This window comes from Eulemur rufifrons, chromosome 14 (genome assembly GCF_041146395.1).
Source record: "Eulemur rufifrons isolate Redbay chromosome 14, OSU_ERuf_1, whole genome shotgun sequence".
Lineage (NCBI taxonomy): Eukaryota > Metazoa > Chordata > Mammalia > Primates > Lemuridae > Eulemur > Eulemur rufifrons.
The window spans coordinates 21,160,594-21,212,743 of record NC_090996.1 but is presented as its reverse complement, the minus strand read 5'-3'; the positions used below and the strand labels follow the sequence as shown (position 1 = coordinate 21,212,743).

General features: G+C 45.1%; 1 protein-coding gene across 2 annotated transcripts; it reads right to left on the bottom strand.

Annotated features, from left to right (window-relative positions):
• Nucleotides 1–4,373: 4,373 nt before the first annotated feature.
• Nucleotides 4,374–51,406, bottom strand: COG7 (component of oligomeric golgi complex 7). Of its 2 annotated transcripts, XM_069485957.1 has the most exons (17): nt 51,095–51,406; nt 49,428–49,576; nt 48,993–49,109; nt 47,924–48,092; nt 45,423–45,505; nt 44,352–44,474; nt 37,750–37,948; nt 33,951–34,078; nt 32,537–32,691; nt 29,908–30,024; nt 27,844–27,909; nt 22,959–23,145; nt 20,850–20,990; nt 15,672–15,755; nt 11,625–11,739; nt 6,450–6,593; nt 4,374–4,757 (listed from the first exon to the last, which is right to left on the bottom strand). In XM_069485957.1, exons 1-17 carry the CDS (start codon nt 51,261–51,263, stop codon nt 4,591–4,593), a joined length of 2,313 nt encoding a protein of 770 aa, XP_069342058.1. In that variant the 5' UTR covers nt 51,264–51,406; the 3' UTR covers nt 4,374–4,590. The 2 variants fall into 2 exon arrangements, with proteins under 2 accessions (XP_069342058.1, XP_069342059.1); XM_069485958.1 differs by lacking the exons at nt 48,993–49,109; nt 49,428–49,576; nt 51,095–51,406 and adding an exon at nt 48,219–48,239.
• Nucleotides 51,407–52,150: the final 744 nt, after the last annotated feature.

Below are 52,150 nucleotides of genomic sequence, written 5' to 3'. Positions count from 1 at the left end.
ACTATATCCATGCAATTTTGGGACATATTGTACTAACACATCATCTGTTGTTTTTCTGCGAGCATCCTGTATTTTTAATTGCTGAATATGACACCCTTAAGTTCCCCAGAGAGAGAGCAGGAAGTTGTTACCAAAGAAGAGCAGGGTCTCCCTAGAGCTGGGTCTCCAGGGGCACCGCCCTGCTGGCCTAGACCGCCGGGTCTCTTGGCCTAGAAGGGAAATAAGCTGGCCTCCCACCAAGTGCCCACGGTGGCACCCGGGGAGGAAGGAGGTGCCACAGAGTCGGTGCCACTCTGGTCAAAGGCAGATTGCCAGGGGCCGAGTAGGGACGACCGGGAGGAAGCCGGGTTTCCCAGCTCGGGGCTCATCGCATCTGCAGGCTGGAGTCCCAGTTCTTGGTGGTGACCACCCTTACTACTATGACTGTGGCTTTTATCATTAGCAGTGGTGGTGGCTGTCCCACATCCACTGTTACCATCTGCTGTTGTTACTAAACAATGGCTACACTGTATCAAGCACTTACCATGTGCCAGGCACCAGGCCAAGTCCTTTATAAGTCATATTTCATTTCATTCTCATAACCACCGAGAAACAGCATCATCCCATTGTACAGGTAAGTAAACTGAGGCTTAGGAAGGTGACGTAGGGTGCCCAAGGTCACTATTCTAGTAAGTAACAAAGCTGAGACCTCAGCCTCACCCTCTTGGTACCAATGGTCATAACCATACCAGTCGCTTCCAGCAGCAGTCCCCAACCTTTTTGGCACCAGGGACCGGTTTCATGGAAGACAGTATTTCCACAGATGATGGGGGGGGGGGTGGTGAGGCGGAGCTAAGGCGGTGGTGCCAGTGATGGGGAGCGGCTGTAAATACAGATGAGGTTTCACTCGCTCCCCCGCCTCTCACCTCCTGCTGTGCAACCCCCTGGTTCCTAAGCTTCATGGAAGACCATTTTTCCATGGACAGGTTCCAGTCCACAGCCCAGGGCTTGGGGACCACAGCCTCACAGGAGCTGGGAGCGATTGTATCTATTGTCTCATCTGAAGCCGTGGGGCACTATTGTCTAGCTAGCTCCTTTGCGAGCTCTTCAGTCACATGTCGATTTGTACAGGCTTCAGCCACAAAGGGAATTTTTTTTTTTTTTTTTTTTTTTTGAGACAGAGTCTCACTCTGTTGCCCAGGCTAGAGTGAGTGCCGTGGCGTCAGCCTAGCTCACAGCAACCTCAAACTCCTGAACTCAAGCGATCCTCCTGTCTCAGCCTCCCGAGTAGCTGGGACTACAGGCATGCACCACCATGCCCGGCTAATTTTTTCTATATATATTTTTAGCTGTCCATATAATTTCTTTCTATTTTTAGTAGAGATGGGGTCTCGCTCTTGCTCAGGCTGGTCTTGAACTCCTGAGCTCAAACGATCCGCCCACCTCGGCCTCCCAGAGTGCTAGGATTACAGGCGTGAGCCACCGCGCCCGGCCACAAAGGGAATTTATTAGCTTTTGCAGCACACGTGCCGGGATCTCCGACGTGGCTGCACACGGGGCTCCCCTAGATCTGGTGTCCCCGAGTTGCCGTCCCTCTCCAGTAGCTTCTCTCCACGTGCTGTTCTTCCCCAACATCAATTTCCTCCCACAGGCCGGGCGCGGTGGCTCACGCCTGTAATCCTAGCACTCTGGGAGGCCGAGGTGGGCGGATCGTTTGAGCTCAGGAGTTCGAGACCAGCCTGAGCAAGAGCGAGACCCCATCTCTACTAAAAATAGAAAGAAATTATATGGACAGCTAAAAATATATATAGAAAAAATTAGCCGGGCATGGTGGCACATGCCTGTAGTCCCAGCTACTCGGGAGGCTGAGACAAGAGGATCGCTTGAGCTCAGGAGTTTGAGGTTGCTGTGAGCTAGGCTGACGCCACGGTACTCACTCTAGCCTAGGCAACAGAGTGAGACTCTGTCTCAAAAAAAAAAAAAAAAAAAAAAAAAAAAAAAAATTTCCTCCCACAATGCCAGCTCTGTCCCCTCCACGTGGCACCCCCGGGGGGAACAAAACTCTTCCTTCATGGCATCCCAGCAAAGGGCCCAGCAATGAGGCTTATTCGGATCGTGGTCACGGTGGCTGGGGATGGAGGGGGATGCTGCCCGGCTAGCCCTGGGGGGGACCTATAGAGGGCAGGTGACAGGTTCTGTTCATATGAGACCAGGAGCGGGCTGATGGCGGGCGTCAGCTTGGCATCCCTGCTCTTGTGGGGCGGTGACGGCCAGGCCCCTGCAGAGCCTTTTAGGGCTAAAAACTCAGGTGAGCAGGGCCCAAATTGCCCAGAAAATGTCATTCTGTAACTCCCACCCCCACCCCGAAAGGGAAGGTAGGTTGCTGATGCTGGAGGACTGTGCAATTCACACCGTGTACCCGCCGCAACCTCCTCTGTATCTCAATGGCTCCTCAAATGGCCTGAGGAGTTAGGTACCACTATGACCTCCGTTTTCAGATTAGGAACTGAGTCTCAGACAGGTGAAGTGACTTTCCCAAGGTCACACGCTGGGAGGTGGCAGAGCTGTGAATCAAGCCCAAGCCTGTCCCACTCCAAACCCTAGCGGCTCTCACGAACATGGGCACAGAGCTCACCACAAAGAGTTTCCACTTTAAAGCGGCGCGGTGTCACCTTCCAGGTTTCTGGCTCTCACTTCTGCAAGGCAAGAGCCAGGCTCAAACGCTGCCAGGAACAGTCTGTGATCCACCACATGAGAAACCAAAATATTTTTCTTGGTGCAGGTTTGAGGCTGATGCTCTGTCGGGGCCGGCTGAACTGACTCCAAGGTTGTGAGGACGGAACGTGTGGGAAGCCCTGTGGAGACAGACCCAGGGGGACAGTGGCCCTGGCGGCCCGGTGGGGCTGGTTCAAGAGAAGCCACGGGCATGGCAGGGCCACTCTAGGGGGCTGGCATGAGCAGGCTGAGCCCCCCACTGGGACTAGGTGTCCCCCACATGCCTCCCGAGCCCCACACGAGGAAAGCTGCCCAGCAGTGGGTCAGGAGTGCATACGCCACGGTCACCAGGCTCGCTCCGAACCCCAGCCCTGCCACATGGTAGCTGAGTGACCCCTAAACCTCTCTGCGCTGGCCAGGAGCCCAGAGACGGGCAGAGTTCAGCCCAGCCTGAGCCCCAGGAAGGGCTCATTTCCCGGGACGACCCAGGACAGACACTGTTGTCATTCCTCTCTTCCTCGCTGACAGAAACCCACTTTTGTTCAGGGCAGCAGTAAGCCCAGCCCAGACAATAAATCCTAATTGGTCTAAGCCAGTATTTCCCAACTGGAGGTGAATTTGCCCCTCAGGAAATTTCCAGAGACATCTGTGGTTGTCACAACGAGGAAAATACTCCTGGCACCTAGTGGGTGGAGGCCAGGGGTACTGCTCAACACCGCAGTGCACGACAAAGAGCTGATCCGCCCAAAATGCCACTGGCGCTGAGGCTGAGAAAGGTCGGCAGAAGCCAGTCCTGTGCCCAGCTTCGCCACCTCCCTTGCAGCTGGGGGACGCCTGGTGATCGGGAGGTGGCCAGTGAGGCCCAGGAGCAGGTTGGCCACTGCTCACCTGACAGGAGGGACAGGGTGGCTGCTCTGCCATCCCTCCCCTCTCCCCCTCTGCACACAGGTACGATACCCGCAGCTGCGGGGTCACCTGTGACGGCGAGGTGTCCACATGTGGGAAAAAGGCCAAGATCGCAGAGAGGCCGGTCCTGGTTCTGACTCCATCCAGCCACTAAATCGGTGCCTGCAGGCTCCACCCTTGTACATCTTGTTCTTGAGAGAAATTAATTCCTATTTGTTTAAGTCACTCACATCATGTTATTCCATTACTTACAGACAGATATAATCCTAACAGATACGGAAGCTGTTAACAACAACAACAAAAAAAAAAAAATGGAAGAAATTCACATCACCCCATAAATTTTAAAAAAGGAAAAAAGTGAAAGCCAAAATCCTTACCACAGCCTACAAGACCCCATATGATCTGGCCCCCCACATCCTCCCTGACCCAATTTCCTACTTCCCTCCGCATCACCTGCTCCTCTCCAGCCCCCTGCTGACCTTGGACACTCCTCAGGGCCTGGTCTACACTGCACCCTCGGCCTGGATATTCCTCCTCACCTCTCTGTAGGTCTCGGGGCTGCCCAGCCCTCAGCTAGTGCCGTCTCCCACCCTCGACACCCCCTTCCCCCCCAGCACTTACGTCGGAAATCGTCCGCTCTGCTCAGTTTGCCTTTCTCTCCCTCCCTCCTTTCCCACGGAGGGTCGCCGCCCAGGGGAAGCACTCGGACATTCACTGAAGGGGGGAGGAGGGAAAACAGCCTTCTCTCTTTTCACAGTATTTATTCATTCCATTTTCAAGATCACATCGTATTAAAAAATTACCTAAAAAGTCCCATCTGATAAATAATATACCTCTAATTTACAACCTTTTCTTGATTATACAAATGAACCAAGTCTTTTTAAAACAAATTCTGCCCAGTCCCTGGCAGTTTTAGCAGGAATCAGTGCCGGTGAGTCCCATGACTGCAGAACACCAGCCCTGACCTCGGCGGTCAGGTGCGTGGCGGCATCAGTAACTCACACCCCGCATGCTGGCCACCGTGGAGACCAGGCGATGCGGAAGGCCTTTGCTGGCCTGCCTATAATCCTCAGGCCTGGCCTTCAGGAGTGTCACGATGTTCTGGAGGGTGCGGGACGGCTGCAGGCCCAGGGCGTCCATCACATTGATCAGATAGTCTGTGCAGGGCGGAGACGGAACACAGACTCAGCACAAGAAAGACAGAGCCCCAGAAGCTCCCCTGCACCCCCGACTGAGAAACAGAGAAGCTGCCCCGCCAAGTCTCCAGATGCCGGGGGGGGGGGGGGGGGGGGGGGGGGGGGGTGGGGGGGGGGTGCTGCTCTGCCCTCAGGCCGCGGGCGAAGCTTTACTCAGAGGGTTCTTCTAACAGGGTCAAACCAGACTGTGAGTTTGACCTGAGTCTGGCAATTCTAATTTAATAGAAGACTAACCAACATCATCCCCACCAACACACACACACCTGCACACACACACACACACCCCCCTAAAGCACCAGTCAGAAGACAAGCTGACCTCACTCAAAGCTCTGTACTGGGGACTCCTGGGTTCCCACATGGCCCGCAGTGTCCCCGTGTATCCCACTGACCATGTGGAAAAGCCCAAGGGCCAGGACACACAGCTGTGCCTGTCTGAGCAGCTGCCAAGACTTCCCGTCAGAACCCCGTAACGAGGACAGGGCCAGTGTCTGAGGCAGCGGCTTGGGACAACGCAGGTTTCCACACTCCCCAGATAACTCCCCAAGGCGCTGGGAGTACAGTTAGATACACAGCTCTGAGCCCACCGCAGGCCAAGTCGACGAGGACCTCCAAGGGAGGATCCGAGGGCTCTGCCATCCTAGAAAGTGACCCCAGTGATTCTAACAGCAGGCGAGCTGGCGTGATGCATCGGGAGGGCCAGTTGTGTGCAGCCAGGTGTGGCCTTGGAGAAGTCCTTCCCCCTCCCCGATAACACTGCTGGGGCAGCGTGGTTAGGGGGTCAAATGGGACGGTGGACACGAAAGCACCCAGAGTGCCCTAAGTGATTGATCAATGGGTGCTGCCCTCCCTGCCTCCCTCCTGGGCAGGCAGAACCCCAACCTGAGGGGGCATCGGAGGCCTTCCCCCAGTCCTCCTCGTCACAGGGAGCTGATCCTTAAGGCTCCCCCCCCTTCTCCTGACCACCCCAGGGGCTGCCTGCACTGAAGAACAGGCAGGTCGACGGATGACTGCAGGACTCCGTGCCACCTGCAGCGCACAGCTGGGCGTGAGGCCTCCAGTGGCGAGGGCAGGCGGGAGCATGGGTACACACCCTCGCACTTGGGAGGCAGGATGCTCTTCTGATGGAGACCACTGAGCAAGCTTTGCTGTGTGGCCATGTTACACAACCGCCCCACGCCTGTTTCCTTATCGGTACGGTGGAGAGGAGACTGCCTACCTCACAGGGGAGCTGGGACTGCACTAGAGGACAGGTGGGAACGCTGGGTTGAGTGCCTGGCATGCCTGGAACACAGTGAGAGCTCATGAAACACTGGCTGACGGTTCTGATGTAAATGGAACCAGGCGGGGCCAGGCTGCGTCAATCACTTCACCTCCCCTCACTGAAGCGCCTCTCAGTGGTTCTCAACCTAGGCAGCCCATTGGAACCCCCGGGACTTTTCTCGAAGCACAGATGTCCAGGCTTCAACCCAGACTTGCTAAGTCAGGATCTCAGGGTGGGGCCTGGAGAACCTACAGTCTGAACCAGCTTCACAGCCAAACCCGGAACAGAAGTTCAGGGGAGGAGGGGGATGCGATTTCTGCAGGGCAAAGGGGGAGTGGCAGACGCAGCAGGTAAGAGCTGTCCCCCCCACTTCCTATCCTGTGGGGACCCACCGATGTCGGTGGCCAGCTGCTTGGTGGAGTGCGGGGTCAGCTCGGGGATCTGGAGGATCACTTCGCAGTAGGTCTGCATCGTGGCTCTGGCGATGGAGCCCAGCCAGTTGTCAGCCATGTTGTCCAGCTCAGGCAAGTCGTCCCCTGAAAAGGGAAAGAAGGTCACCAAGGAAATGCAGAATCTGCTCAGGACAAAGGCACCCCTCTGGGTGACCCGGCCCACAGCATGCGCTGTGTGCACAAACATGCCAGGGAGCTTAGGGTCCCCATGAGAAACCCAGGAAACAGATAATTAAATCTTAGGTCAACTGGTATTACCTAAGGAAAACGAGGATTCAGAAAAGGAAGCAATCAGGTTAGCAACTTAAGAGTCCCCAGGGGCCTGGGAACTGCGTGCAGCCAGACAGGCCGGGATTTCTGCAGACAGGAAGGACGGCCAGGGAGAAGGTGGGCGAGCAGGCGCACTGGGGCAGGAGGATGCCCGCCTGCAACCAGGAGGCTGAGCGGCAACAGTCAAGACACAGACGCCACATCAGAATGGAGACTTGGGTTCAAGGCCGGCTTCCCCACTAAGCAGCGGAGTGTCACCTAACATCCCTGTTTTCCACCTATAAAATGGAGAGGTAAGAGCAGCCCTGCCTTTACAGGGCCACTGTGGAAATTAAGCTAGAGAATGCACACGAGGCCCTGGGCATGGGGCCGACACACACTTAGTGCGTGACATGTGGCAGCTACCAGTGCTAGAATGACCATGCGGAGGGGTAAGTGTGTGCATAGGGAGTGGTGGGAAATAGAGAAATGGGAGCAACATTAAACCAAAGTATGAGGCCCGGCAGTGAAGAAGAATATGCTTAGAAGATGAGGGAAATCCTACTACTGCTGCCACCACTGCTGAAAATAATAATACGGAACGTACAGTTCCGTGCAAAATACCATCTGCACCGAGAGCAGAGCCAGAGGCCACATGGGAAAACGGAAGTATCAGTGTGTTATGTTTTTTTTTTTCAAGTTGTGACCTGCTCTCGATATAGCATCTGTACAACAAATGTAAATGAGAAGGTTAAAAAAAAACAAAACAGTGCTTGGTGATAAAGGAGCCCGAGGATAATAGTGTGTAATCTCGGTTTCCAGCCTGGAGACTGACAACGGGACTGGTTGTCATGTGGCCAGGAACACAGCTGGCTGGGGCGGGGGTGGGCAGCTGGGTTGGGAGGGAGCCCTCCTTCCTGCTGACTCTGACTGGTTGGTAGGAGGCTGAACGTAACAGGCACGCATCACTTTAGAAAAATTTCTGAAAGGCTCCAATGACAGAAAACAACTGATTTTCTTCAAGTACTTTGACCTACTAGGCAGAAAGCCACAGAGTTCTCCCACTTGATACAGTTTCACACATAGATTTTAATAATTTAGAGAAACTACAGGATTTGCATATCAGGAGGTACATTTTTCTAGGAGCCAACCAAAACTCTGGAGGAACCTAGGAGTACAGCTGTAATGCAAAGATACTAACCAGCATCAAAAATTCCCTCACTGATGAATATTTAATGCAAACGCAGGAGACACCAGAAATAGCTCATCACCTCCTATATTGGGCAGCTATCAGTAGGTGGTGATGCCAGGGACCACCACGGACCTGCTCCCAACACAAACGCCCACACATGCACTCACAGTCACACACACATATGATGTCACACTCACATATGAAGTCACACTCACATATGAAGTCACACTCGTGTGCTTACACACAGCTGCACATGTACACACACCTCCACAAGTGTGCCAGCAGCCACACATGCACACACATGCAGACGCACACATGCATGTGCAAAATCGCACACACAAAGGTGAGTGTACACACACGGAGCATCTCCACAAGGCTGTCTCAGGACACTCCACGAGTTTCTCAGGACACTTGTGCTGGACACCATGACTGCTTACTCCCTCCCAGCCAGCGGGGCTGGGGATCATTCCCACAGAAAGAGAAATCGGCCACCGTGCAGAGTCAAGAACTGGCCTTCTTAACACCATGACTTTATCTCTCTGCTATGGTCCTGCCTCCACTTACCAATAGACTATCCTAAATGTCAAGTTCACATTGTGCTGGTCTTTATCTGCTGACTCACCAGGGATAACCGTTAACAAGATTTGAAATAATCGTTTCCCCTGCAAGGGCTTCAGTGAGCCTTAGAGTCGAGTGTGGCCGGCAGGAGCTACTCGGCTCTGCTCATTATCATCTGGTGCAGGGAGGCTGGGTAGCTCACGCTCTCAGACTGTAATAGATGGAAAGCAAAGAGCAGCCTGGGGCAGGAGAGGAATAAGTGGGAGAGAATTAAGTTGGTGCTGAGTAGGAGGCCAGGGCAGATGGAAAGATGGCAGGTTAGGCTGGTGCTGGGAGTTCCCCTGCCTCGGGGATCAGCTCCCCACAGGACCCGCAAGGAAGGAGCAGCAGGGCACCCCCTTGAGCCAGGCGACACTATGAGAAAGGCATCCCCGGACTGTGCATCAGCTTCCCTATCCTTCCCTGGTCTGTGACCTCGAGATGCCTCCCAACACCTCTTGTCTCTGATTTCCCAACACCTCTTGTCTCTGATTTCTTGTTTCCCAACCTTGGCTTGATTTTTAACTCTTTTATAAACCTGTTTGTTATATGCAGGGTGCTGCATGCAAAGTACACGAAATTGGACTCAAACAGCTTCATTCTTTTTTCCTGGCATACATAGGTTCCAAAGATCCAACACAAGTAATCCTCAGGCTTAGGGAAGGACCATGAGCGTTACCCCGACATTCTGTCACGCTATAAGGACTCAGCAGCAACGTGCCCTGCTCCCTGCTCCAAGCTCAGTAAGCTACACGTACCAAGGAGTAGGGATTGAGAAAACAAATATAGAGCAAACTGCAGACACCTAATCCTGACACGTCTCCTGGCTGAACTTTGGCAGCAGAAGCCCAAGGAACACAGACTTATGGTTTTGTGGATACAGATATTGCCCTGTGGTCCAAAGGATGTGTCTCTGTGGCAGACGAGAACCTGTAACCGTGGGTATCGTCTTAATTCCATTGCTTGTTTCCAGGCTTCTGGAAGTTTTGGTATCACAGCTAAATGCTAGGGCCTACTTGTTGCTGGCAATGTGGGTAGATTTGACATTCCTTTGTCCACTGGGTAGGACCAGGGTATAAATGGAAAATTTGTATTTTAAATTTTCCTGGCTGATATTATTGAAATTGTATAGATGCTTCCACTAGGGGGTGGAGGTGGGGAATCACTGCAAATTGTTAAAGTAGGATTTCTAAGTACGACGTTTATTTCTTGTGGCAAACTATGTGGATGCTGATTGCTTGTATCAGTCTAACGGTTAAGCGCACACCCTGGGGGGACTTCTTAGTGACTCGTGGGAGGGCGGAGGCAGGTGGACAGATAGGCAGGAGAGAGAATCCGAAGGACGTGCACAACCCCCTCTCAGGTGGAGAGGGTCTGGGCACAGGGTCGCCCAAAGGGCAACTTGTTCTCTGAGGGCAACTCGTTCTGGGGCCCAGTCTGGTCATGGCCTTGCCTGGGGAAGACCTTTTAGCTCCTCCCCACACGGGAGATGCCCCCACTCTGCTCCTACGCTGGAACAAAGTGGCCTCTTCTCCAATCTGGGATCCTCTTCAGCCCTCCTCCCCCCTGCCTCCGGGGCCCCCCATCCATGCTCAGCCCCCAATCGACTCCTCCATCCTTGCTCTCACCTCGTATCCTCACCTCCTGTTCTCATCGTCTTGTACTCGGTGCCCCCATCTGCTGTTTCTCTAATCCCCCCTCCTGTCTCTCCTGCTCCCATTCAACCTTCCTCCCGCCCCCACTGTCCTCTCTCAGTCCCAAGCCGGTTCAGGGAGCCCTGACTACAGCTCAGGCCTCAGCAGTGCCCTGCTTGGGCCTGTTTACCGTCTTTGATTTAAATTAGACTTCATCTACTAGTAATGCAGTCATCTGGCTTTCTTTTTATTTGCATTTACGTGGGATGCTTTTTAGCATTCCTTGATTTTTAACCTTTTAATATGATTTTATCTTTAGTGTAGTTAACTCCCTTTTGAGGTGCTGAATCTTTTACAGAGCCATTGATTTTTTTTTTTTTTCCCCTTCGCTCAACCTTACAGAGAGGCAGGCTTATAATACACCTTAGGAATTAAGATGATTTTTGATCAGTGAGTGTGTGGTTCTTGTTCAAATCTGTCAGGCCCAGATAATGAGAAAAAGAAAAAATTTTAACTTATTGTATCTTTGCCTTGTCAGTTTGGCGATCCAGGAGTCTTGGGGGGTCCAGAGCAAGCTATAGCCAGAGACATCAGACAGGATATGTTACCTCTTTGCTTTAATTTTTTTTTTTTTTTTTTTTGAGACAGAGTCTCACTCTGTTGCCCGGGCTAGAGTGAGTGCCGTGGCGTCAGCCTAGCTCACAGCAACCTCAAACTCCTGGGCTTAAGCGATCCTACTGCCTCAGCCTCCCGAGTAGCTGGGACTACAGGCATGCACCACCATGCCCGGCTAATTTTTTGTATATATATATTTTAGTTGTCCATATAATTTCTTTCTATTTTTAGTAGAGACGGGGTCTCACTCTTGCTCAGGCTGGTCTTGAACTCCTGACCTCGAGCGATCCACCCACCTCGGCCTCCCAGAGTGCTAGGATTACAGGCGTGAGCCACCGCGCCCGGCCCTTTGCTTTAATTTTTAAGCTCACTGGCAAAACTGTTCTTGTAAGGTGTCACTCGTGGCATGTGACCTACACAGGGGGCAGCAGAGAGAAAGTGAAGCCAGCAGGACCCTTGCCCGGTGAGTTTGCTTCTGCTACCCAGCACCTACGACCCCAGGCCCTCTTGCCACTGCCTCCCCAGCTGAGGGGCGCGGGTGGAGCTCACTGCAGGAATCTCTGCCCTCCTCCCCGGGGCTACCCTGCATACCGTGAAACAAAGTTAGGACAGCTCTTTCCCTAAGTCAGGGACTCTGGCCAGGACTCTGTCCTGCAGAAGTTCCTCAGAGAGTACAAGAGGTAGGCCCTGATCTTTCTTAGTACCTATTTTATATTTTGACAACTATTTCAATGGGAGGTCGGAGAGAGGTGTGTGTTGAGAGGTGTGGGTGTTAAAAACAAACATGTAAATCACATTGAGTCCACTGACTCCCTGGTCCTTCCTCACCTTTCTCAGGAGGAAACGGTAGCTTTCCAGCGTGCAAGGCCAGCTCCAAGGCGGAGTCCTCCTGAGTCACAAATGGTTCAAGATTCAGGGGGAGGGACATGATATACTGTCCAATCTGAAACAAAAGAAAGCACTGTTAGCCTGATATTATGCATATAGGTAATTACTTCCTGTGGTACATTTGTGTGCAGGTAAATGGTGGAGACAAAATTGCTAGACCTGGGGCCACCCCAAGTCTGATCTTTCCAGCATGTAGCAATACTGATGATGGTAGTACCTTAAAAATATCATTGGCAGTTTGCATGTAGATTATAGATTCATCCTTCTCAGTAATGGTCCCAATATTTTTGGAATGCATTCAATACAATCTCTTCCTCAAATGAGGTAACAGATACCAAAGTGCTTTGTAAAATTTGAAGCACTGTGTAAATATGATTATTATCATTCATAGACAAAAAAAAAAAAAAAACCCAGTAAGATGCTAATGTCAATAAGTGTGTGGCCAAACAAGAATTCAAATCCTGTCTTCTGGATTTGGAACCAGTTTTCTCCCTTCTAGATGATTTAACCAGTGCAGGAAAGGAATCTTGTTTGCAAAAAGCCATTTATAATTATAAATTAATTTGGAGAGAAAACTGTATTGTTTTCATAATACAAACTCTTGAAAAAACCTTGGCTGGCGGGGAATTACAAAAGTTAGGGTAAAAAGACATTTAGGACAATCCACAATTAATACAGTATTTGTCAGACATGCATGTGACATCATCATGGGTGTATTTTAGACACCTATTTCTATTACAACTCATAATTGTTTTGTGCTTTAAGGTAAGTATATGTTTTGTTTCAAAATTAGGTTGATTTTTAGGTTGCAACAACATTATTTTTTTAAAAAGTCTTTGAGCCCATTGTTGCTTTTTTTTTGGTTTTTGGTTACAACATATTCATTCCGTAACATTCATCTCACTAATACTTAATGCTACAAGATAAAAGTCAGAGGACTCTCAAAGTAAGATTTTCTCAATCTGGCCTCATGCACACCTACATGACCACAGGTCCCTTTCAGAGTGTGGCGTTTAGAGGTAAACACAGACTCCAAAATCTACCCAGCCCAGAGAACTATAGGATGATCACATCTTTGTGTCTAAACATTTAATGTGGTCTGGCTGTACTAAGTCTAAACATCCAATAGCCCATTGTGCTAACAAAAAAATTATTAGTTTGGTCTCCCTCTAATGAGGCACACAGATATAAAATAAATTAAATCAGCATTTTTTTTTCCTTTCATTTACTCTTTACAGTCTTTCATTTGAACCAGGCAAGTGGCCACTTACCTCGCTAATAACAACCACCACTGTGCATTTTCAGCTTGAAAATGGCAATAAATTCATCATTTTTCCCCAAGATTGGGGAAAGTCAAGGATGCTGATTTCTGGTGTTGGAATTTCTCCATTCTAATTTCACTCAATAAGCCGTTGCTGAACATCCACTATATACAAAGAACTAAGGCATATTTCTATGTTTGGCATACCTTTCATCTGCAGCCATAACTTTTTGGCTCAATCATCAGACCCCAGTTTTACTAGATATAAAACACTGTCATTCTAATACTTTGCATATATGTTGTTTTTACATTTTCAAAGCACTTTTTCATATTTCATCCCTATATAATGCTCACATGGTTCTGTGTGGATAAGGGCACTAACTAACAAGGCAAAATGTCATTTAGGCACAAAATTGCAATAATCTGGCATTTCTGACTTGGGCCAATTGACCTAAGGCTGTAGGGCCTTCTGTGGTTCCTGGATGGATTCCACGGCTCCAGGTTTCTCTCAGGAGTCTTGTCTAGGTTTATTCTTTGGAAATCAATGAGGAAAGGGCTGCTTACCATCACAGCTGTGGATATTTGTCTACTATTCTCCCATATTCAATAACGCTTCTTGAAATTCTATTTGGGTTAAGGCAGTGACTTGAGAAAAATGACAAGTGTTGTGGCCAGACTTGAATTTGAGTGCTGGCTCTAACACTGTGAGAACTTGGGCAACTTAATCTGTCAGGACTTCGATTTCATCATCACTGAAATGAGGATGACCTCAAACTTACTTCAAAGGGCTGTGGTGAGATGACATTAACACCGTGTGCCATGCATGGAAAGCACCTGGTGTTCTAACAGAGCAGCCGCAGGATGATGGCTGCTTCTTCCCAGCCCCACGCCCACTGCCCAGGGCCTCAGTGTTTGCCTGTGCAAGAGGCGACTGTCCTGGTCTCACAGCCATGATCTGGCCCAGGCAGTGTCTCACGCACCAGCCACAGGTTGGCACTGTCCACGCGCATAGCACATGTTCAGTAAATGCTCCTTTCTTGAGTTCAGGTCCTCATCAGCCTCCAGGCACAATGATGTCTACAATCAGGAGGGTCACAGCAGGTAGGAAAGGGCTCGGACCTGGAAACTCCTCCTAGCCTTCCTCACTTCTCTACCCCTCAGGTTCTTCGGCCTTAAAATCAACTCAGTAGCCTCTCAGGTCCCTTCTGGCAACATCATTTTCTGAATCAGTTTGTACTGTAATGCATGTCGTCTCGATTCTAAAAATGAGATTATTCCCATTGGTTGTGAAGACCAGCCCACATCTCAACAGTTTCATCAGTACGAGATATCGGGTAGTGCCCTGGGAAACAGGAGGGAAATGACTGCCACTTCGGACTTGACGCTGCTCCAGACAAACAGAGAGCAGAGTGCCAGCCTTCTCACTGCTTGTCCATGGGGCTGCCTCGCACTTCTTCCAACCGTACAATAGTTACTTTTAAAATTCCTTGGGAAATGGGTACACTAAAAGACCTGGCTTCACCACTATGCAATTCATCCATGAATAAAATAAATTTTATTGAACAAAAAAAAAATAAAATTAAAAAAATAAAGAAAAGCAAGAGAAACTTTTAAAAATAAATAAATAAATGGAATAAAATCCCTTTATATCTACTACAGTAGACTCACAACTTACACAGGGGTTGGATTCTAAGGTGAGAGCATGAGGCAGAAATCACCTTGAAAATCTCCCACAGTGTGAGGTATGTGTTGTTAGGGGTACATTACCCCTGTATAGTATTTCTTGTGCATGATAACATTTAAGATCAACAGAGCTAGAATGCAGGAATGAATGGAAACAAACGCCGTGTGCAGATGTCTGGGTGACTACTAGTTCCTAGGAGTGAAAGGGGAAGGAGAAAAGGACTCCAAGTGGCCCTGTTCCCTTGCAGGGTTTATTCTGTTCTCATTTAATATTAAGCCTCTATAATCACAATTCTTCTTAAGAGATTTGGCTGAGTGTGATGGCTCATGCCTGTAATCCCAGCACTTTGGGAGGCCAAGGCGGGAGGATCACTTGAGGACAGGAGTTCAAGACCAGCCTGGCAGCATAGTAAGATTCTATCTCTACAAAAAATAACAAAAATTAGCTGGGTATGGTAGTACATCCCTGTAGTCCAGCTACTCGGGAGGCTGAGGTGAGAGTACTGCTTGAGCCCAGGAGTTCAAGGCTGCAGTAAGCTATGATCATGCCACTGCACTCCAGAGTGATACCCTGTTTCTTTGAAAAAAAAGAAAAAGAAGATAGTGAGAGAGACTTGTTTGTTGCTGTGAAGTTAAACATGAATGCATTCAGCATACACCCTGAGCTCATTGTTGGTGCCTACTAAAAGTTTGCTGAATTTGAATTCAGGACCATATACCACTGCTGTTTTGAGTCACAGAGAAGAATTTGGCCACCTACTGCCTGACTTCCTAATTCAGAATTTCCCACTGGACTGGCAGCTCTGATGCTGTCAGGTACTGGCCACGTCTCACACTGGGAGAGGTGGGAAAGGGGTGAGACACGGCCATGCGGCTCTATTGCATTTCCTTATAGTCCAGGATCTGGACGCAGACTCCCCAAAAGCAGAGGTCTGGACAGCACTGATGGGGAAACAACTTCTTTACCTAGAAGGGCCAGGATTAAAAGACAAAGTGAGGTCTGAAATGCTCGACCACCCACAGAAGAACACAGAAGCTCTTACGTTGCTGATGTACTCAAGAGGGGTGAGACTAAAGGCGGGCAGGTCGTCCGTGAGGGTTTCTCCAATGCCGGCCGTGTTCCACCTCTAGGGGAGGAAGGAGAGGAAGCAGTCAACACCCCAGGAACCAGGCAGCCAGGGAAGCACCCCGTGAAAATACACAAAGGATGGGACCTTCCCCGCAGACAGCGCTTTGGTAGGAGCTGACCTTTGGGACCACCACCCCTCAGCAGCCCAGGGACTTCTCTAATTCTTCATCTTGAAGCCCACCATAGAGAAAGTCATAGTTTCTCTCTCTCTGCATTCCTGCAGATCCACAAAACAGGAATGGTCACCTTCTCAGCTGAACTTTGGGGTGGAAACCAATTCCTTTGTTTACCTCGCTGAGAATGTGATTGGAGACAGTCAGATATTTTCCTGTCTGAGTTGCTCTGCGTGGTGGGGCCACCATGTAAGAAGATGCTGGACGCAGGCAGCCTCACTAATTCTTGGGCCTTTAGCACTCTGAAGAGAACAGGGCTCCCCCTGGTCTTCCAGAGACCCCATGTCAATCCCTTATCCTAGGATGGAGCTCCCAGACCCCCACAGCTGCCCCTTTGTCCTCCTGGTGATCCCTCTGTCTGAGGAGAACCTCAGCACCAACACGTGTGTCTTGACATTTAAAGTGGAAAAGTCTTCAGTGCTGCTGTACACGCATGTGCTTACAGACTTGAGCGTGGCACACCTTCACACAGAAATCTAGTTTCTTAATTCCAACCTAAACCCAGCCTGGCAAAACAAGTCCCTTTCTGGCTGAACTCTGGGAGTGACTCCTGAGGTCACGCTGTAGCTGCTGTCTGCAGCCACCTGATGCCCGATCCGGTTGCTTGATCCTTTAAGTAGCATTCCGGGAATGGAATGACCATGTCCACCCCTGGGCTTCCTGCCCAGGCTAAATCTCAGCGGGCCTTTCCACGCTCTCTAGCATCAACTCCATTCAGTCTCATGCTATAGATGAGTTTTCTTCCCCCAACCCCACCACCCTGCCCCTACAGCTTTCTAGACCCTTTGTTCTTGACCACCCTACAGAGGCACAAAGAGCTTGAGAATCCTCTTTCACTTAAAATATCCTACTTTTTTTCCAGCTAACTCCCAACCCACTGAGAAGGAATACACTGACCATCCACATTTACCAAGTACCATGATGTACAGTGTTTCATGCTAGGCTTTGTAGAGAAGAGACAAAGAAATGTAAGACGTGGTCCTTGCTCTCCAGAAGCTACTTGGAGAAGCAAGACCCTCTGACACACTCCCACTCTGCATACCCTCACACTCTCCATCCTGTTCTCTCTCCTCCCTTCTCCCTGCAATGCGCACACACCTGCAGCCCAGCCTTCCATTTCTAGAGTTCTGTGTCAGATGCAAGGTTTTATACAATAAGAGTTTAGAGGAGCAAGAGCTCAGAGTGATTAGAAAGGAGTGACCACAGGATGTATGTGGTGCACAAAGGTAGAAACAAGGGTGGAGGGAGAATGCATAGCTCTGAACTCCAAGCTAAGCAAAGGCCTAACTTTCAACAAATAAATTGCAAGGGGAAAAAAAAGAGAGAGAGTGAAAGAGGGATGAACGGGAAATCTATAGTTCAAAAAAGACAGAAAAGACATATCCCAATAAATCCTGGATCCTGATTTAAACAGTTAAAATAAATTATGACATTTATAAAACAACTGGAAACTTGAACACTGATTGATGATATTAAGGAATTATTTTTCTTTTACTTTTTTAGGGATGATTATGGTATCAAGATTATTTTTAGAGTCCTTATATTTTAGATAAGTGAGTATATATGAAATAGGATGGCCAGGACTTGGTAATCGTTGAAGCAGGGTGATGAGTATAGAGTTCTTTGTATTCTTCTCTCTACTTTTGCATATGTTTGAAAATGTCTGTAAGAAAGTTTTAAAAAAACAGACTATCAGACTAGCCCTGGGGAGCCAGGGGAGGCTTGTGAATGGAGAGGAAAAAATGAGAGTGATGCTTTATGAAGATGAGTGTAGTGGCCCTGAGGAGGATTGGGGGAATGGGGGAGGCAGATGAAAAGCTCAAAAACAGATCAGAGCTGATGAGAACCTGCACTAGGGTGGTGGCCATGGAAACAGGTGGGAGACACACAGAAAAGGAAGAAACAAGAACACTTGGTGGTTTGTGGGCAAAGAAGGGTACAGCAGGGGGCAGAGGTGGTGGGAGGTGGGGAAGCGAGCTGGTGGGAGGAGCAATAGCTCCCAAGAGACCAGGAGCATGGGGCAAAGACCAGTGTCACCGCAATCCATCAGAGGACAAGCACCATGACCCGGAGGCCCTGGGAAAAGGCTTCAGAGAGCAGGCGGGAGGAGCAATGTCAGTACATGATCACAGAAAAGAAGTTTGGAAGAAGGGCGAGACACAGAAGCTTCAATTAGGAGGGGCTTAAGAAGCAGGCAGAAGGCTGGGCGTGGTGGCTCACGCCTGTAATCCTAGCATTCTGGGAGGCCAAGAAGGGAGGATCATTTGAGGTCAGGGGTTCAAGAACAGCCTGAGCAAGAGCCAGACCCCATCTCTACTAAAAATAGAAAAAATTTGCCGGGCATGGTGGCACATGCCTGTAGTCCCAGATACGTGGGAGGCTGAGGCAGGAGGATCACTTGAGTCCAGGAGTTTAAGGTTGCAGTGAGCTATGATGATGTTGCTGCACTGTACCCGTGAGACAAAGTGAGACTCTGTCTCAAAAAAAAAAGAAGCAGGCAGAGGAGTGCACTTGAAGAGGGCAATAGGGAAATCCTGTAGATTATTTTTTAATTCAAAATTTACTTAAAATGCCCTTCATCTGTCACCAGGTAAAACAGGTAAACTTCAATAATCTATTCTGAAATTGAATACAGTGTTGGTTTATAGGCTTGTAATATAAAAGAGCACTACAATTTACCAGCCAATGTTGAAAACAAACATTTAATGACCAGGGTTTAATTTTCAAATCCTTAAGGCCGGAGTGTTTGCCTTTGTATTGTGTGCTGCACCCTCGGAGAAGCCCTCCTAATCTCCAGAGCCGCCCGTGTCCATTCCCAAGGGCCTGCAGCATTGCGGGGAAGCCCGAGTGAGAAGGTGAGAGCCAAGTGACCAAACCCGAATCATAATAATGAACTCTGGAATGCAGAAGTAGAGGAAGGAGGACAGGTGGGAAGCACTCAGCCTGTTTAAATGCAGAACTAAGACTAAATAACTGGGAGAATTAGGGTTTCAGAACAGAAGGTCAGTATCTTAAGCTTTGACAAAATAAAAATAATACAACAATCAAATCTGGAGTCGGGGAGGGGAGATGAGAAGTATGAGGAATGCTAATCCTCTCATCTTCCAGAGCGGCTGAATCAGTATCAATCTAAAAGGGAAACATGATTAACAAAAAGCAATGACTCCAATATGACTCCAATCTCTTAGCAGCTTTCATAATTTCTTTTCTTAACCTTGGAGAGATCTGGGAACTAATATCTTTTGTGAAGAAGAAACAATTACCTCAAATTCAACAATTCCTTTGGTTTCATTTAGTTTCTCTTTTTCTAGTTAATTTCAAATATAATTATATTATACACATTTTGTTTTTTTTTTTAAAAATAGCATGCATAGTATAATCCCACTTCTTCCTATGGCTCTGTCTATAGATGCCCATTCAGCCTTTAACAGGCCTATGAGTGCGAATGAAGAGATGTCTGAATTGCTGGACACCAAATGCTTACACTGATTATTTCTAGATGGTGGGATTGTGAAGGGATTTATTGTATTTTTTCTTTGTACTTTCCTATATTGCTTGAATTTCTGAAAACAAATATATATAATTTTTATTTTTAAAAAACCAAGTAAGTCACACCTCTTAAAAAATGAAAATCACAGAAAGGAAGAAAACTACCACTTATTAAGCATTCACCCTGTGGCCAGTCCTGTGCTAAATTTTATCATATACAAAATCTCATTTAGTCCTTACTCATATATATGGTGAGAATTATTGTAGCCCCATCATAAAGATGAGAAAACAGAGGCTCGCAGAGGAATGAATGACCTCAGTCATGCAAGGCACCGAGATCGTGTATGGGTGGGGCCCAGGACTGACTACTTCCCACGGCATAGCTGTGGTCTGTCCACACCATTTCTACTCCAGTTTTACCCTCCCCCTCCATGCTAGAAAAGCAAAATCTGATTGGAGTAGACCTCATGGCATTTTGCACAGAGAAATCATAAATAGTGAAAATCACAGAATGTCAGGGATAGAGAGAACCTCAAAATCATGTAGTTAAACAGAGTCATTTTATGGATGGAAACCCTGAGACCCAGAGAGGGGAAGAGAACTGACCAATGCCATGCAGTGGCCCTGGACTTCCAGCCTGGCAGGCTTTCTAGAGGGCAGCAGAAAGCAAAGAACTTGTAATCATGCCATACGAGTTCTTGTTGTTTCCCGAAAGGATCTCTGGTTATTAAAGGTCCATAACGGGGATCCACATGGACTTGAGCAGTCAGTAAGCGCTGTCCCACCCGGTAATCCAAAAGGAAAGTGGCAAGATCTGGACCAGGGGAAAGACAGCAAGTGGAGAAAATATGACTGAGAGGCAACGCCTTGAAAAAGAAATCAAGGACAAGCAGCAGAGAAGAGAAGAGGGTGCAAGGCAAGGAAGGTGAGATGACTCCAGAAACAGCCACATAGGAAAGTATCAAGGAAAGAAAGTAGCGGGACCTTCCAAAGCCTCCTCAAAAACCAAGATTAATTCTGATAAGGTGCTCTCCTAAGTTCCAGAACCAAGTCTCCAGAAACATTTCATGTGGCATGAAAACAATTCAATCTCCAAAGACAATGAGCACTTCTGACCTGGCCTAACCTATGCAGCAGCACATAATCTCCCTGACTTCTCCCTGAGAAGGCTGAGCTAAGCTCCAAATGGGGAAAGTTAATCGAGCAATTTTAATAATCCTAAGAAACAGCCTATAAATAAAGTATCACAGTAACTACAGTTAAGATAAGAAATTCAATGTAAGCAATGAGTTGACTCTTTCTGGCCCAGGAGAGTTAAAGTTGGATCCTCCCAAAGCTCTTGGGGCACGGGGGGTTAAGCCTACACTCAATAGGCTTCAGCAGAAGGTAGGACCCGGGGCGGAAATCACTGTGGTCAGCGGGAAACTCACGTCCATCTTGGAAATGAGTAACAGCTGCTGTCTGATGCGCAGGAACACGGAATCGAAGGCCAGCTGGTGCGCCTGCTGGTTAAGCTGAGTCAGGGCCGCCCGAGACGAAGACAGCAGGTTGTGATTACTTGACCCTTTTTCCTAAGACGAGAAAATGCAAAAGGCGGTTTGTTAGGCCCTAAATCCAACCAAGGTATTAGCTAGTTAAACATTTTGAAAAATCACCGAGAAAAAATAGTGAGAGAGAGTCTATACAATAGGGGTTCCCAAACCTGGCTGTACCCCCGGACCCCCTTGGGAAATGTGCTGAACTACAGATTCACAAGCTCCACCCCAGAACTACTGAATCTGAGACCATCAGGGTTGGAACCCAGGAATCGACACTTTTAACTCACTTTCCCAGGTGATCCTGATGCATTTAAGCTAACATGAGCTCACGGATTGGCAGTTTAGGAAAAATTAACCTGTGACCATCCCTCAGGGACAGAGGAGGAGGGAGAAAAAGATCAGAAGCTTCAGGTATAAACAAAAGAATGACGATTCCCAGGGAGGTCAGGTCAATTATACTCGACTGAAAGCTAGAGTATGTACAACCTGTGTGAGTCCCAAGGAATTCCAAACAGCCTGAGAAAATACAAAGTTGGAAAATGTAACCTTAGTTTGGCTATTATAAATGAACTGATTACAACAGACATAAATCAGATTAGCAATAAAGATAAACAGAGTTGCTTTAACTTAATCGCAGAAGCACAGATGAATGAGTTTACAGAATTGCTGTAAGGAGCATGTTTGTCAAGCTCAGTGCAGCCAGTTGGTGGGTGAGGGTGCAGAGAGAAGCGGAGACCTGGGAGGGTAACACTGAAGCCTCAAACATGTCCAGGCACCCTGTGCGGCTCACTCCCAGAGCTCTAGGCCCTAGATAATTTGAGACTGCATTTCCTGCTGCTGGAATAGCATTGTCTCCTCTGCCTATCCCCAATACGTGAGCTCAAGCCAGACAAGGAAGGAAGGGGGATGGTTCTAGAAAGGATGCCCATGGCCTTCTTATAGCCTTGGAAGCCAAGGAGCTGTGTGGCTTATCCCATTTGTTGGGAAGTTCTCCTGTCCCTGGACCCCAAGGGGCCCAAAGCTCAAAGTCAAACTAGGACAAACCAAGAGTTGAAACAAAAAAACCAGCCAGGCATGGTGGCTCATGCCTGTAATCCTAGCACTCTGGGAGGCCGAGGTGGGTGGATCATTTGAGCTCAGGAGTTCGAGACCAGCCTGAGCAAGAGCGAGACCCCTTCTCTACTAAAAAAATAGAAAGAAATCATATGGACAACTAAAAAAAATATATAGAAAAAATTACCCAGGCATGGTGGTGCATGCCTGTAGTTCCACCTGCTCGGAAGGCTGAGGCAGAAGGATCGCTTGAGCCCAAGAGTTTGAGGTTGCTGAGAGCTAGGCTGACACCACGGCACTCTAGCCTGGGCAACAGAGTGAGACTCTGTCTCAAAAAAAAAAAAAAAAAAAAAAAAAAAAAACCCCCAAGAGGAAACACCTATCCCCAAGTCCCCAAGTCCTCGTGTTTCCATGGGGAGGAACTTGCAGTAGAGCAGGCTCCTGGGGACTCGCCACTCCTGGTTCCTCCCTTGGAGAAGAGGAGTGACTTCTCCGACTACTGAGTTGGGGTCCTCTCTTATGGGTTCTGGTTGCCGGCAAGCAGTACACATCTGGTCCCCCTCTCTGCCACTGAATAAAAGGGAGCTAAGCCCACATGGGGTCCAGGGGCTGTCCAGCTCTGCCTATCGGTTGACAAGTTTAACTCTGGAGTGATGGACAGCAAGCCCCTCTGGCCGTACATCTAAAGTCACATTCTCTACACCGGCTTTTATCAGTAGTAAAGATCCATCTATCTAACTCCTACATCTATATCTCAAGGGGTTTCAACCCAGTTTAGTTTATTAGCACCTTAAAACCCCAACATAAATGACACAGAGAAGTGGCCACAGGTCATGCCACAAAGCCCGGGGCCCATACACAAAGCCAGAAAGCCTGGGTCCCGGAGAGGGAGAGGGTAAGTGACAAGGGGAAAGCTTTCATTTGCAAGAATGCCATCTGGCCTCATACCTTGAGGTTGTAAAGTATTTCCATTAACTTGGCATATTCAGCAGGGTTATCTTTCTGGAGGTAATTATATTCTTGCCATGGGTTCTTAGCAGAGCTCTTCTTGTCTGTCAAGATACTATCCTGAAAACCAGCCAGGCTCCAAGGGCCACAGGGGTCAGGCAGATATTTCCCAGCTGTGGACAAAATCCTGTAATGAAAGTGAAGACCATTATGCCCTGAGCTATTTGTATGGAACTGTCTTCTTGGAGCAGTTAGATCGCTCCTTACTAAATTCCAGGATATCCCCATGAGGCAGATTGAATTAAGGTCCAGTTTGTAAGGAAATGGAAACATCCTTCATCCTTTAGGAGTGAGCTGGACCTCAGGTGCACAATAAAAAGCATGTGTAAAAACTATTTAACACTCATGCCACCAGAATATGTCATCCCCCTAATATGACAGACAGCCTACACAGGGCAGTTCTCAGTTGAATACAATCTGGAACACAGTGTACTTTCTATGTAGACCTTTCTTATTATATGAGCAGTACAGTGAGGGACAGTCAAATGCCATAGTGAGCGACCAGCACCACCATCACAGAGACCGCTGGGCAGGATGGCAGGCTGGCTGGTCCCTGGAGAGCAGTGACAGCAGCTCTGTACCCACCGGACTCACCTGTCCCACACGCTGACCTTGTGTGCTGTTTGTGCTCATCACCACTGTGAAGTTTACTTTTGCGGTTTAGGGCTCAACTGAGAAGCTAGTAGTTTCCAGTTTCTTCAAGAAAAAATAAAACGCCTAGAGGAGGTTCTACCGATCATCAATGTCTAGCACTGCTGGGGAAGGTGAAGCTCTACCTCTAACAAGAATGACCTTCCCTTGATGCTCAAAATCCTCCACTCTGTTTTTCCTTAGCCCAACTTTACCATTCATCCACATACTTCAATGTGTCCAGAATTATACAAACAGAACAGATGTAACAAGAGAAGAGTAATATATCCCAGTGGGGCTAATCCCGATCCCTCCTTTACTGTAATTTCTTATGAAAAAATTACTTTGGACATAGCAGTTTTTAGGTCACACCCAAATTTTTCAAAAACAGATCAGATGCCCTGAGTTTGTCAAGGAATGCCTGTACTTGCAAATAAATCCTGGGGATAAGACCTTCTTCAGGAACCATTGCCAACACAAATGGCTACCTGACTCTGCTATTAAGGTCTAGTTTTTCCTGTTGCTTGAGCCTACCAGTAATTTTGACTGGGCCTGTCGTCTGCCAAACTGTAGCCAGTCCCTGCCACTGCCTTACTGCCAGTCTTCACTAGTTCTTGTCTGGAGGGCAGCAGCCTCCCAACTGGAGCTTCCCTTCCTCTAGTCCTGCCATGTTCCACTTACTCTGTCCTCCTAAAGCTTAGTGGAACGATCTTTCCAAAAGGCAAATTTGATTTTGTCTTTTTCCGGAAGATACCTCAGTTCCCCAAGATAAAGCTAAGCATGCCTAGACATGGCACCCAGGTCCCTCCATGGCTAAAGCCCTCAAACCCTTACAAACGTCCCCACTACTCATCCAACTGCCCACCAACCTCACCCCACACACCAGGCTTTCCACACTTGCATGTCTTGCTCACATGCTCCCTCTCTCTGAAATGCTCTCCCCTCCCCTGTGGCTGGGGGAAATCCTACTTCTTCCAAGACTTGTCCCCAGGGCTTCTCCTCTGCCAAGCCTTTCCTGACGCCCCTACTAGGCACTCCCATCAGCCTCTTGCCTCTGCTATTAATTTATCACGTGCTGTCTCATTTCTCTCCCATTAGATGGTGAGGACAAAACACAGAGTGTTCTTCGCCTCTGAATTCCTAGTATGCACCTAGCACAGTGCCTGGCACAAGGATGTGCTCAGTAACTGCAGAATGATAATGACCTGGGTTTGCCCTCTGGGGAGTCAGCTCTCCTGCAAAAGGTTTACTGCAGTATGTGTTTCAGTCTCAGGCAGCTTGGAGGAAACTGACCTCACTGTATCCACCTGCCGTCCAAAGTGAAGAAAACTAGGTATGTTGGAAATGTTTTAAGTAGTAAAGCACGTAGTTTAAAATGTCAGAATAAATACAACTCCAACCCCAAGGTACTAATGGCATCTAGATGATCTGGTCATTAGCATCTGATATTCCATTACAGTATTTGCATTTACTAGTATTGTGAACTAAACTTTACTGAAATGAATACTTGATTCCTTCATTCATTAAAGAAATGTTTTCTCATCACTGTAATGCGCTCTAAGCTCGGGCTTGGGGATATCAGGTAATTAAACACAGTCCTTGCCCTGGAGAAGCTCAGAGATTAAACAGGGGAGTCCAATATGCACCAACATGCTTGTTGCTGTGCCAGGAGAATACACTGAGTGTGCACAGAGCAAGGAACATTACAATTCCACCTATTTCCTCAATTCATTTCCTTTTCATGCCAAGTTTTTTTACCTACTCCTCAGCCATGGAAACTTGGGAATTTATCTTGGATTCCCAAAACCTGACTGTCTCATAAAACTGTCCCACCAAGACCCTATCCTGCTGAAAATACCACTGTTCCTAAAGTAAACAGTGGGTACTAAGAAAGTACAGAGTAGCCACAGCAATTTCCCTACATCTTGCCCAAGTTGCCCAGGACAAGAGAAATCTCTCAGGTGAGGTTTCAACCCAGCCCTGCTTTACTCAGCCCATAAATCACAAAAGGACAGCAGCCAATGTCAATCTTGTGGCTGAAGCAGTCTAGAGTGTTCTGAGCTATTGCTTCTGCTGCCCATCTGCTGGCGGGGAGTGGTCCTTGGTTGGAGTCTGGGTTCTGCAGGTGAGATTGATGGGGAGATAAGATAAGCTTTACAGGCCGGCGCCACACACGTGCTGTGCAGCCTCCCAGACAACACAGATGGTGACTGTCCCTTTCCTGCCCAGCGCTTCCAGGATGACATCATCTCTTTCAAAGGCTCCCTTGGAGACACCCAGGTTGCTCTTCTCCCACACCAAAGCTCAGCCAGGTTTTTGGCCTCTCTGGGCTGCAAAATGTAGTTTGAGAGACTCATCTTTCATCTATCATGTCCCCATTTGTCCTCCTAACTAGATCCTTCCTTGCCCTTTGGAATGTAATATTTGCCTTCATTAAAAGATGAGGGAAGATGTGTGTCCTGTTATGGAAAAGTGTCTGATACACACACAGGTAGAGAAACACAAGTCTACAGGCAGATACTGATCCGAGAGAAAGGGCACTCCGATGACTCAGGGATGTCAAGGTTCAAATCACTGCCTCTCAGACACAGCTTTTCCATAAATAATTTCTTTTTACCTAAAAAACTATTACCTATGCCAAAGTCTACGCCTCAATGTTCCTCTATCTGTAAAACAGGGATAAGAAGAGTACCTACCTCTTCAGCCACTGGGAGGATTAATGAGTTAATTCACATAACTTAATAAATGCTAAAGAGTGGGGGAGGGGGAAACTATTAATGTTTTTTCTAGAGAGAAGGGTTTTTAGAGTATGTAGACTTTTAGTTTTTATTTTGTACACTTGTGAACTATTTTGATTTTTGCAACGAACTATTATAATTAAGAAAATAGTAAGCTACCCATATTTCTTTTAAATATCTAAGTGCTAAATTTTCACCTCGTCTTGGGAGTCCTCCGTGACTAACCGGGACCTCCTCACCCCTCCACCACACGCTCCTCTCACTGCGTGCACGTGGTGGAGAGTGTGCCGTTCACCTCATCTGTATTATTTACACAGATTCCACTGGAGGCCTGTGCTGCTTTGGTTTTATTCACTCCACAAAGTCACATAATTTCTGTGCTGGGCGTTTGGGAGTTAGGCACAGCAACAGCTGTTCCGATTCTACCTTGCCACAAGAATTTCCCCACAATGAGAACCATCACAAAAAATCTTGGACTTGAAGATAGTCCATGGACTCAGAAACGAAGGAAGAGTCATGAGAAGCAGACAGAGCCAACAGCTCGCGGACTCCGAGGCTAGTCTGACCTTCCTTGGCAACTCACCCCCACCTCCCACCCAGCCCCACTCACCCCCGTCTCCCACCCAGTCCCCACTGGGCCTCAGCTTTCATTTCACTGTGTACTACTGCCCCAAATTCCATCACCCAGAGATTACATTAGAGAAATAAAAAATCATCTTAGAAGAAGGTTAAGGGACTGCTGGTCCAGCAAATGACTGTAAGAAACACACTTCTTCCCTTTAACTCCTGAACAACAGAGACAGCTGTACCAAGAGAAAGCGAGATTTAGCTGAAAGAAAGAAGGAAATTTGGGAAGCTAGAGCCCTTTGAGGGGTAAAACAGTCTGATGGGGATGCTTCCAGGCAACGTAAAAGCCCTGGAAGGTATTGGAAGAGGGGAAGGGGGTAGAACAAACTTTTCTAGGGCAGACCCCAGAAATTCCCCTTTGATACGTGGCCCTTTGGCAGCACAGAATTCTGCAGAACCCAGAGGGCAGGCTGTCTGGGTTAATCCTCATTCTGTGGGCTGGCTCCAGGGACTTAACCACCACCTGTAACACTGTTTCTATGGGGAAATTTATTTTGAGTCCCAACAATTGACTTACAAACAAGCAGTCAGAACCCAGCCCAATCATAATTTGGAGACAACATGTACTATTTCCTCATTAAGGCTGAAACCACTGTATCTAACCAAAATCATGTGACCACTGCCAAGCAAGACAGAGGCTTGCCCTGTTTAGGTGCTCAATAAATGTTTAATGATGACAATAAGGACACCTTGTATCTGGGTACAGACAGTCCTGAGTCCTGCCACTTTCAGATCTGACCATATGTTGTTCTTGCTGTACTATGTTCTAGACCAAGGTCCTCCCAACCAGGAACCCCAGGAACTAGAAAACAATGACACCTCTCTCCTACCTGTTTGCTAGCTGCTGCTCGAAGTCCCCACACTGCCGCAAGAGCTCTCCACAGGTGGCTATTATCCTAAACAAAACAAAAAGCACTTCAAGTATTTCAAATGCTGGACAAACATTGTTCTCATTCATAAAAATTCTAACTATTCATTCCTTTTGGTGGTGCTGGGTTCTGGGAAAACAGTTAACCATCTGATGGCCAAAGTGAAATGTTTCACTAATTAGTAATTAATGTAACAGGTAAATGCTGGTCCCCTCTAATAACTTCCAAATCACTGGCCTCTCTGCTATGAATCATAATTCTATCCATCACCACCTCAAATAGTTGACATTTCCAAAATACTGGGCTTTGTTCTTGAGAAAATGGAGTAGAAATACTTTTTATCTAAAATTTTAAAATCAAAATTTATTACTTAACATTTGTTAGATGTCTGCTATTTGCAAGACACAGAAAACTGTTTTGATACTAGAAGTATCTCTCTGTCTGATCACATGAAAGGCAGATAAAGATTAATCCATTTGTTTCTCAGAGGTAAGCCTGAGTGATCATCGTACCTACATTTATGATTCTTTAATTTTCAAGTAATTTTATGCCAGGCCTCAAACTTCAGCCACTGAGTCCTTCAACACCAAACTCATAATGTCTGGACAAATCCAAGGATTAAAAACATCTTAAGTCTAGTTAACTTTTAACTTTCTCTAAAGGTGCCTATCATCACCAGGGTATCTAGGCATTCCATCATAAGAAAGGTTTATGAGAAAGTAAAATATTCCACTCCCCTCAGTTGCAACAGAACAAACTTGTACATATTATTTTCCAGTGTACCAAGCCACCACAGATTAAAGGGATACAGTTAGTATCTAGACCATTACATTTCATCAAAAAAAGAAAAGTCCAGAACATACCCCATGAAGCAATAATCCAAAATGATCCTGGATCTGCCCTGACAGCCCTCGGGGGGTCTGGATCTGCTCCAGCATGGGCCACCACTGAGAACTACATGTGTCATGGGTACCCTGCACGGATCACCCAAGCCGGGGGTCAGGGAAGACATGTAAGTGGGTGACGTGGGCCAGGTGAAGAGCAGCTTCTCTCTTTAGAACGTTTACCCATGAAGAATGGTTTTTAAGGAAAAGAAACTTCTAGCTTGCTTTTTATCTCAGCCTAACCATGTAGTTGTGAGACCATGTGGGAAAGGGGAGAAACACAGCACAACAGAAAACACATGCCCCAGTCTCAGCTAGGCAAGACTCGGCTGCCAGCCCCAGGGGATGATGGTGATAACGCAGGCCCAGTACTGCCAGAGCTCCTAATTTTGTAAGTGACATTAGAAATCTGGATTATGTTAAATCTAGTTTTTAAATGGTGGCAACTAATCTAATTTTTTAAAAAATGCTATGATCAAATAAAACATGTCCAAAGGTTAGATCTGGCCACAGGCCAGCAGTCTGCACTTTCTGCCTAGACATGTCAAAGGCCAAACCTTCTCAGCCACTGTTGATCACACTCCCAGCAGGCCTTGGGGCTTGGGCCAATAGGGTGTCTATCTAGTGGCCCATAGGTCACACAGGCTGTCCCAGAATCTGGCCACCAACAACCACTTGAGAGATCACGTCAATGCCTTTCACTGAACTTTCATATGGCTCTTTCTAGGCCAAATAACGTTGCTTTACCATTTAGTATCATGGTTTTCAGATCCAGCAATAGGACCCAATCAGCTGTGCATTTTCTAAAATACAAGCTTTAAGTTATTTTAGGTCTATAAAAACTATAGGCTAAGGGGGAAAAAAATCTTCCACCAAATATTGAAAAATTTGAATCATTAAAGGAGATGAGGCATTGATAAAGAACTTTTTAAAATATTTTAAGAGCTAGAGGGGTCTTTTTCTTGGTTGGGTTTTTGTTTACTGGCTTGTTTTTAGAGTCTAGAGTATTTGCTTTTAAAAAGGCAGTGAAAGAAAAAAAAATGAACCCCTCACAAACACATTTATCATTTTTACATACTATATGATACACGTTTTTTCTTATCACATTAGGCAGAAGCTTAAATTACAACCCCCACTTTACCTAATGGAGTTCTGAAAAGCCGTCCAATCTTCTTGAAAAAGGGAGTTGGGAGGAATGTCATCAAGTTTGCATTTCTTTCGTATTGACTGGAGAGTATTGGTGAAATCAGACACATACCTACAGGGAAAGGGAAAACATGACAAGGATGTCATCACCAACTCCCCAACTCTAAAGATACCTGGAATTCTACTGCTCTGGACAAATTGCTAATGACCTTGAGAACATCTTTAGAGGCTCCCACCGAGGCGTGGGACTACCTGTACACCTCTGACCACAAAAAGGCAAGACCACCTATATCACCTGGCAGAGCAGCTTCAAGAGAGATGCTAAAGGAGAAAGGAGTATGAAAGTGGACTGCAAGCCAGAGACCCTCCCTCACAGACTGCTGTTTGCTCTGGCTGTACACACATACTTTTCCTTCATAGCACTTTGCACACTATAATTAAATAACTTGCTTAATGTTTATTGCTGTTGCTAGACTTTAAGCGTTGTGAGAACAGGGACTGTCCTCTGTAGCTCATAATTATATTCCCAGGAACTAGCATAGAGCTAGGCATAAAGGAGATACCTGGAAATAGCCCCTGAATGAATGAATGAAAGACGTGCACTGCAGCCTTGGGCAAGGACCTTGGTGTCTCTGGGCCTTTAAAATAGACTTAATAAGTGTCTTCTGTATTGCCTCACTGAGTAGTTGTGATGATAAAATTAAATAAATAAAATATACCAAAGTTCTCTGAAAAGCATAAAATGAAAGCCGCTGTGGGGTGGTTTTGTTTCTAAGGGCACAGAGTTCTTGGAACATGAACAAATAAATGCATGTCCCTGGGAGGGAGGGTGAGGAGGATGAAGGGTGGAGTCACGTCCTCTGGAAGCCAAGGAACCTGTGACATCGGTGTGCAGCACAAGAAGCCCTGCCTCTCCCCCTTCCCAAACCAAAGCTCCAGGTGAGCAAAGCGGAACATGATGGCCCAGGGCACAGCCCTGAAAAGTCAGTCTGTATGGTGGAAAGACAGGCCATTCAAAGAACCAAGTGGAAGAAACTGCTTCAGACCACTCCACTAACTGCAAATGAATGTTGCCATTCCTTTACAAAGACCTTCCGGCTTTACAGCAGAAAGCTGCAGAAACCAAAATCCCACTGACAGCACCTTGTCTTTGCACCAAGACAGGGGACAGCTTTCTAGGGTTATTAAGTCTTTGAAGGGAGAGGGATGGGCCTCAAGGACAAATTGACAGGGGAATGTTAAGGAGCATAATTGTGCTTTAGCTGTGGGAGGTTAAACAACTGTTACCACCCTGCAACTATGACAAATATGCATAAGAAGAATACAGCCATCCAACAACCCACAGCCTCTGCAGCTCCTTTGACAGAGCCCCCACGTGGGCAGGCAGCAGCTCATTTGGGGAAGGGGAGTTTTGTTTAGCAACGGGCACAGCTACATGCAAATGCTTTTTATAGTTCACTATCCCTCAGTCCAGAATTCTAAATGGGTTTATTGTGAAATCTCAGAACGAAGTGTGGCTTTTATCACACCATTTTTGTCCTCAAACCCTCCAACTGTCTCTCACAATACACATTTCCAACTGAGAGTCGCTGTGTTAGGGGCTTTCATGACATGCTTTCAGTTAATATTCACAACCTCCATGGAAAGGAGATATTATTATCATCAATTTACTCAGAGAAAAGTCATCAAGACTCAAAGAGGAGCCCTGACCTGCCCAAGGTCCCAGCTAGTAAGTTGGCCAGGATCTAAGCCCAGGCTGGCCCAACTCCAGAGCCCACGCACCCATCACAGCCTGCACACCCCTCCTTCTTGAACCACCCTGTTGGCTGCTGTATTCTATGTTGTACCCGAGTTCAAGGTAGGGCAATCTACTCCGGCCTCCCCTGTGTGCCCCATCCTCCCCACCCCTGCCACCCTGATGCCCTTCCCCAACCCCTCCTCACCACTGAACAATGTCCCATTTGAACCCTGCTCAAGTTAACTTTGACCTAATTTCCCCGACTAATTTTATCACCATTAGCTATTTTGGTAATGTCAAAATCTTCCCTTCCAGAGAAGGTAGCCTGGTTTCACCAGATAGCCTTTTATACAGTTTGAATGTTTAATACAGATATGTATTATTTTTAAAAACAAAGTAATCAAAATAACCAACAGAAGAACTAAAAATAAAACTATTTAATACAATGAGCTCAGAGAAGCAGAGGGGGAAGAGAGGGATAGCCCTTACTTTCGAAAGCTCAAGTCCTCACTTTTCATAGTGGAAAGTCAAGAGATGATATTTAAAGTTGATAAACAAAAAAAATCTTTAAAGTTTGGAGGGAAGAATTAGAAGACTAAAAGCAAAATGTTGAAAACTTTTTACTTCTGAGGAGAAGGACTAAAGGAGGCAGGAAGGGAAGAAGACTTTCACTTTCTTACATCTTTTTGTATTTTTGTATTTTTGTGATGATGTTCCACTATTATAAACATTGCTGCAATGAACATTCTTAGGAACATCTTCTTGGGCTCAGGTGCAAGTGTTGCTACAGGATTCAGAGCAGGAACACATAATACACGCGTTTTTAATTGGGACAGATACTTTTCTCCAATGTGGCCAGCCCTGCCTCCAGACTCCCCGGCCTTACTTGGCAAAGAGCGATTTCAGAGCTTCCTGTAGGCCATGGGTTCCCAGGCCATTCGTGAATCTGGCACATCTGTCAACAGCTGCAGACGCCAGACCAAACAGCTTTTTCACAGAGTGGCTCAGCTCCTGCACACAGTCAATCACTTCCCCATGCTCCTGGTCAGCAAATACGGACAAACAAAAGCGCATCAGACTTGAGACTACCTGAATAGACAACATTCGGATAAAGGGAAACTTCTAAGCCCTCTCATCTGTGGTAAAATCACTTAATGGGATATCAGAAATAGTCCCAAATTGTAACAGATCTTCTAGAGGTTGAGCCAGGGGAGAACAGTGTAAGTGGTTAGTGAGATCCCAGAAATTAACTAACTCCTGGCAAAAAAGCATGATCAAATGTGTAGTTCATTCTAATATTTTTCATTTCTTTCTTATTTTCCTGTGATTATTAAGATGGCATCTCAGGCTGGGTGTGGTGGCTCACCCCTATAATAATAGCACTTTGGGAGGCTAAGGTGGGAGGATCACTTGAGGCCAGGAGCTCAAGACCAGCCTGAGTGAGAGCGAGACCCCATCCCTATAACAAATAGAAAAATCAGCCACGCATTCTGGCATGCACCTGTAGTCCCAGCTACTCAGGAGGCTGAGGCAGGAGAATCATTTGAGCCCAAGAGTTTGAGGTTACAGTGAGCTATGATGAAGACACCACACTCTAGCCAGGGTGACAGAGTGAGACCTGTCTCAACAACAACAACAACAACAACAACAAAAAAAAAAGATGGCATCTCTCCCTCTGGCTCTCAAGGTAGGATTCAAGTTCTCCATATCAGATGCCCTAAAAGAATGTAGGAAAAGGAAAATGCTTCCTTCAGGGGCAAGAATGTAACTGAAGCGTAACAGACTTTCTAGGTACATCCCTAGAAAACAGGAAAATGGCAAGAGGCAAGAGATCTGAACTTCTGTGAGATCAATTCTTAAATGTCGGCTTACCTCATGCTAGACAACCTTATGACTTGAAAACGAAATATCTGCAATGGAAATGGCCTTGATTTCAACCCTGATGCCCACAGTGAACCTGCACCTATAGCATTGACTATGAATGCTAAGCTCCTGTGCCCATTTGCATATCTTCCTTAAACAAAAGAACACCTTAATAAGAAATTACTAAATCAGGGAGATAATCGACTTATCCCCAAAAGATGTAAGCCTCGCATTTTAGCAAATCTTTATTGAGGATTTTAAATAGAAAATTGGTAGCATATCCGTGGCCTCATTTTAATTTGGACTGCAAGAGACCATAAGCACACAAAGCCTGCTTTTTTGCACACCTGATCCCACCCCCAACCTTCTGCCACACTTAGTAGAACCTGGCAAACAGAATGCTTCCAAAATGGCAACAGGACAGAATGTGACATTACCAAAGGCACAGCGCTGATCTGAATGAGGAGGTTGCTCTTCTCCATGTCCCCATACTTCAGCTGGTAGAGTCTGTACGGCCCATACACAGCATCCACCAGCTCTGTGACTTTCACCAGGTTGTGCTCATCTTTAGGGAATCAGAAATGAAAAACAATAATGAACAAAGAATCTGAAATTAATTGCTGGAAAGCAATAGGCGAGAGGTGCTCTACCAGAACTTTTCCCATTTTATCTTTGGAGGTGACTCCATTTTTGTTAATCTGCTTTTATTATTCATGGAAGCTTCTTCAACAATCAGTTCAGTAAATATCTGGATAGATTTGGGCTTTGTGCACTGTTTGCCTAAAACACTATCAAAAACACCTTAATCCCACAACCCATCATAGTTAAGAATCCCTTCAAATGATAACTGTCATCAGGGTCAGGTTCAAGAAGATCTGCTACAGAGAAAAGCCTCTGTTGGAAGAATATTTTCCATTTCAAGTGTTCTTGAACAGGATACCCCATACACCAGGCATTCCAAAAATTCCTGTGTTCAACCACGTAAAAATTTAAAACTCATTTGTATCAAAAATATAAACATATTTTATGAAACAGCAATTCAATTGCAAAGAATTATTCCAAAGAAATCAACAAATATACAGATACAGTGCACACAGAAGGATGTTCATGGAAACATTGCTCAGAATTAGAAAGTTTAGGAAACAATCTCGATAGGGAACAGGTAAATGTAACAGCCTACTTACTGATCTCCTGACATCATTCTTGTCCCCTCCAATTTCTCCTTGACATTGAGGCCGGAAAAATAACCCACAATAGAAATCTGATCACATTACCGCCCTACCTGTAACTTTTTACTACCTTCCACTGCTCTTTAGTTGGAGTCCAAAATCTTTTCTATCACCTACAAAGCCCCGCATTGCATGATCTCAGGAAGGGAAAGATGGTGGTAGCTAAAGAGCCACGGCTCTTCTATCAAAGCTCTACTGACTGCGTGCAAATGACTTAACTTTTCTATGCCTGTTTCCTTCAACTATAAAAAGATAATTATGGCATCAATTTTACGAGAGTTTCGTGGAAATTACGTGAAATAATGTGTGTCTAACATGTGGTAAGCATTCAGTAAACACTAACTATTTTTATTATTCCTTCTACAGCCTCATCCTCCCTCGCTCTTCCTGTAGCTCCCAGCCTTCTCCCAGTTCCTAAAAGCCCCATGTTCCCTGTGGTCACATGCTGATCCTTCTGTCTTCCCTATCCCTCCTCATCTAGTTAACTCCTACTCCTTAATACTCACTCAGCTCAAGTCTGCCAGTCTTTGTTTATATACTCTTAGAACTATTTGCTTTTCTTCAAAGTACTTTCTCACTTTGTACTTATACATTCATTAGTATGATTGTATGATTATCTCCCACAGGAATATACATTATACGAGAGCAGAGACTGCATCTGGTTTGCTCAGCATTGCATCCTCAGCAAGCAGTACTCCAGTACTACCCCATTTATACTTAAATGAATAAATTAAATATATTTGATCTATCCATAATGCAGTTGTGAAAGTAATTGCATATATTAATATATATGAAATATATACATATATAAAAGACATACACACACACTGTTGGGAATTAGGATTCTCACTGCAAGAAAATGGGAGATGCAAATCGGTATGCAAGAGGTAAAAATCTCGTGGCATTGGATTTGATTGGGAAATATTAGTATAAATTGGCAATTTTTAAAAAATACATATTTCCTAGCTCTGTCCACCACAGTAGCGTACAAGTAATGATGTCCCAGCAACACTGAACATCCCTGGCCCCCAGATCTTGGTTTCTAAATACCATTTCCCACTAGAAGAAACCAAGCTTCCTAGGAAAATGACTTATTCCAGATCTGACGTAAGGGAAAGTACATGGTGTTCTTGGAACATTTTGTGTCAAAAAGCAAGGAAGCACCTCAAGACTGATAGGGATGTGTCAAAAAGATACAGGAGACAGCCTGAAGGGGCAACCACAGTCTAATTCTGAAATAATTTGAACATCAAAATGAATGATCAATGATGACAACGGATCCTATCACATTGAATTAAAAAAAGAATCCACGAGTTCGTAGTGATATTAGAGAGAAAGAAAGGAAAATCTCATCTTTACAAAAGAATGCCAGCAAATAAATGTAGAAGGAATAATAGAATTAGGAAATCATCATTTTATAATCAGCAATATAAAAGTTTATGCAGGCAAACTGCATATTTAAACTTATCCTAAGGAATAATCAGAGCTGACTTCAAAAATTAATGGATGAGATAGCTCATGATAGTTTTACTTATCATAGTGGTTAAAAAATTGGAATGAGCCATAGTTATATGGGGTCATTAAAAAACATGTCTTAGGAAAACATTTAATGACATAAGAAAATGCTCATTATATTATTTTGAGCAAAGAAAGAGAACATAAAACTGTCCATGAACAATATTTTTAAATATTTTATATATATTATATGAATATGTAATGTTATAATATATAAAATGTCACATGTATTTATTTATATGGCATATGTTAAATATTTATGGTAATATTTGTGAGAAATGTATATTTATATTTGAATTAGTGGGAAGAAATATGACAGAATGTTGCCAGTGGCTCTCTGTGAGTGATGAGGTTATGAATCATTTTCACTCTATTTTTTTATTTTTATTTTTGTGTATGTTTCCAAAGTATTTTCAAACTTAAAAAAAAAAAAAACTCTTTTGAAAACCTCAATAGGAACTGATCGAAATCTACACTCCCATGGCTGACTAACAAAGCCCTTCTCTATCTGCCTCTTCAGAGGGTGGTTCTCTCCTCTTCCACCGTCCATCACCTGTGGGAGGAGCGCAGCCCGTTCCTTGTCCAACCTTTATCCCACTCTGCTCCAGCAGGATGCACGGCCTCAACACTCCAGCCACTTCCCCAATGGCATCATATCCAAGGCCTGACCAGTGAGTATGCCAAAAATACCTATGAATCATCAGGAATCCGAACAATAAACACACTCCCTGGAATGTACAAGGCAATTATACACAAATGTAATTAAAGGGAATAACTATTAAATAAACCAAGTTGGTGACACACTGCAGCCAAATGGCAGAACAAGGCCTTCCTGAAGCGATTTCCTGATTTGACTGCAGCATGTGTCACGAGGTCTGTGTTATTTAAAAATTTATGATGCTTTTAACATAGATGGGAAAGAACTGGGAAAACGTAACACACCATGCATTGTTCACCCACATGGGAACAAGGAGCACTCTGCTCTCAGTCGGCTGCTAGGGAAAGCCCATTTTCCCTATAGCCACCTTTCTGCCTAAGCTCCCCTTCCCCTTCAAAAAGCTCCTCTTGCCTATTTGTTCTCTTAAATGTGCTCGCTTTTTAGGTTGAATTGTCTGAGGCTTTATAACGACTTGAAATGACGAGGGCACATGTCTCCCAGTGTAACCTGCTGCCTGCTCGTTGCCACTAATGTCCACCTGCCTCACTACGAAGCCTCTTTTACAGTCTAAGCCCCCGCAAAAGTGTCCATCACTTCCCCAGAATGTGTAAAGCACTGAGGCAGCAAGGGGGCTAGGCAAATACATTAAACAACTACTCCCATAACAGCAATGCTTCCATGGAAAAGTTTTCCACGTCTGTTGAGAAGAAAAACACTGATCCCTTCCATTTCTGTAAAATCAGTCATCTGAAAAGGCAAACAAACCCAGGCCCCAGAAATTTCAAAAAGAGCAAGTATAGACAAGCCAGAGAACCAGGAGGAAGGAATGTTTACGTAGGTGGGGGAGCAGCGCCATCTCCAACCCTTTGGCGAAGTGGGCAGTGGCTTCGTAGAACTCCAGCAGCTTGGTAAGCTCCTGCTCAGGCCCTGCCCTCTCCACTCCGGAGCTGAGGCACATGGGCAGGGAGGGCACCAAGGCCCCCAGGGTCTGGATCAGCAGCACCGTCACCACCTCATGGGGGTTCTTGAAAACCTGTAGTAGGAGAGAGCACACAGAACCGAAGAGGAGCATACTTTTTTAAAGAAGCTGTCTCAGGGATCACTCAAAGGCATCTCCCCTAATAGATGAAAGGTGGTCTAGTTTAGAGATATAATCCCAAAGTTTCCCTCATTGCAAATGTGAACATGCTCAGAAAGTCCACTGGCAAGATTTGGGACTTGCAACTTCATGTCTACCACTGCCCCCAAGTGCCTACCTATTTTCAAATCTATCAAATGCTTTCATATAGTATTTAGATGGTCACCAAAAATTGCCTGGAAAGAAGACTATGAAGATGACAATGGAGAAGTTGCAGGGGGTGCAGCAGGAGGTGGGGGACAAAAACAGAATGAAAGAAGAGCACTTCATTGAATGGGAGCTAGAAGAATCTTTAAGCAGAGCAGCTATCTGGCCTATAGCCACCTCTCCCCTTGACACAGATCTCCAGTCTAGATGGATTTCTCTTTTATTCTTAAGGACCATCAGGAATAGTTTATACGTAGGCCTGTTTAGACTACAGATTGATATATTCACTGGTAGTCTTTTTTTACATTCTATGTACTTTAGATCTCTTGGATACTGTACAGAGTCCATTTCCATGGGGGTTCTCACAGACCCCCAGTGTTGATTACATATTTTTTATTATAATGTATCTTAGATATGTACAAACATGAAGAGGTATGAGAGCTGTTCCTAGGAAACTCTAAGGCCAAAAAAGATAAAATTTAAAACTATAAAACCAATAAACTGGGTGCGGTGGCTCATGCCTATATTCCCACACTTTAAGAGGCTGAGACAGGAGGACTACCTGGGGCCAAGAATTTGAGATCATCCTGGACAACACAGCCAAACCTCATCTCTAAGAAAAAATTCAAAAAGTAGCTGGGTGTGGTGGCATACACCAGTAGTCCCAGCTACTCAGGAGGCTGAGGTGGGGAGATCATTTGAGCCCAGGTGTTTGAGGTTACAATGAGCTACGATCATGCTACTGCACTCTAGCCTGGGTAAGAGTAAGACCCTGCCTCAAAAAAAAGAAAAAAAAAAAAAGAAAAGAAAAAAATGAAAGAACAACAACTAGCAAACTGACACAGAATACTTCCTAACTAATTTTGTGAGGCCAGCATTAACTTGATACCAAAAGCAGACAAAGACACTGCAAGAAAAGAACTACAAACCAATATCCCTTATGAATGAATACACATGCAAAAATCTTTAACAAAATACTACTAAACTGAATTCAGCAGCATATTAAAAAAAGTATGCACCATGACCAAGCAGGATTTACCCAAGAATGCAAGGATGGCTCACATACAAAAATGAATCAACATAATATACCACATTAACAGAATGGAGTGAAAAAAACACATGATCATCCCAATTAATACAGAAAATACACATGATAAAATTCAACACTCTTCATGATAAAAACACTCAACAAACTTGGAATAGAAGAAAACAACTTCCACATAATAAAGGTCATATATAAAAAACCACAGCCAACATGATACTCAATGGTGAAAGGCTAGAAGCTTTCCCTAATATCAGAAATGAGACAAGGATGCCTGCTTTTGCCACTCTATTCAACATAGTACTGCAAGTCCTAGCCAAAGCAGTTGGAAAAAAAACAAAGAAAGAAAGAAAGAAAGAAAATCAAAATTGAAAACAGTTATCTCCACTTGCAGATGACATGCTCTTATATGTAGAAGACCCTAAAGAATCCAGAAAATACTGTTAGAGTTAATAAACAAATTCAGCTAAGTTGTAGGTTATGAAATCAACATGCAAAAATAATTTGTCTTTCTGTACAATAACAACAATCTGAAAACGAAATTAAAGAAAACAATTCCATTTACAATAACATCAAAAGAATAAAATATTTATGAATAAACTTAACCAAGGAGCTGAAAGACTTGTGCACTGAAAACTACAAAACATTGCTGAAAGAAATTAAAGAACTAAATAAATGGTAAGACATCTCACGTTCATGAATTGGAAGATTTAAGACTGTTAAGATGGTAATACTACCCAGAGCAATCTACAGAGTCGATGTAGATTGACTATCTAAATCCTAATAATGCCTTTTGGAGAAACAGAAAAACCCATCTAAAAATTCGCGTGGAATTTCAAGGGACCCCCCTTAAATAGTCAAAACATCTTGAAAAAGAAGAACAAAGTTGGAGGATTCATACTGCTTGACTTAAAACTTACTATAAAGCTACAGTAATCAAAACAGTATGGTACTGGCATAAGGACAGACATATAGACCAACGAAATAGAACAGAGACCAGAAGTAAACCCATACAGCTATGGCCGATGATTTTTAACAAGGGTACCAAGACCAATTGATGGGAAAAGGACAGTCCACATGCAAAAGAAAGAAAGAAGTTGGACCGTTATCTTATGCCATATACAAAAATTAACTGAAAATTGATCAAAGACCTAAATGTAACAGCTAAAACTATAAAACTCTTAGAAGAAAATATAGAGGAAAATCCTTGTGATCTTGAATTTGGCAGTGATTTCTTGGATATGACATCAAAAGCGTAGGCAACAAAAAACAGAAATTGGACTACATCAGAATTAAAATTTTTTATGCATCAAAAGACACTACCAACAATGTTAAATAACAACCCACAAAATGAGAGCAAATATTCACAAATCATATATCCATGTTTTATAGGTATTTTCTTCTAGTCTGTTGCTCAAGCAGAAGTTTTTATTTTGATGAAGCCTACTTTATCTATTTTTTTCCTTTTTATATTGTTACTGCTTTCTGTGCCCTATGAAACCATCACCAATCCCCAAGTCTTAGAGTCTGTGAACCTTTGTTGTTCTTCAGCCAATGGCCAAAAAATCCCTTTTGTCCAGTGACTTTAAGGAAATGGGAGAACTCTTGAGTATAAGGGACTAATGTGGTTTGGACGTTTGGCCCCTCCAAATCTCATGTTGAAATTTGATCCCCAGTGTTAAATGTGGAGCCTGGTGTGAGGTATTTGGATTATGAGGGTGGATCCCTCATGAATGGCCTGGTGCCCTCTCCTCGATAATAAGTGAGTTCTTGCTTTATTAGTTCATGAGATAACTGGTTGTTTAAATGAGCCTGGCACTACCTCTGCCTCTCTCTTACTCCTTTCTCTTGCCACTTGACATGCCTTCTCCCCCTTCACCTTCTGCTTTGACTGGAAGCTCCCTGGAGCCTTCACCAGAAGCAGATGCTGGTGTGGTGCTTCTTGTACAGCCTGCAGAACCATGAGCCAAATAAATCTCTCTTCTTTATAAATAACCCAGTCTCAGGCATTCCTTTAGAGCAGCACAAAATGGACTAATACAGGGACTCAGTGTGTTAATTGAAACATGTATTTTAAAAAGGCCACTGGAGGTCTAGGATATGACTTTATACATAGACCAACCAATTAGAACTCTTTGGAATAGAGTCATTTAGTCTAATTCCTCCCCTACTCCCAAGTCACTTAAGTAAGAGACAAGAGCAAGATGGGTATTGAAACTACCAAACCAAACTTATTACCTGGGGCTATAAAGTCAACCTAAGTAGCCCAGGAAAAAAACTCTGACCCTACCTTACACTGCATACAAAAATTAATTCAAGACGGATCATAAACCTAAATGTAAAAGTTAAATAAGTTTCTAGAAGAAAGGACGGAAGAATACCTTTGCAACTTGGGGATTGCTGATGGTTTCTTAGGGCACAGAAAGTAATAACCATAAAGGAATAAAACTGATAAATTAGGCTTGATCAAAATCAAAACTTCTGCTTAAGCCACAAACTAGAAGAAAATATCTACATAACATATGTAACAAAGGACTTGTATCTAGAATAAATAAAGAACTCCTACAACTCAATAAAAAGGCAAATAACCCAATTTTTTTTAAATGGGCAAAAGACTTGAGTTGACACTTCACAAAGGAAGATGTACAAATAGGTGACAAGCACATGAAAAGGTGTCCAACGTCCTTAGTCATCAGGGAAATGCAAATTAAAATCACCATGAGATACTACTACACACCCACCAGAATGGCTAAAATTAAAAAGAATGACAACATCTAATTTTGGCAAGGATGTGGAGCAATCAGAACTCTCACACATTGCAATTGTGTGGGAGTGGGAAAAGTACAGCCACTTTGGAAAAAGGTCTGACAGTTTCTTACATGATGAATGTAGATGTACACCTACCCTTTGACCCAGCAATTCCACTCCTAGGTATTCACCCAAGAGATATGAACACATGTGTCTATAAAAAAATTTCCTGAACAAATTTCAAAGCTGCTTTATTCATAACAGCTCCAAACTGGAAACAGACCAAATGTCCATCAATAAGAGAAGGTATAAACAAACTGAGGTATACTTACACCGGGTACTAGTATTCAGCAACAGAAAGGAACAAACTAGTATACACAACACTATGAGTAAATCTTAAGAACACGCTGAATGAAAGGAACCTTACCAAAAGACCACATACCATATGATTCCACCTATATGAAATTCTAGAACAGGCTAAACTAATTTATGGTGGAAAAAAATCAGAGTAGTGGTTGCCTTCAGGGGTGTTGGTGCAAAAACTGAAGGAGAGAACTTTCTAGGGTGGTAATAATGTTCTGGATCTTTTGCTTTGTTTGTTTGTTTGTTTGTTTTATTTTGTTTTGTTTGTTTTTGTAGAGACGGGGTCTCACTCTTGCTCAGGCTGGTCTTGAACTCCTGAGCTCAAGTGATCCTCCCACCTCCGCCTCCCAGAGTGTTAGGATTACAGGTGTGAGCCACCATGCCCAGCCTGTTCTGAATCTTGAAAGGGGATTTACATTACACAAGTATTTGTATCTGTTGAAATAATCAAATGGCATATTTAAGAGCATTGTATTTCATAATTTTACCTCAAAAAAACTGTAAATAAATATTATCTGAAGTAAATGATGTTTGCAACTTACTTTGAAATGGATCAAAAAAATAAGATGGGGCAATGGATAGAGACAGGGACAGAGGCATTTATTTATCATAAAGCAAATGCAGCAAAATGTTCATTGTATAACCGAAAAAGTGGGTACGTGAGTATTCACTGTATAATCCTTTCAACATTTTTACATAGTGGAAATTTTTCATATTAAAATACTGGGGGGGGGTGGAATCTGAAGGAGACACATTTACCCTGGCACTTTTGGCCTTCTTTTGCACTATACTGAACTTTAGGAGATGACAGCCCAACTATTAATATCATGCTTACATCCAAAAAAGAAAATGAGTCATGGGCCAAAGGTGCAAATTAATATAAACTCATGACTTACAAACTTAGGATGAGGCCCAAATAGAAGTCTGAGAAGTCTAACTTCTTTTTCTTAGATGATGAAAGGCATTTGTATGTATAGACATGAACTGTTTTTATCCTCATGCTACAAGAAGTAGTAGAAGAGACAAAAACACATAAATAATTACATAAAAATTGTGACATTTCTACAGGAGGTTTTCTCCTTTAAAAACAAAAACAAAACAGAAAAAACCTTAAGTCTGAATTAGGTCAGTTCAAGGAAAAAGAACAAAGATGGAGAAAAGTGCTTTAACCAATTTGAATGACATGACCCTGTACAAGGAATTCTCTCCAACTACACTCAAGTTCATTCCAGCAAATGACTGATGAACATCTGAAGAGTGATTCACGACTAATTGTAAAAATAAATAAATAAATAAATAAGTCCCATCATAAACAGGCCCGGGAAGTCGTTACTCCAAAGTAAGGTAGGCTTTTCCTCTCCTAGAAGAGGATCTACTGCACCTCCTGTCTCAAGGCTTATGCCACTTATGGCTGGAAAGCCTAGAGACTTTGGGAAAGTAAGTGATGGAAAGTTTCCACTTGAAACAAAGTTCCTCTGTCTTACCTCACTCTTGGGCAGGAGGTGCCTTTAACATTACCTCTTTCTCTGACTCTTGGTGTAAAGGGAAACTAACTTCAGCTCGGGTAAATTTTACCTGAAGTTAAGATAAAAACAATCTTGTTCACTCCAACACCACCTGACCCGGGGCCTCCTGCTTTTAGATCAGAAGATAATGGCCTTCAGGAATTCCACAGGCTGCCCGGCTGAACAACAGGCAACACTGTCACATTAGATTCCATTTAAGATATAGATAAGAGTGATAAGAAGAGTTTTAATAGAGACCTAAAGATTTCACTGACGTGGGTTTCTAAGCTTATCTTTTTTTTTCCTTTTTAATTTTTTTTTTTTTGTTTAACCTTAAACCATTTAACTATAATCTAGGCTTATCTTTTAACCCCTCGAGTGACGGCAGCATATGGGGCGTGCTCTGCTGTTGTGGGCGACCACTCCCAAGGCAGTCACCCATTCCTGTGTTACCACGGGCTTTGTTCGCCCTAGAATGCAAAAGAGCTGTTACCTGCGTGGCCCACTGGATTTGTGTGTGCCAAGCACCGAGCAGGGCATCGTAGAGTCCAGTGAGCTGCCGGTCCAGGGGGAGGTCACTCTGGCACAGCTCTTGCCAGGCTGCTAAAAGCTGCACCTGCAGAAGCAGAACAAAGGGGGCCTTACTGGGCAGCCAGGATATGTTGCCTGCAAAAACTGCCCTGCCTGCCTAGCAAGACAAACGCTTTACAGCTGCCTGTCATCCTGACCACTCACTGATTGCTCAATGGACTCACCGAGCAACCCAGCGAGGCCCATCCAGTTCAAAACAAGGCAGGAAAGAAAAAACATTTACAGTCACCTGCTCTGATCATCACCCCAACTTGAACTGTTGCCTTTCAAGTGATCCCCTTTCCTTTTATCCTGCCCCCAAAGCATGCCAACGCGCTTCTACTAAGCACACTACCACTCCCCCGAACAAACCTCAGGGGTAGGCATGAGGGTGAGTTTAAGCTTTATGTCCTAACATCACTGTTTGCATTTGAAGGAATTAAGGTTAGCCCAGGAGGCTGAGGGTTTCAGTACCCTACCTTCTAAAACACTAGAAAACATAAAATTCCCACTCAGGCATGGTGGTGTAAGCCTGTAGTTCCAGCCACTCAGGAGGCTGAGGCAGAGAATCCATTGCTTGAGCCCAGGAGTTCGAGGCTGCAGTGGGCAATGATCACACCAGTGAATAGCCACTGTGCTCCAGCCTGGGCAACACAGCGTGACCCCATCTCTAAGAAAAAAAAGTTCTTACAGCTTGCTGAGGGCACAATCAAGCTTAAGATATGAATTTCCCTTAAAAGGCAAAAATAAGACTAAATTAAAACAAGTCCATAAGTGAGTTCAGCTGTAAATACAAAAGAGGACGAAAACTAATGACTTTCTGACTGGCAATTAAATGAATCCATATGCTAGACCAAGAGCACCCCCTACTGGCTAACTAAGGAACAACGGCCAAGGGGCGAGGAGACAGTATTTTTACCCTTTGAGTATGAATCGGATTTTGTGGCCCAGTGTCATGAGCATTCCACCATTGTCACTGCTCACAGCACCTTACCTTGTGACACTTGTAGTAGTAGGCAAGGAGCTGGGGCATCCGGTCAACTTCAGTAAAAATCTTCACAAACATTTTGGACTGATCTAAAGAACAACACAAAATGTATATATACTGTTACTAGCCTTTCTGCCGCAGCAAAAGAATTCACCAGGATCAGTTTGGAGATATATATATGTGTGTGTGTGTGTGTGTGTGTGTGTGTATATATGTATATATATACTAGTATTCAGGAGTTCCTACCTAGATAATGAATTATCTCACTCATAGGAATCATAAATATGAAAAATCAGTAGAGTTAAGAGTAGAACACTAGGTGATTTGATAGTCAGATACTGCAAGCCCTAGCTTGTTAATATAATGCATCAATAAGCATCATTAATATAGCAAAGATTATACATCAGCAAAAAAACTCTTATATATGAATGGTGAAATGAATTTGATTCAGGGCTAGAATGAGGGAGATGGAAGCCTGGGGTGTAAATTTGAAGGAGGCGCTCATTCTCAGGGATGTGCAAGAGCAGGGAGACAGCCTCCTTAAATCTGGTGCCTTTGGCCAAGCACGGTGGCTCACACCTGTAATCCTAGCACTTTGGGAGGCTGAGACAGGAGGATGGCTTGAGGCCAGGCGTTCAAGACCAGCCTGAGCAAGAGCGATACCCCATCTCTATAAAATATAGAAGAATTAATTAGCCAGGCGTTGTGGTACATGCCTGTAGTCCGAGCTACTTGGGAGGCTGAGGCAGGAGGATTGCTTAAGCCCATAAGTTTGACATTGGTTTGATGATGATGACACCACTGCATTCCAGCCAGGTCAACAGAGTGAGACCCTGTCTCAAAAAAAATAAAAATTTGGTGCCTTAAGCCAGCAGTCCCCAACCTTTTTGGCACCAAGGAATAGTTTCATGGAAGACAATTTTTCCATGGACAGGGGGCGGGGGAGAATGGTTTCGGGATGATTCAAGCACATCACATTTATTGTGCAGTCAAACCTCTCTGCTAATGATAATCTGCATTTGCAGCTGCTCCCCAGCGCTGGCATCACCGCCTCAGCTCCACCTCAGATCATCACCCTCAACAAAGCTGCAGAGTCCTTGAAGGACTGCAATTTATCTTCTTCATCTTTGTACTCCCCACTGCTCCTCACGTAGCACATATATTAAAATAATATTTACAAGTCAGTTATCCCTTTGAAAATTCCTACTTTGGTTATACCAGATGGGAACTATAAAAAAGCAAACGCACTGAACTCCGGTATGTTCACATATTTGGTGGTTTGAGGAGTAAGTAAATAACTTGGTAAATATCAGCATTCCACACGTAACAATGGACTCCAAGAGCCAAGTTATGGGCTTTAACATCAAGTAGTTTCTTAGATATTTCCCAAAGTGCAGGGGAAATGACTACACAAAGCACTTGCTTTCAGGCTTACTGCTGAAAAGGCAGGGCATTGGGTTTCAGTGCAGTCTCTGAACATCGCACAGGGCAAGGCCACCTGTGGATCCCGTCTGCCCCCTTCTGGCCAAAACGTAGATGACAGAGCCTTAGAATTAAATTAAAAGGAAAAAAAACAAAACCTAACAGGTCTTCAACCTTTTTATATTTCCTTTGTTCCCCTTTACTTCTGCGAAGCTCAATAAACTGCTGAGAAGGAAAATTGTAACAGCAACCACTGTAGAGAACCCAGCTAAATTTCAGAAGCCTGCCAGTGGATCTCAATCAGGAGCAATCCAGGAGTTAGAAAATGAATATTTGCCTTTAAAATGCTTGTTATTTTCATAAGAACACTTAAATAAATGAATCTTCCTGCTACATTTAAAGTTATTCTACATGGTGGCTCAAGCCTGTAATCCTACCACTCTGGGAGGCCGAGGTGGGAGGATGGCTTGAGGTCAGGAGGTCAAGACCAGCCTGAGCAAGAGTAAGACCTCATCTCTACTAAAAATAGAAAAATTAGCCAGGTGTGGTGGCACGCATCTGTAGTCTCATCTACTTGGGATGCTGAGGCAAGAGGATCCCTTGAGCCCAGGAGTTTGAGGTTGCAGTGAGCTATGATGACACCATTGCACTCTACTCAGGCAACAGAGTGAAACCCTATCTCAAAAAATAAAAGGAAAAATAATTATTGAAATCTAGCAAATGATATGAATGTCGAAGTGTTTACGAGTGAAGTATACTAATGTCTGCAACTTACCTTGAAATGCATCAGAGAAAATAAGATGGATTGATGGATGGATAGAGGAATGAATATGTGACAAAGCAAATGTGGCAAAATGCTAATGCTAGAATCTAGAGGGTGTGTCCACTATACTCACTTCAACTTTTCTGTATGGTTGAAAATTTCATATAAAATGTTGAAAACATGTAAGCATCATAAAGTTACAGGCTTACTTCTAATCTACATAATTTAATCACCACTAACACATCCTAAAGACTGAAGACTCATTAGGCCTTATCTTTACAGACAGGTATACACACAGCGAAGAGAAACAGCCAGCACTCACCTATATCTTCAGAGGAGAATGCTGCTATAATCTGGGGACTGGCCAGGGCCTCCAACCTGTTCTTCAATGCCTCTAAGTGCACACATTTTTCTGAGTAGTCTGGTGTATCAACAAGCATCATTAAGCTGTTCTGCATACCTGTTAGCTTAGCAGAAATCACAGCTATGTCCTAGAAAAGACAGGAATACAGGATATTTATTTTAAAAGACCCCTGCCACCTCAATTAGGAAGGGATAAAATATTATACTTTAATACATGAAAAGGCAACTCATAAAATAAGTTATGTGTATTTTACCACAATGAAAAAATAATTGTGCCGGGTATGGTGGCTATTCCCTGTAATCCCAGCACTTTGGGAGGCCAAGGCGGGGGGAGGATAACTTCAGCTTAGGAGTTTGAGACCAGCCTAGGCAACACAGCAAGACTCCATCTCTACAAAAAATTAAAAGTAAATTTAAAAAGTAGCCAGGCATGGAGGTGCACATATGTAGTCCTAGCTGCTTGGGAGACTGAAATGGGAGGATGGCTTGAACCCTGGAGTTGAGGATACAGTGAGCTATGATCGCATCAATGTACTCCAGCCAGGGTGACAGAGTGATACCCTATCCCTAAAAAAAATTAATTAATTTTAAAAAACAAAAAGAAATAGAGTTTTGGCAAGATATCATCTTACTTCATCCTTACAACTAGGTATCAAAAGCATTAATATTTTCCACACTATGCAGGCCCAGAGGCAATAAATAACGTGCCAACATTCCACAGGGTGTAAGGCCCGTGTACCCATGTTCAATGCTGTCATTACCCCCGATCTTCTCTCTCTGAGCATTTTTACTGGGGCTTCTCCTGAACTTTCTCTGACTACGCGCTTCGGTAAGGCAGAGGGTGCAAACTAAAGAGGGTGGAAGTACTCAGAGCAGTTTCAGATCTTCCCCACTCTAAGTCTGAATGTTTCTGTATGCTGCTGTTGACCACCCTTTATGGTTTTGATGAACGGCTCCCATTTGCTTTCCCCAAACCTTAAGCCCCTACCTAAATACATTTCACAACATCCCCTAAATAAGAAACCTACCTGAGTTTTAAATGTCTCCTCAATATCGGCGCTCAAAGTGCTCCACTTATCTGCTTCTTGAAGAGATTCGGCAGCAAGCTGCATCCTGGACTTCACCTGGTCGATTTCCACCAACACCTGAAAAAGAAAGGAGTGGTAAAAAATGAAATCGTAGGTCCTTTTCCTTCACCTTCCACCAGTGACTTGAAACATAAGTATTGTGGCATTCTCCTGTCTTTGGGGAAATTTTATACCTCAAAACACCAATCATCTGGCTAATTTTGTTCAGCAGGTGCTGAAGAGATGAATCAACTGAAAGACTCAAGCAAAAGAGCAGTTTGAATACAATTTTGTATTAAGGTTGGCTTCCCACAATGTTGTGCTGTTCTAACCCCCTTATGAGAGTGTACAACTTCCAAAAACAAGAATCAACATTTAGGACAGGAGCCAAAATACCTGCATCGATTGAGATGTGTCCTGTTCAAATTTTTTAATGTCCTCCTTGACAAGAATCATTTGTTCTTTCAGAAAAGATGCTTCCTGTTTCAGGGCTTCGACATCACGGAGCACTTTGGGCATGTTCTGAAGAGCTTGGAGACTTGTTTCTGTACCAAAAATAAGTAAATAAATAAATAAATCAAGAACAGCGATATGCACAAAAGGTGAAAACAGGACTTGTCACTAGTGAAAAATATGAAACGAATCAGACAACACAAAGGAAATTTTCCCTAATACATTACCAACCACACAGTTTTTGGAGCCTGCAGAAGATGTGGGACAGGAGAGGAGATGGGCAGTGAGGTGACCTTTGCTAGGACCATGTCCTCCCTGGACTAATGGGTGAAGGCTGTGCGATTTAAAATGGAATGAACCACAGGGCACAGTGGCGCACGCCTGTAATCCCAGCTACTCAGGAGGCAGAGGCAAGAAGATTGCTTGAGCCCACAAGTTACAGGCTGGAATATGCTGTGCCAATCAAGTGTCCTTACTAAGTTCTGCATCAACATGGTAACCTCTCAGGAGTGGGGGACCACCAGATTGCCTAAGGACGGGTTAGCCGGCCCAGGTTGGAAATGGAGCAGGCACTCCTGTGCCTGCAGGATGGAGCTTGTGAATAGCCACAGCACTCCAACCTGGGCAACAAAGCAAGACCCTGCTTTTTAAATTAAATTAATTTTCAAGAGACCTTCTCACTCTGTCGCCCAGGCTGGAGTGCAGTGGAGAGAACATAGCATACTACAGCCTCAAACTCCTTGGCTGAAGAGATCCTCCTGCCTCAGCCTCCCAAGTAGCTGGGACCACAGGCGTGTGCCACCACACCCAGCTAATTTTTTTCATTTTTTTTAGAGACAGGGTCTCACTATGTTGCCCAGGCTGGTCTTGAATTCGTGGGCTCAAGGGATCCTCCCACCTCAGCCTCCCAAGTTACTGTGATTATGGAGGTGAGCCACCACACCACAATTTTTTTTAAAAAATCAGGAATGAACCATCAACCTGACTTAACACCAATTGTTTGCCACCATTAAGTGAAATCTTAACTCTTTTTGCAAGGAAGAATGAAGAAATCTGGCACTGGGTGATTGCGTTTTGCACCAGGGGCTTTACATACATTCTGTCACTTAATGTCCACGGCGACATTAGCAGCCACCTCTTATTGATAAAAAAAAATCTGAGGCTCAGAGAAGTGCAGTAACTTGCCCAAGATTTCACAGAACCAAAACCAAGCTTTACGTGTGTCTGGCCCCAAAGCCTGCTTTCTATGGTCTTTTTCCTTTTTCCCCTGTTTCCATATTCTTTTCTTTTGTTGGGCTTTTTCTGGGTTGTATTTCTGCTAATTCCAAAACTTTTAGGAATCTGCTTGATTATCCTTACGACTACAGGAGGCACTACTTCTAAGTACCACCCAATGTTGAGCAGAAAAAAAGATATATTGGATGGGTGGCCTTTGAATATGGTTTCTTTCCCATATCAAGATGAAACTGCAGGGCTCACTTTCTCACCAAGTGAGGCACAGATGTTTACCGCCCAACACGTCACAATCCGGGTGTCCCGTGCCCAGTTCAGGGACCTCTGCCCAGCCGAGCGCAGGGGAGGGCCCCTGGCCGGAAGCCCGCGCGGCTCACCCTCCACGGCGTGGTTCACTTCTTGGATGAACAGCTGCAGCTTCATCACCAGGGTGGCTGCGTGGCCGTCCGCCTTCCCTGCCGCCGCCTCCTTCGGGCCAGCCCTGAAGGCCGCATTGATCCACTCCTTCACGTCGAAGTCCTCGGCCAGGAACTTGGAAAAGTCCATGGCGGCACGGCCCAGGCGTGGCGTTCAGGCCTTAACTGCTGGCTACGGGTGACAACGAGGAGGCAGAAGCGGGCGACCCTGTGAGAGCACCGGGGCTAGCCCCCGAGGCAACACCCCGGAACCTCCAGGACGGGCGACTTACCCCTCCGCTGCTTCAGTCAGCTCGCTCAGGCTGCGGCTGAGACTGACCCCGGCCGCACGCCGTACTTCTTCCGGAAGTAGGTGGCCGTTACCATAGAGACTGCCGGCGTTCCGGGCGCCTGAGTGCGCTGGGTATAAGAGAAACGCCCGGGTGCTGAGCGCTCACGGCAGGTACAGGCATCCCACTTCCGCTAACAATTCTCTGAGCAAGAAACGATGTGCTTACTGTAAAGCCCTTATATATATTAGCGCCTTTAATCTTCACAGTCCTATGAATACTATTATTCTCCTCAACGCATAGATGCAAAACTGAGGCAGTTAAGAAACTGGTTCAAGGTCACATAGCTAGAAAGCGGCACTGTCAGGATTTGAACTCAAACTGGCCACTGGAACCTTCACTCTTTACTCCTCTCCTGAAGGGAGCGGGTGAAGCCTCCGTGATCTCACGTCTGCCCACCACTCTTCCCACACGTTTCCCACATCGCTCTAGCCACTTTGGCCCCCTTTCTTTTCCTGAAACACCACGCCGGAACCCACCAGTCTTTGCACTTACTTGTTTCTTCCAGCCTAAAACAGTGTGATGCACATTCTCACACATCTTTGTGCGGACACGTTTTCATTTCTTGTGGATAGATTCCTCGGAGTGAAACTGATGGTTTGTAAGGTAAATTTATGTTTAACTGTTTAAGAGACTGCCAAACTTTCCCAGAGTGCCTGTGCCATTTTATATTACCATCAACAATGAA

Bases quoted from the DNA above. Each gene is read 5' to 3' on its own strand.
- COG7 (XM_069485957.1), bottom strand. From the start codon at position 51,263: ATGGACTTTTCCAAGTTCCTGGCCGAGGACTTCGACGTGAAGGAGTGG. The intron at 49,577-51,094 runs GTGAGCCGCGCG...TTTTTGGTACAG, and splicing joins AGTGAACCACGCCGTGGAGG to AAACAAGTCTCCAAGCTCTT. The intron at 11,740-15,671 runs GTAAGAGCTTCT...CTTTTGTTTCAG, and splicing joins CTCTTGAGTACATCAGCAAC to ATTGGACAGTATATCATGTC.